Below are 63,287 nucleotides of genomic sequence, written 5' to 3' on the forward strand. Positions count from 1 at the left end.
AGCACTTGCAGGTTGCGTTCCAAGGGTCCACACACAGCTTGATGCAGCCAGACACAAATGTAGTCATCAGGATGAGGGCAATGTTGAGTGCGTCTTGTCCTTAACTTCATGAAAACTTCTCAACTCTTCTCAACCTAACACCCTATAATTTTCGCACTGCCTCTAACCACCTCACTTCCTCTAATCATCTTATCCCCTGTAACAATTTGCCTCCCTCGAAACATCTCACTCCTGAGCTGCACTGAACGACTTTGGGCATGAACCACGCAGGCAGGATAGGTCATAGGATCATAGAATTGGGCAGAATGGCCAGTTTCTGTGCCATGTTTCCGATCAACTACCAGGTGATAATATACATTAGTAGGTACGCAATAACCAGCATTCATATATTCGAGAAAAGTCACCTTTCCCAAACTTGATTGAGTTATGTGATAATGTAGCAGAGAGTGTTCATGAGGTTAGTGCGCTGGATCTTCTGATGATGTCATCAAACCTCTACAGCACTTTGAATGAATGATTCAAATTATTAGCGCTCTCACCCCCATTACAATGCAAAATTTTTCCCTGACTATTTATCCAATTCTCTCTTGAAAGTTATTATTGAATCTGCTTTTGATGTTTTGTAAATCAATCCATACGCACACTTTTAAAAGACTAATCATCAGAAGATCCAGCGCACAATCCTCATCAACACTCTCTGCTACATTATCACATAACTCTATCAAGCTTGGTAAAGGTAGTTTGATGGTAAAGATGTCTCCCCAGAGATTATAGTGTCTGAAGGTTTCCCACCACCCAAAATGCACTAACTGGCCTGTTGTTGTTGGGATTATCCCTCTTCCATTTTTGAATGGGATGTAAGTATTTGAATTCTTCTGGTCCGCTGCCATCATGTCCCTCATATGTAAGGAGGACTGGAGGAATGCGGCCAGAAGAGTTATCTCAACCCTTGGTTTCCTCAGCAATCTCAGCTGTATTCCATCCAGACCAGGTGACTTTCCTAACCTGAGTGCTGCCAATATTTTACGTACCTCCTCTTTATCTATTTTTATCCTACCCAATTTCTCTACTGGTTCCCCCTTCACTGTGACTTTTGAAGCATCTGCTTGTGAAATGAAGACAAATTCCAAAAAACTGGTTTAGGTCCTCAGCCAGTCCCTTGGTATCTCACAAGAAGACTTATTTTTTTGCTCACTAATCAGCACAAACAAATATTTATTTACATGCTTATTAAAGGTTTCTAGTTTCCCTTTTACGTGAACTGCTCATCAATTCTCATGCATTCTGTTTACTCCTCATTTCGTTTGATAACTTTTCTCCATATTGGCTGCATTCAGATTGGTTCCTCACTGTGCTAAGAGCCTAATGTTTCACATAAGGCTTCGTTTTCTGTTTTGTTTTAATCTCTACATCTTCTGGCGATGACGTCATTGACCTTTCGATGCCCTTTCTTTCTGCTTCATTGAAAAGAGTCCAGTTTGCAACCATAACATCTCCACTTATAAAGAGCCTCAATTGCTCCTTTCCTCCTGAGAAAGCACTATTTAAGAGGAGATGGTGGCTTAGTGGTAGATTCACAGGTTTAATACTTCACGGCTTAGGCTAATGTTCTGGGCACCTGAGTTCATGCCCCATCAAACAGCTGGTGGAATTTTAATTCAATCAATAAACGTGGAATATAACACTAGTCTCAGTAATACTGACCATGCAACTATCATGGATCTTTGTAAAACCCTTCTGATTCACTAATGCCTTTTAAGAAATGAAACGTGACTTCTGCACCTGGCCTGGATGACATGTCACTCTCAGCACATGGTCGAACCTTAACTGTCCTTTGCAATATTCAGTTCAAGGAACATTACGGATGGGTATCTAATGCTGGATTTGCCAGTGATGCCTTAATCCCATGAAAGAATAAAGGAAAAAAGAATCCTTGATTCCAATACACCTGGGCCAGATCCCCTTTAAACACACTAAAATTAATCCTCCCACTTTTGAACATTTTTAGCTCTATTTGTATTTTGTTCCTTAACATATTCTGTTCTAAAACTAAAGGTGAACATGCCCTCTCTAATGTCATTCTCCACATTATACACAGACACAGGACAGGATCCAGATTGTCCATCAAACCCTGCGTCACATCAGCAAGATCTACAGCATGAACCTAGGTTCAGCCACATGGGCCCGGGATCAGGTGGAAAACCTCCAACTTCTCCTGGATCGGCAGCTCGGTGAGCTGGAAGAATGTTTCAGGAAACCAGGATCAGAGAACAAGATGAGGAGAAACTCTGCCATTCACAATTACTTTAGGAAACTGGAAAAGTTTCTCAAACAGGAGGTAGGTCAATTGATAAATGACAATGTGATTGCTGGCATGTAGTTCATTTCACCACATTGAAATCTGTTCATTCTCTAATCGGTTTCCCTGAATAACTTTCTTTTTCAGAAATTCAGTGAATGTGCCTGGGAAATAGTCCGCACTCAGACCAGGGCCCGTTTACAACAGCTTCTTTTCATCATAGCACAAATCAGCAGAAGAAACTGAGAAAGACATGTTTAGCACAGACTGGGAGCAATGAATATTTATTTAAAAAACTTTTAACATAAAGATGTTCATATATATATTTGTAACAAATTTTATATTTTAATGTACTGATGACAGAACAATGAGTGACATGATGGGATTATTTATTTTATTTATTTATTTATTGATATTTATTGCTATGACAGTTTCCTCGAATTTAATTCTAACACTTCAGTGGGTGGATGTCTGCACTAGAATTTACTGTCAGACTTTCAAGATATGAGTTTGCAGACCTAGAAACCCTGGGCCGCACTGACCTTTCCATTTCTCCTCTCCCAAGTGGCCAACTTTCCAATCTATTTCAGCCATTGTAATTTATTGATCTTTATTGTTGTGATGTCTTCATGTAATGAAACCTTACGTGTTATTTAATGTGTAATGTAAATTATTGATAATTTATTTATTGATATTTATTAAGAATTGAGGAACAGATAAAAATTTTTGTACCTGGAAAATTTTATACAGAATGAGAGCCTTTGCTCCAAATAAATTGTTTTCAATATTACGCATTGATTGGAATGATGTTCATTTTTCAGTTCTGTCGGTTGGCTTTCCATACTCAGTATAAATGCTCTGGATTCTCTCGCTTGCTGCCTCTTCCTGTCAGCCCATCTCTGTTCTCCTCTCCTTTCTCCACAATCAGATTTTCCCTCACCCGTTGGAACTGTGAACCTATTGTGAACCGAACTGCCCTGATTTATCATCTTTTACCCCTCTGCTTCTCAACGTCACATTCCAGCTCCAAAGGAGAGAGAACTGAGCATGCTGTTCAGGAGACAAGTGGAAAATAGAGGCATAAATTAGAAATGGACAGATGGAGGAATGGAATGGGTGGGCATAGAAGATGACTGGAGTGTCAGCCTCTGTGAATATTTGGGGACATCAGACAGTGGGTTTGAGAGTGACATCAGGCAATGAGTAGGAAGAAGAATGAGTGAAGAGTGGGGATGAAATTCTTTTATTTCGCATGGTGGTTTACACCATCTGAAAATCTGTATAATAAATAATGTCTGAATTACATAAGTACAGAGGAAAAAAGCGAAGTAGGCCATTCAGCCACTCAAGCCGGCTCCACCATTCAATAAGATTCCGACTGATTTGATTGTGGCCTTAAATCTACTCCACTGCCTGCAACCTATAACCTTTGACTCCTTTGTTGATCAATCCCATCTAACTCAGGCTTGAATATATTCAATAACCCAACCTCCACTGTTCTCTGTGGTGGAGAATTTCAAAGATTAATGACACTCTGCAAAATAGAAATCCTCCTCATCTCCATCTCACTTGCAGTTGCCATATTTTGAAACTGTGCCCCAAAGTTACAGATTCCCCAGATTGGACACACCCCAACATCTACCCCATGAAATCTCCTCACAATCTTAAATGATTCAATGACATCGCCTCTCATTCTTCCAAACTCGAAGGAGTATAGGCTCAACCTGATTAAGATTGCTTCATAAACCAACTTCTCTTTCCAGGAATCAACCTGGTGAACACTCTCTAAAGCTCCTCCAATGCAAGTTAATCCCTGCTTAATTAAGGAGAGCAAAGCTGTACATCGTACTCCAGGCCTGCTCTCACAACTGGCCTGTAAAGTTGAAGCAAAACTTCCCTACTTGTATTCTTCATCCTCTTTGCAATAAAGGACAACATACCATTTACCTTTCCAATTACTTGCTCTACCTGTTTGCTAAATTTTCATTGCTCAGTTCCAAGGAAACCAAGATCCCTCTGGACGGCAAGATGCTGTGGTCTTTCTTCATTTAAGCAACATTCTGATTTTCTGCTGGGCACAACAAAGGCTAACTTGTGTCCTACATTACATCAGTCACAAGACATCTAAAGTACTTTATAAGCTTTTGAATGGTTTGCGACACCTGTGGTGAGGAAGGGCACAATATGAATGCAAGTCTGCTTTGATAAAAAATATCATAGAGAAAGCTGGCCCTACACACAAAACTGACCTCACTCCAGGGTGAATTTATCAGCAGTGCAGTTGTTTACAGGCCTTCCAAAGGGTCCCAAAAAATAAACTGGATGATTCGGGTTTGAGGACAGCAACAGACATGTGTTAAAGGGTTTGCAATGCAACGTTTTTAATTTACAAAGACAATAACTATTGCATTCCAATTCCAAAAAAGTGGGGATGAACCAACCCAATTTCCATCACCATTAATTTCTACAAAACAGAAAATCAACCCCAAAAGTGGTATCAAGATGTTGACGTCAGGAAGTCTTCTACGCTCCAACCAACTTCAATATTTACTACCCAGCACCAACACACACTGGGATTAGTGTGTACCATGTACATGGTGAACTGCAGGAACTCACCAAAGCCCCTTCAACACCGCTTCTCAAACTCACGACTTCTACCGCCCAGGGTAGCAGACGCAAGGGACCAAAACCAAAGTTTGCTTCTCATTCAAGCGACAAGCATACTGACTTGGAACTATTTCCCATTTCTTCACTGTTCCAGCCTAACACTCCTGGAAAACCCTTCCCAACACCTCCGTAAATTCACGTACACCACATGAACGGCAGCAGTTCAGGGGTTCAAGGAGGCGGTTCATCACCACCTTCTGTCGGGTAATTAGGGAGGAGCAACAAATTCTGGCCTTTTCAGAGACGCCCGCCTCCCATCAAGGAAAAAAATGAAGCCAAATTGTGCAAAAGTAGCTGTGAATGGGCCGCAGATTTTTGTAAGGTAAAGATGCACACGCTCCCGTAGGTCCTTCCTATTTCCAGTAATGTCACTCGCCAGTGCTTTTAATATTCTTCCTTCAGCTCTCTGATCCTCCTTCTGCCTCCGCCTTCAATAATTACAATTCCCACTGTTTTACTCGCCAATAACAGCATTGTTGTAAATTGCAGTTTCTCTCCTGTCTCCAGCTGGGGAAAGTGGGACCCGCTCCCACATCCACCCGGACAGTAAATTTGGTTAGACTTCCAGCTGAGAGGGATATTGTGACATTCCCTACGTACCCGGGCATTTACCGAATATCCCAAAGCCTTTCGCAACTGCCTCTCAGTCTGATCCACCCTCTTTACAAACTCTCCTCCCTTTCGGAAATGACAAAACACGTCACTTTCCTTCAGGCACTTTCGCTTTTGGATGAAATTCACACCAGGTTAATTTGTAGAGAGAAAGTGACACGGACACTTTCCCGGAAGAGAGACAAGAAAGAAAGGATGAAGGAAAAGAGAGCGGGATCACTTTCGGACTCAGAATCGGAGCAGATCAAATATTCTTTCAACCCTAATCCTAAAATGGCTCCAGAAAACAACCGGGAAATGAGCAACTTCTCCCAATTAAAGAGCAGATTGTGGGGCAGATCAATCGGAGCCGAGTCAGTCTCCATGAAGCGGTGTCCCTGAGCTGTGAGCCGAGCTCTCTGCAATGTCCAACCTGTGAAGTGTGAACAGGACAAGCGCCATGTGAACACACCGCGGGGACACAGTGGGTTTCAAAGGGAATCGCTCTTCATGGGGCCCAATGTCAGCACTAAAAGCCGCCGCACCGGGTTACCGCTGTCGCTCTCTCTATAATCCGGATGATAAAATCCAGCCCCGGATATATGTTCACACTCCCCCCAATTCAGAGCCTCCCTCTACACCACCTTCGTGCCCCAGGTGAGCTGAAGCCACACAACACTGAACTGGAACCGAGCGCTGTCTATGATTTACAACCGGGGATTTTCCATTCGCTGCTTCCGGAATCTCCAGCTTTTAGATTCCTGACCTCAGAAAGAAACCGGACAAACTATTGATCTCCCGCAGCTTTTCCAAAAATCCTCGAGCCCATTTTCACTTTTCGAATGTAATGCCACACATTAAAGCCGACAGCATGGCAGTGCCAGTGAGAGCACCGAGCACACTCCACACTCACACCGTTCGGCAGCACAGGCGCTCGCTCCCGGATCACAAGCGGCTCCGATTCGACTTTCCGAGTTTAAATCCGCTCACAAGAACCGTTTTCGCCGCGGAACCACGAAGCCGCCGGTTTCTCATCTTTCACATCGGTGTTTCACTCTGGGTCGCTTGATCATGGCTTTGGCGAGTATCTGGAGATTTTGGATGATGTTGCTCTTCTTGTCCGGAACCCTCAGTCTGGGATGTGAGAGGCTGCAGTTACAGCAAGTTCTCAACACAGAGACTCTCAGCAAACTGAATGCAATGGTGAGTTGAACACAAAACACCGAGTCGCTATTTACGTGGAGGGGAGAGAGGGAATCAGCATCCAGGAGAGATTAAATCTGAATTTGGGTGAAGGAACAAATGGGATCTGAGAGGAAATTAGAAAGCCGACATTGGGGATGAGGGCACTCAATGATGGAGAAGCAGAATGTGACCCTGAAAGGGGAGAGGGGGCAAATCAGAGCCAGCCCATCAGTAACAACCATTTAGATTGACAGAGTGATTTTAAGGTCTCAAGGCGCCTCACGGGAACGTTTGTTGTGGTGGGCACAGCAAGATTACCAACTTGCAGTTCATACGAAGTTGGAAATGTTGTCGACTGTGATGTGGATAGTGTTGAACATATAAAGGACATAGGCATGTTGGTGAATTGGGCAGACAAGTGGCAGATGACGTTCAATGCAGAGAAGTGTGAGGTGATACGTTTTGGGAGGCAAGATAAGGTGAGACGCTACAAAATAAAGGGATTGACTCTACAGAAGGTGCAGCAACAGATGGACCTCGGTGTATACGCGGATTGGTCAGTGAAGATGGTACGGCATATTGAGAGAGAAGTTAATAAAGCATATACAAGCTCAGGCTTTATTAATAGCGGCATTGAGTAGAACAGAAAATGGGTCATATCGACCTTGGATAAGACACCAGTTAGGCATCATCTGGAGTAATCTTCTGGGCACCATACTTGAGGAAGGATGTGAGGGTATTGGTGAGAGTACAGAGGAGATGCGCAAGAATGATTCCCAGGATAAAGAACTGTAGCCATGCGGGTGGATTGAAGAGGTTGTAACTGTTTTCCTTGGAGAAAAGAATGTGGAGATTAGGCTTAATTGAAGAACTCAAGATCCTGTGAGGTATGGACAGGGTAAATAAGGAGAAACTCGCTCCACTAAAGCGAACATCAAGAAATATAGGGCACAGGTTCAAAATAGTTGGCGAAAGGAGTAAATGTGATGTGAGGAGCAATTTTTGAACCCAGGATGTGATTGGAGCAAACTTCGCACAGTGCTTTCAATATTTGAAGAGGAGGATGAGAATTTTAAAATGAAGGTGTTTCTTATCCAGGAGACTGGCGCTGTGAATTGTTTGATCTCCCTGAGGAGCGGCATGTCGATGAGAAATAGAAAGGGAGCAAAAATAGATTCTTGGGGACACAGAGGCTAAACGTTGGGGCTGGGTGGGTGATGGAGGAGAAGAGATGCCATTCTGGGTGTTTAAAGGCTGCACTTAGACAGTGGGAGCCAGGCAGTGTATCCCCAACCAGCAGGCCCATGGTGGAGAAAGTTGAATTCTGATGTTCATGTCGACCATGTCAAAGATTGCGGACAGGGCGAGAAGGAGGAGAATAGTTTACATATGTCACGGGCATATTGAATGTAATTTATGAATTTGCCTATCACCTTAAGGAGATCTTGTGATGCAATGGGTCGGACCTGCTTTCAGGCAGATAACTCATGAAGAAGAACAGCCTTATAATCTATCAATGTAACCAAATGCCCCTTTATTGCCCCCTTAATGCGAATCCGTTCAACTTGGAGGAAACATGATAATTTTACCAAAACATTGTTAATACTGTTGATCCAAATAATTAGAACTTTGTGCTGGAACCGAGGGCGGGTTGTGATTTTCTCTCGGGTATCTTCCAGTCACTGGTTCAGGAATCTCCCTCCAGATTTCAGATTCCTTACCTCAGACAGGGAGCAGACAAACTCATCCTCTCCTGAAGTCCTTCCAAAACTCCCGCAAGCAGATTTCACTTTTCGAGTGTAATAGCAACATCGCCAGTCCCCCCTCTTCATAGCGACAGCTCCTCCCAGCACAATTCACACACACACACAACCACACACACACAGGACTGGACATTCAGGCGGTCGCTCCGGCTTCACCAGCGGCAGCATTTCCACTCCTCGTGTTTCATTCGCTTCAAAGGAACTGTCTTTCGGAGTTGATCCCGGATCCGGTCAGTGTCTGATCCTCAGCTCGGGGTGTTTCACTCTGGGTCGCTTGATCATGACTTTGGCGAGTATCTGGAGATTTTGGATGGTGTTGCTCTTCTTGTCCGGGATGTGAGAGGCTGCAGTTACAGCAAGTTCTCAACACAGAGACTCTCAGCAAACTGAATGCAATGGTGAGTTGAACCTGCAGTCAGAGCAGGAGGTGAATCACATTTTGTCCGCTTGCTGTGAAATGTCACATCAGGGGAAATGTTTTGCGATTTGTCATTTTGTGCAATGAATAGTCTGTGATTCTCCAGTATTTGAGTTTCTGGGGCTGATTGTAACAGTGATTGTTTTCCCCTCTCAGGGCGGACCCTTTCCCCGACATTGTATAAGACAGAGACTCTCACTGAAAACCAAACCCTTGAACCTGGTGAAACTCTCGAAGGAATTAGAGGTGAGTGAACACTCGGTTCATTTGATTCACACAGGGCTTTTATACAAAGTAAGATCAACAACCGGATCGGAAACTTCCACATCAGCAATTTGAACTAGAGTGATTTGTACCCATTGTGAATGTATGAGCAGTCTCACTTATTGTTTTTCACTTCCTATCTCACTCATGAAACATATCACTCTCTCTAACCACACTCACTACCCCCTAATCTCCAACTAATTCCCTCCCTGATATTATGTTCCTCCCTCTAATCCTCCGACTGGATCTCCCATCTCCTTTTCCTGCAGGGCCTCTAGACTATTCTGTGCAGACCACTGCATGATGGGCCTGTTGTCAAATATGTTTCTCTGCCTAAACATTTCTACAAGGGATAGGTGGTGAAGCAAATTCCAAAGGTTTCAAGTGTTCACGATAACAAAGAAAGTCCCATCCTTTGCAACACCTGGGACAGGTTGAAACTCAGCACTTGCAGTTTGCGTTCCAAGGGTCCACACACAGCTTGATGCAGCCAGACACAAATGTGGTCATCAAGATGAGGGCGATGTTGAGTGCGTTTTGTCCTCTGATCATTGACTTCGTGAAAACTTCTCAAGTTTTCTCAACCTAACACGCTATAATTATCTCACTGCCTCTAACCACCTCACTTCCTCTATAATCATCTTATTCCCTGTAACAATTTGCCTCCTCGAAACATCTCACACCTGAGCTGCACTGAAGGACTTTGGGCATGAACTACGCAGGCAGGATAGGTCATAGGATCATAGAATGATCCTGTGCTGAAGGAGACGGATTGGGCAGAATGGCCTGTTTCTGTGCCACGTTTCCGATCAACCAGAAGGTGGAAAAATAGGTTAGTAGGTACGCACTAACCAGCATTCATATATTCGAGAAAAGTCACCTTTCCCAAACTTGATTGAGTTATGTGATAATGTAGCAGAGGGTGTTCATGAGGTTAGTGCGCTTAATCTTCTGATAATGTCATCATACCACTGCAGCACTTTGAATGAACGATTCATCTTATTCCCGCTCTCATCCCCCATTACAGTGCAAAATTTTTCTCTGACTATTTATCCAATTCTCTCTTGAAAGTTATTATTGAATCTGCTTTTGCTGTTTTGTAAATCAGTCCATACGCACACTTTTAAAAGAATAATCATCAGAAGATCCAGCGCACAATCCTCATCTACACTCTCTGTTACATTATCACATAACTCAATCAAGCTTGGTAAAGATGATTTGATAGTAAAGATGTTTCCCCAGAGACCGTTGTGTCAAAATGGTCTAACTGGCCTGTAGTTGTTGGGTTTATTTCCCTTGCATTTTTAAATGGGATGTAAGTATTTGAAATCTTCTGGTCCGCTGCCACCATGTCCCTCATATCGAAAGAGGACGGGAGGAGTGCAGCCAGAAGTGTTATCTCAAACCTTGGTTTCCTCAGCAATCTCAGCTGTATTCCGTCCAGACTTTCCTAACCTGAGTTCTGCCAATATTTTACATACCTCCTCTTTATCTATTTTTATCCTACCCAATTTCTCTACTGGTTCCCCCTTCACTGTGACTTTTGAAGCATCTGCTTGTGAAGTGAAGACAAAATCCAACAACTAGTTTAGATCCTCAGCCAGTCCCTTGGTATCTCACAAGAAGACTTATTTTTTGCTCACTAATCATCACAAACAAATATTTATTTACATGCTTATTAAAGGTTTCTAGTTTCCCTTTTACGTGAACTGCTCATCAATTCTCATGCATTCTGTTTACTCCTCATTTCTTTTGATATCTTTTCTCCATATTGGCTGCATTCAGATTGGTTCCACACGGTGCTAAGAGCCTAATGTTTCACAGAAGGCTTCGTTTTCTGTTTTGTTTTAATCTCTACATCTTTTGGCGATGACGTCATTGACCTTTCGATGCCCTTTCTTTCTGCTTCATTGAAAAGAGTCCAGTCTGCAACCATAACATCTCCACTTATAGAGCCTCAATTGCTCCTTTCCTCCTGAGGAAGAAATATTTAAGAGGAGATGATGGCTTAGTGGTAGATTCACAGGTTTAATACTTCACGGCCTAGGCTAATGTTCTGGGCACCTGAGTTCATGCCCCATCAAACAGCTGGTGGAATTTTAATTCAATCAATAAACGTGGAATATAACAGTAGTCTCAGTAATACTGACCATGCAACTGTCATGGATCTTTGTAAAACCCTTCTGATTCACTAATGCCTTTTAAGAAATGAAACGTGACTTCTGCACCTGGCCTGGATGAAATGCCACTCTCAGCACATGGTCGAACCTTAACTGTCCTTTGCAATATTCAGTTCAAGGGACATTACGGATGGGTATCTAATGCTGGATTTGCCAGTGATGCCCACATCCCATGAAAGAATAAAGGAAAAAAGAATCCTTGATTCCAATACACCTGGGCCAGATCCCCTTTAAACACACTAAAATTAATCCTCCCCTTTTTGAACATTTTTAGCACTATTTGTATTTTGTTCTTTAACATAGTCTGTTCTAAAACTAAAGGTGAACATGTCTTCTCTAATGTCATTCTCCACATTATACACAGACACAGGACAGGATCCAGATTGTCCATCAAACCCTGCGTCACATCAGCAAGATCTACAGCATGAACCTAGGTTCAGCCACATGGGCCCGGGATCAGGTGGAAAACCTCCAACTTCTCCTGGATCGGCAGCTCGGTGAGCTGGAAGAATGTGTCAGGAAACCAGGATCAGAGCACAAGATGAGGAGAAACTCTGCCATTCACAATTACTTTAGGAAACTGGAAAAGTTTCTCAAACAGGAGGTAGGTCAATTGATAAATGACAATGTGATTGCTGGCATGTAGTTCATTTCACCACATTGAAATCTGTTCATTCTCTAATCGGTTTCCCTGAATAACTTTCTTTTTCAGAAATTCAGTGAATGTGCCTGGGAAATAGTCCGCACTCAGACCAGGGCCCGTTTACAACAGCTTCTTTTCATCATAGCACAAATCAGCAGAAGAAACTGAGAAAGACATGTTTAGCACAGACTGGGAGCAATGAATATTTATTTAAAAAACTTTTAACATAAAGATGTTCATATATATATTTGTAACAAATTTTATATTTTAATGTACTGATGACAGAACAATGAGTGACATGATGGGATTATTTATTTTATTTATTTATTTATTGATATTTATTGCTATGACAGTTTCCTCGAATTTAATTCTAACACTTCAGTGGGTGGATGTCTGCACTAGAATTTACTGTCAGACTTTCAAGATATGAATTTGCAGACCTAGAAACCCTGGGCCGCACTGACCTTTCCATTTCTCCTCTCCCAAGTGGCCAACTTTCCAATCTATTTCAGCCATTGTAATTTATTGATCTTTATTGTTGTGATGTCGTCATGTAATGAAACCTTACGTGTTATTTAATATGTAATGTAAATTATTGATAATTTATTTATTGATATTTATTAAGAGTTGAGGAACAGATAAAAATTTTTGTACCTGGAAAATTTTATACAGAATGAGAGCCTTTGCTCCAAATAAATTGTTTTCAATATTACGCATTGATTGGAATGATGTTCATTTTTCAGTTCTGTCGGTTGGCTTTCCATACTCAGTATAAATGCTCTGGATTCTCCCGCTTGCTGCCTCTTCCTGTCAGCCCATCTCTGTTCTCCTCTCCTTTCTCCACAATCAGTTTTTCCATCACCCGTTGGAACTGTGAACCTATTGTGAACCGAACTGCCCTGATTTATCATCTTTTACCCCTCTGCTTCTCAACGTCACATTCCAGCTCCAAAGGAGAGAGCACTGAGCGTGCTGTTCAGGAGACAAGTGGAAAATAGAGGCATAAATTAGAAATGGACAGATGGAGGAACGGAATGGGTGGGCATAGAAGATGACTGGAGTGTCAGCCTCTGTGAATATATGGGGACATCAGACAGTGGGTTTGAGAGTGACATCAGGCAATGAGTAGGAAGAAGAATGAGTGAAGAGTGGGGATGAAATTCTTTTATTTCGCATGGTGGTTTACAGCTTCTGAAAATCTGTATAATAAATAATGTCTGAATTACTTAAGTACAGAGGAAAAAAGCGAAGTAGGCCATTCAGCCACTCAAGCCGGCTCCACCATTCAATAAGATTCCGACTGATTTGATTGTGGCCTTAAATCTACTCCACTGCCTGCAACCTATAACCTTTGACTCCTTTGTTGATCAATCCCATCTAACTCAGGCTTGAATATATTCAATAACCCAACCTCCACTGTTCTCTGTGGTGGAGACTTTCAAAGATTAATGACACTCGGCAAAATAGAAATCCTCCTCATTTCCATCTCACTTGCAGTTGCCATATTTTGAAACTGTGCCCCAAAGTTACAGATTCCCCAGACTGGACACACCCCAACATCTACCCCATGAAATCTCCTCACAATCTTAAATGATTCAATGACATCGCCTCTCATTCTTCCAAACTCGAAGGAGTATAGGCTCAACCTGATTAAGATTGCTTCATAAACCAACTTCTCTTTCCAGGAATCAACCTGGTGAACACTCTCTAAAGTTCCTCCAATGCAAGTTAATCCCTGCTTAATTAAGGAGAGCAAAGCTGTACATCGTACTCCAGGCCTGCTCTCACAACTGGCCTGTAAAGTTGAAGCAAAACTTCCCTACTTGTATTCTTCATCCTCTTTGCAATAAAGGACAACATACCATTTACCTTTCCAATTACTTGCTCTACCTGTTTGCTAAATTTTCATTGCTCAGTTCCAAGGAAACCAAGATCCTGCTGGACGGCAAGATGCTGTGGTCTTTCTTCATTTAAGCAACATTCTGATTTTCTGCTGGGCACAACAAAGGCTAACTTGTGTCCTACATTACATCAGTCACAAGACATCTAAAGTACTTTATAAGCTTTTGAATGCTTTGAGACACCTGTGGTGAGGAAGGGCACAATATGAATGCAAGTCTGCTTTGATAAAAAATATCATAGAGAAAGCTGGCCCTACACACAAAACTGACCTCACTCCAGGGTGAATTTATCAGCAGTGCAGTTGTTTACAGGCCTTCCAAAGGGTCCCAAAAAATAAACTGGATGATTCGGGTTTGAGGACAGCAACAGACATGTGTTAAAGGGTTTGCAATGCAACGTTTTTAATTTACAAAGACAATAACTATTGCATTCCAATTCCAAAAAAGTGGGGATGAACCAACCCAATTTCCATCACCATTAATTTCTACAAAACAGAAAATCGACCCCAAAAGTGGTATCAAGATGTTGACGTCAGGAAGTCTTCTACGCTCCAACCAACTTCAATATTTACTACCCAGCACCAACACACACTGGGATTAGTGTGTACCATGTACATGGTGAACTGCAGGAACTCACCAAAGCCCCTTCAACACCGCTTCTCAAACTCACGACTTCTACCGCCCAGGGTAGCAGACGCAAGGGACCAAAACCAAAGTTTGCTTCTCATTCAAGCGACAAGCATACTGACTTGGAACTATTTCCCATTTCTTCACTGTTCCAGCCTAACACTCCTGGAAAACCCTTCCCAACACCTCCGTAAATTCACGTACACCACATGAACGGCAGCAGTTCAGGGGTTCAAGGAGGCGGTTCATCACCACCTTCTGTCGGGTAATTAGGGAGGAGCAACAAATTCTGGCCTTTTCAGAGACGCCCGCCTCCCATCAAGGAAAAAAATGAAGCCAAATTGTGCAAAAGTAGCTGTGAATGGGCCGCAGATTTTTGTAAGGTAAAGATGCACACGCTCCCGTAGGTCCTTCCTATTTCCAGTAATGTCACTCGCCAGTGCTTTTAATATTCTTCCTTCAGCTCTCTGATCCTCCTTCTGCCTCCGCCTTCAATAATTACAATTCCCACTGTTTTACTCGCCAATAACAGCATTGTTGTAAATTGCAGTTTCTCTCCTGTCTCCAGCTGGGGAAAGTGGGACCCGCTCCCACATCCACCCGGACAGTAAATTTGGTTAGACTTCCAGCTGAGAGGGATATTGTGACATTCCCTACGTACCCGGGCATTTACCGAATATCCCAAAGCCTTTCGCAACTGCCTCTCAGTCTGATCCACCCTCTTTACAAACTCTCCTCCCTTTCGGAAATGACAAAACACGTCACTTTCCTTCAGGCACTTTCGCTTTTGGATGAAATTCACACCAGGTTAATTTGTAGAGAGAAAGTGACACGGACACTTTCCCGGGAGAGAGACAAGAAAGAAAGGATGAAGGAAAAGAGAGCGGGATCACTTTCGGACTCAGAATCGGAGCAGATCAAATATTCTTTCAACCCTAATCCTAAAATAGCTCCAGAAAACAACCGGGAAATGAGAAACTTCTCCCAATTAAAGAGCAGATTGTGGGGCAGATCAATCGGAGCCGAGTCAGTCTCCATGAAGCGGTGTCCCTGGGCTGTGAGCCGAGCTCTCTGCAATGTCCAACCTGTGAAGTGTGAACAGGACAAGCGCCATGTGAACACACCGCGGGGACACAGTGGGTTTCAAAGGGAATCGCTCTTCATGCGGGCCCAATGTCAGCACTAAAAGCCGCCGCACCGGGTTACCGCTGTCGCTCTCTCTATAATCCGGATGATAAAATCCAGCCCCGGATATATGTTCACACTCCCCCCAATTCAGTGCCTCCCTCTACACCACCTTCGTGCCCCAGGTGAGCTGAAGCCACACAACACTGAGCTGGAACCGAGCGCTGTCTATGATTTACAACCGGGGATTTTCCACTCGCTGCTTCCGGAATCTCCAGCTTTTAGATTCCTGACCTCAGAAAGAAACCGGACAAACTATTGATCTCCCGCAGCTTTTCCAAAAATCCTCGAGCCCATTTTCACTTTTCGAATGTAATGCCACACATTAAAGCCGACAGTATGGCAGTGCCAGTGAGAGCACCGAGCACACTCCACACTCACACCGTTCGGCAGCACAGGCGCTCGCTCCCGGATCACAAGCGGCTCCGATTCGACTTTCCGAGTTTAAATCCGCTCACAAGAACCGTTTTCGCCGCGGAACCACGAAGCCGCCGGTTTCTCATCTTTCACATCGGTGTTTCACTCTGGGTCGCTTGATCATGGCTTTGGCGAGTATCTGGAGATTTTGGATGATGTTGCTCTTCTTGTCCGGAACCCTCAGTCTGGGATGTGAGAGGCTGCAGTTACAGCAAGTTCTCAACACAGAGACTCTCAGCAAACTGAATGCAATGGTGAGTTGAACACAAAACACCGAGTCGCTATTTACGTGGAGGGGAGAGAGGGAATCAGCATCCAGGAGAGATTAAATCTGAATTTGGGTGAAGGAACAAATGGGATCTGAGAGGAAATTAGAAAGCCGACATTGGGGATGAGGGCACTCAATGATGGAGAAGCAGAATGTGACCCTGAAAGGGGAGAGGGGGCAAATCAGAGCCAGCCCATCAGTAACAACCATTTAGATTGACAGAGTGATTTTAAGGTCTCAAGGCGCCTCACGGGAACGTTTGTTGTGGTGGGCACAGCAAGATTACCAACTTGCAGTTCATACGAAGTTGGAAATGTTGTCGACTGTGATGTGGATAGTGTTGAACATATAAAGGACATAGGCATGTTGGTGAATTGGGCAGACAAGTGGCAGATGACGTTCAATGCAGAGAAGTGTGAGGTGATACGTTTTGGGAGGCAAGATAAGGTGAGACGGTACAAAATAAAGGGAGTGACTCTACAGAAGGTGCAGCAACAGATGGACCTCGGTGTATACGCGGATTGGTCAGTGAAGATGGTACGGCATATTGAGAGAGAAGTTAATAAAGCATATACAAGCTCAGGCTTTATTAATAGCGGCATTGAGTAGAACAGAAAATGGGTCATATCGACCTTGGATAAGACACCAGTTAGGCATCATCTGGAGTAATCTTCTGGGCACCATACTTGAGGAAGGATGTGAGGGTATTGGTGAGAGTACAGAGGAGATGCGCAAGAATGATTCCCAGGATAAAGAACTGTAGCCATGCGGGTGGATTGAAGAGGTTGTAACTGTTTTCCTTGGAGAAAAGAATGTGGAGATTAGGCTTAATTGAAGAACTCAAGATCCTGTGAGGTATGGACAGGGTAAGTAAGGAGAAACTCGCTCCACTAAAGCGAACATCAAGAAATATAGGGCACAGGTTCAAAATAGTTGGCGAAAGGAGTAAATGTGATGTGAGGAGCAATTTTTGAACCCAGGATGTGATTGGAGCAAACTTCGCACAGTGCTTTCAATATTTGAAGAGGAGGATGAGAATTTTAAAATGAAGGTGTTTCTTATCCAGGAGACTGGCGCTGTGAATTGTTTGATCTCCCTGAGGAGCGGCATGTCGATGAGAAATAGAAAGGGAGCAAAAATAGATTCTTGGGGACACAGAGGCTAAACGTTGGGGCTGGGTGGGTGATGGAGGAGAAGAGATGCCATTCTGGGTGTTTAAAGGCTGCACTTAGACAGTGGGAGCCAGGCAGTGTATCCCCAACCAGCAGGCCCATGGTGGAGAAAGTTGAATTCTGATGTTCATGTCGACCATGTCAAAGATTGCGGACAGGGCGAGAAGGAGGAGAATAGTTTACATATGTCACGGGCATATTGAATGTAATTTATGAATTTGCCTATCACCTTAAGGAGATCTTGTGATGCAATGGGTCGGACCTGCTTTCAGGCAGATAACTCATGAAGAAGAACAGCCTTATAATCTATCAATGTAACCAAATGCCCCTTTATTGCCCCCTTAATGCGAATCCGTTCAACTTGGAGGAAACATGATAATTTTACCAAAACATTGTTAATACTGTTGATCCAAATAATTAGAACTTTGTGCTGGAACCGAGGGCGGGTTGTGATTTTCTCTCGGGCATCTTCCAGTCACTGGTTCAGGAATCTCCCTCCAGATTTCAGATTCCTTACCTCAGACAGGGAGCAGACAAACTCATCCTCTCCTGAAGTCCTTCCAAAACTCCCGCAAGCAGATTTCACTTTTCGAGTGTAATAGCAACATCGCCAGTCCCCCCTCTTCATAGCGACAGCTCCTCCCAGCACAATTCACACACACACACAACCACACACACACAGGACTGGACATTCAGGCGGTCGCTCCGGCTTCACCAGCGGCAGCATTTCCACTCCTCGTGTTTCATTCGCTTCAAAGGAACTGTCTTTCGGAGTTGATCCCGGATCCGGTCAGTGTCTGATCCTCAGCTCGGGGTGTTTCACTCTGGGTCGCTTGATCATGACTTTGGCGAGTATCTGGAGATTTTGGATGGTGTTGCTCTTCTTGTCCGTGATGTGAGAGGCTGCAGTTACAGCAAGTTCTCAACACAGAGACTCTCAGCAAACTGAATGCAATGGTGAGTTGAACCTGCAGTCAGAGCAGGAGGTGAATCACATTTTGTCCGCTTGCTGTGAAATGTCACATCAGGGGAAATGTTTTGCGATTTGTCATTTTGTGCAATGAATAGTCTGTGATTCTCCAGTATTTGAGTTTCTGGGGCTGATTGTAACAGTGATTGTTTTCCCCTCTCAGGGCGGACCCTTTCCCCGACATTGTATAAGACAGAGACTCTCACTGAAAACCAAACCCTTGAACCTGGTGAAACTCTCGAAGGAATTAGAGGTGAGTGAACACTCGGTTCATTTGATTCACACAGGGCTTTTATACAAAGTAAGATCAACAACCGGATCGGAAACTTCCACATCAGCAATTTGAACTAGAGTGATTTGTACCCATTGTGAATGTATGAGCAGTCTCACTTATTGTTTTTCACTTCCTATCTCACTCATGAAACATATCACTCTCTCTAACCACACTCACTACCCCCTAATCTCCAACTAATTCCCTCCCTGATATTATGTTCCTCCCTCTAATCCTCCGACTGGATCTCCCATCTCCTTTTCCTGCAGGGCCTCTAGACTATTCTGTGCAGACCACTGCATGATGGGCCTGTTGTCAAATATGTTTCTCTGCCTAAACATTTCTACAAGGGATAGGTGGTGAAGCAAATTCCAAAGGTTTCAAGTGTTCACGATAACAAAGAAAGTCCCATCCTTTGCAACACCTGGGACAGGTTGAAACTCAGCACTTGCAGTTTGCGTTCCAAGGGTCCACACACAGCTTGATGCAGCCAGACACAAATGTGGTCATCAAGATGAGGGCGATGTTGAGTGCGTTTTGTCCTCTGATCATTGACTTCGTGAAAACTTCTCAAGTTTTCTCAACCTAACACGCTATAATTATCTCACTGCCTCTAACCACCTCACTTCCTCTATAATCATCTTATTCCCTGTAACAATTTGCCTCCTCGAAACATCTCACACCTGAGCTGCACTGAAGGACTTTGGGCATGAACTACGCAGGCAGGATAGGTCATAGGATCATAGAATGATCCTGTGCTGAAGGAGACGGATTGGGCAGAATGGCCTGTTTCTGTGCCACGTTTCCGATCAACCAGAAGGTGGAAAAATAGGTTAGTAGGTACGCACTAACCAGCATTCATATATTCGAGAAAAGTCACCTTTCCCAAACTTGATTGAGTTATGTGATAATGTAGCAGAGGGTGTTCATGAGGTTAGTGCGCTTAATCTTCTGATAATGTCATCATACCACTGCAGCACTTTGAATGAACGATTCATCTTATTCCCGCTCTCATCCCCCATTACAGTGCAAAATTTTTCTCTGACTATTTATCCAATTCTCTCTTGAAAGTTATTATTGAATCTGCTTTTGCTGTTTTGTAAATCAGTCCATACGCACACTTTTAAAAGAATAATCATCAGAAGATCCAGCGCACAATCCTCATCTACACTCTCTGTTACATTATCACATAACTCAATCAAGCTTGGTAAAGATGATTTGATAGTAAAGATGTTTCCCCAGAGACCGTTGTGTCAAAATGGTCTAACTGGCCTGTAGTTGTTGGGTTTATTTCCCTTGCATTTTTAAATGGGATGTAAGTATTTGAAATCTTCTGGTCCGCTGCCACCATGTCCCTCATATCGAAAGAGGACGGGAGGAGTGCAGCCAGAAGTGTTATCTCAAACCTTGGTTTCCTCAGCAATCTCAGCTGTATTCCGTCCAGACTTTCCTAACCTGAGTTCTGCCAATATTTTACATACCTCCTCTTTATCTATTTTTATCCTACCCAATTTCTCTACTGGTTCCCCCTTCACTGTGACTTTTGAAGCATCTGCTTGTGAAGTGAAGACAAAATCCAACAACTAGTTTAGATCCTCAGCCAGTCCCTTGGTATCTCACAAGAAGACTTATTTTTTGCTCACTAATCATCACAAACAAATATTTATTTACATGCTTATTAAAGGTTTTTAGTTTCCCTTTTACGTGAACTGCTCATCAATTCTCATGCATTCTGTTTACTCCTCATTTCTTTTGATATCTTTTCTCCATATTGGCTGCATTCAGATTGGTTCCACACGGTGCTAAGAGCCTAATGTTTCACAGAAGGCTTCGTTTTCTGTTTTGTTTTAATCTCTACATCTTTTGGCGATGACGTCATTGACCTTTCGATGCCCTTTCTTTCTGCTTCATTGAAAAGAGTCCAGTCTGCAACCATAACATCTCCCCTTATAGAGCCTCAATTGCTCCTTTCCTCCTGAGGAAGAAATATTTAAGAGGAGATGATGGCTTAGTGGTAGATTCACAGGTTTAATACTTCACGGCCTAGGCTAATGTTCTGGGCACCTGAGTTCATGCCCCATCAAACAGCTGGTGGAATTTTAATTCAATCAATAAACGTGGAATATAACAGTAGTCTCAGTAATACTGACCATGCAACTGTCATGGATCTTTGTAAAACCCTTCTGATTCACTAATGCCTTTTAAGAAATGAAACGTGACTTCTGCACCTGGCCTGGATGAAATGCCACTCTCAGCACATGGTCGAACCTTAACTGTCCTTTGCAATATTCAGTTCAAGGGACATTACGGATGGGTATCTAATGCTGGATTTGCCAGTGATGCCCACATCCCATGAAAGAATAAAGGAAAAAAGAATCCTTGATTCCAATACACCTGGGCCAGATCCCCTTTAAACACACTAAAATTAATCCTCCCCTTTTTGAACATTTTTAGCACTATTTGTATTTTGTTCTTTAACATAGTCTGTTCTAAAACTAAAGGTGAACATGTCTTCTCTAATGTCATTCTCCACATTATACACAGACACAGGACAGGATCCAGATTGTCCATCAAACCCTGCGTCACATCAGCAAGATCTACAGCATGAACCTAGGTTCAGCCACATGGGCCCGGGATCAGGTGGAAAACCTCCAACTTCTCCTGGATCGGCAGCTCGGTGAGCTGGAAGAATGTGTCAGGAAACCAGGATCAGAGCACAAGATGAGGAGAAACTCTGCCATTCACAATTACTTTAGGAAACTGGAAAAGTTTCTCAAACAGGAGGTAGGTCAATTGATAAATGACAATGTGATTGCTGGCATGTAGTTCATTTCACCACATTGAAATCTGTTCATTCTCTAATCGGTTTCCCTGAATAACTTTCTTTTTCAGAAATTCAGTGAATGTGCCTGGGAAATAGTCCGCACTCAGACCAGGGCCCGTTTACAACAGCTTCTTTTCATCATAGCACAAATCAGCAGAAGAAACTGAGAAAGACATGTTTAGCACAGACTGGGAGCAATGAATATTTATTTAAAAAACTTTTAACATAAAGATGTTCATATATATATTTGTAACAAATTTTATATTTTAATGTACTGATGACAGAACAATGAGTGACATGATGGGATTATTTATTTTATTTATTTATTTATTGATATTTATTGCTATGACAGTTTCCTCGAATTTAATTCTAACACTTCAGTGGGTGGATGTCTGCACTAGAATTTACTGTCAGACTTTCAAGATATGAATTTGCAGACCTAGAAACCCTGGGCCGCACTGACCTTTCCATTTCTCCTCTCCCAAGTGGCCAACTTTCCAATCTATTTCAGCCATTGTAATTTATTAATCTTTATTGTTGTGATGTCGTCATGTAATGAAACCTTACGTGTTATTTAATATGTAATGTAAATTATTGATAATTTATTTATTGATATTTATTAAGAGTTGAGGAACAGATAAAAATTTTTGTACCTGGAAAATTTTATACAGAATGAGAGCCTTTGCTCCAAATAAATTGTTTTCAATATTACGCATTGATTGGAATGATGTTCATTTTTCAGTTCTGTCGGTTGGCTTTCCATACTCAGTATAAATGCTCTGGATTCTCCCGCTTGCTGCCTCTTCCTGTCAGCCCATCTCTGTTCTCCTCTCCTTTCTCCACAATCAGTTTTTCCATCACCCGTTGGAACTGTGAACCTATTGTGAACCGAACTGCCCTGATTTATCATCTTTTACCCCTCTGCTTCTCAACGTCACATTCCAGCTCCAAAGGAGAGAGCACTGAGCGTGCTGTTCAGGAGACAAGTGGAAAATAGAGGCATAAATTAGAAATGGACAGATGGAGGAACGGAATGGGTGGGCATAGAAGATGACTGGAGTGTCAGCCTCTGTGAATATATGGGGACATCAGACAGTGGGTTTGAGAGTGACATCAGGCAATGAGTAGGAAGAAGAATGAGTGAAGAGTGGGGATGAAATTCTTTTATTTCGCATGGTGGTTTACAGCTTCTGAAAATCTGTATAATAAATAATGTCTGAATTACTTAAGTACAGAGGAAAAAAGCGAAGTAGGCCATTCAGCCACTCAAGCCGGCTCCACCATTCAATAAGATTCCGACTGATTTGATTGTGGCCTTAAATCTACTCCACTGCCTGCAACCTATAACCTTTGACTCCTTTGTTGATCAATCCCATCTAACTCAGGCTTGAATATATTCAATAACCCAACCTCCACTGTTCTCTGTGGTGGAGACTTTCAAAGATTAATGACACTCGGCAAAATAGAAATCCTCCTCATTTCCATCTCACTTGCAGTTGCCATATTTTGAAACTGTGCCCCAAAGTTACAGATTCCCCAGACTGGACACACCCCAACATCTACCCCATGAAATCTCCTCACAATCTTAAATGATTCAATGACATCGCCTCTCATTCTTCCAAACTCGAAGGAGTATAGGCTCAACCTGATTAAGATTGCTTCATAAACCAACTTCTCTTTCCAGGAATCAACCTGGTGAACACTCTCTAAAGTTCCTCCAATGCAAGTTAATCCCTGCTTAATTAAGGAGAGCAAAGCTGTACATCGTACTCCAGGCCTGCTCTCACAACTGGCCTGTAAAGTTGAAGCAAAACTTCCCTACTTGTATTCTTCATCCTCTTTGCAATAAAGGACAACATACCATTTACCTTTCCAATTACTTGCTCTACCTGTTTGCTAAATTTTCATTGCTCAGTTCCAAGGAAACCAAGATCCTGCTGGACGGCAAGATGCTGTGGTCTTTCTTCATTTAAGCAACATTCTGATTTTCTGCTGGGCACAACAAAGGCTAACTTGTGTCCTACATTACATCAGTCACAAGACATCTAAAGTACTTTATAAGCTTTTGAATGCTTTGAGACACCTGTGGTGAGGAAGGGCACAATATGAATGCAAGTCTGCTTTGATAAAAAATATCATAGAGAAAGCTGGCCCTACACACAAAACTGACCTCACTCCAGGGTGAATTTATCAGCAGTGCAGTTGTTTACAGGCCTTCCAAAGGGTCCCAAAAAATAAACTGGATGATTCGGGTTTGAGGACAGCAACAGACATGTGTTAAAGGGTTTGCAATGCAACGTTTTTAATTTACAAAGACAATAACTATTGCATTCCAATTCCAAAAAAGTGGGGATGAACCAACCCAATTTCCATCACCATTAATTTCTACAAAACAGAAAATCGACCCCAAAAGTGGTATCAAGATGTTGACGTCAGGAAGTCTTCTACGCTCCAACCAACTTCAATATTTACTACCCAGCACCAACACACACTGGGATTAGTGTGTACCATGTACATGGTGAACTGCAGGAACTCACCAAAGCCCCTTCAACACCGCTTCTCAAACTCACGACTTCTACCGCCCAGGGTAGCAGACGCAAGGGACCAAAACCAAAGTTTGCTTCTCATTCAAGCGACAAGCATACTGACTTGGAACTATTTCCCATTTCTTCACTGTTCCAGCCTAACACTCCTGGAAAACCCTTCCCAACACCTCCGTAAATTCACGTACACCACATGAACGGCAGCAGTTCAGGGGTTCAAGGAGGCGGTTCATCACCACCTTCTGTCGGGTAATTAGGGAGGAGCAACAAATTCTGGCCTTTTCAGAGACGCCCGCCTCCCATCAAGGAAAAAAATGAAGCCAAATTGTGCAAAAGTAGCTGTGAATGGGCCGCAGATTTTTGTAAGGTAAAGATGCACACGCTCCCGTAGGTCCTTCCTATTTCCAGTAATGTCACTCGCCAGTGCTTTTAATATTCTTCCTTCAGCTCTCTGATCCTCCTTCTGCCTCCGCCTTCAATAATTACAATTCCCACTGTTTTACTCGCCAATAACAGCATTGTTGTAAATTGCAGTTTCTCTCCTGTCTCCAGCTGGGGAAAGTGGGACCCGCTCCCACATCCACCCGGACAGTAAATTTGGTTAGACTTCCAGCTGAGAGGGATATTGTGACATTCCCTACGTACCCGGGCATTTACCGAATATCCCAAAGCCTTTCGCAACTGCCTCTCAGTCTGATCCACCCTCTTTACAAACTCTCCTCCCTTTCGGAAATGACAAAACACGTCACTTTCCTTCAGGCACTTTCGCTTTTGGATGAAATTCACACCAGGTTAATTTGTAGAGAGAAAGTGACACGGACACTTTCCCGGGAGAGAGACAAGAAAGAAAGGATGAAGGAAAAGAGAGCGGGATCACTTTCGGACTCAGAATCGGAGCAGATCAAATATTCTTTCAACCCTAATCCTAAAATAGCTCCAGAAAACAACCGGGAAATGAGAAACTTCTCCCAATTAAAGAGCAGATTGTGGGGCAGATCAATCGGAGCCGAGTCAGTCTCCATGAAGCGGTGTCCCTGGGCTGTGAGCCGAGCTCTCTGCAATGTCCAACCTGTGAAGTGTGAACAGGACAAGCGCCATGTGAACACACCGCGGGGACACAGTGGGTTTCAAAGGGAATCGCTCTTCATGCGGCCCAATGTCAGCACTAAAAGCCGCCGCACCGGGTTACCGCTGTCGCTCTCTCTATAATCCGGATGATAAAATCCAGCCCCGGATATATGTTCACACTCCCCCCAATTCAGTGCCTCCCTCTACACCACCTTCGTGCCCCAGGTGAGCTGAAGCCACACAACACTGAGCTGGAACCGAGCGCTGTCTATGATTTACAACCGGGGATTTTCCACTCGCTGCTTCCGGAATCTCCAGCTTTTAGATTCCTGACCTCAGAAAGAAACCGGACAAACTATTGATCTCCCGCAGCTTTTCCAAAAATCCTCGAGCCCATTTTCACTTTTCGAATGTAATGCCACACATTAAAGCCGACAGTATGGCAGTGCCAGTGAGAGCACCGAGCACACTCCACACTCACACCGTTCGGCAGCACAGGCGCTCGCTCCCGGATCACAAGCGGCTCCGATTCGACTTTCCGAGTTTAAATCCGCTCACAAGAACCGTTTTCGCCGCGGAACCACGAAGCCGCCGGTTTCTCATCTTTCACATCGGTGTTTCACTCTGGGTCGCTTGATCATGGCTTTGGCGAGTATCTGGAGATTTTGGATGATGTTGCTCTTCTTGTCCGGAACCCTCAGTCTGGGATGTGAGAGGCTGCAGTTACAGCAAGTTCTCAACACAGAGACTCTCAGCAAACTGAATGCAATGGTGAGTTGAACACAAAACACCGAGTCGCTATTTACGTGGAGGGGAGAGAGGGAATCAGCATCCAGGAGAGATTAAATCTGAATTTGGGTGAAGGAACAAATGGGATCTGAGAGGAAATTAGAAAGCCGACATTGGGGATGAGGGCACTCAATGATGGAGAAGCAGAATGTGACCCTGAAAGGGGAGAGGGGGCAAATCAGAGCCAGCCCATCAGTAACAACCATTTAGATTGACAGAGTGATTTTAAGGTCTCAAGGCGCCTCACGGGAACGTTTGTTGTGGTGGGCACAGCAAGATTACCAACTTGCAGTTCATACGAAGTTGGAAATGTTGTCGACTGTGATGTGGATAGTGTTGAACATATAAAGGACATAGGCATGTTGGTGAATTGGGCAGACAAGTGGCAGATGACGTTCAATGCAGAGAAGTGTGAGGTGATACGTTTTGGGAGGCAAGATAAGGTGAGACGGTACAAAATAAAGGGAGTGACTCTACAGAAGGTGCAGCAACAGATGGACCTCGGTGTATACGCGGATTGGTCAGTGAAGATGGTACGGCATATTGAGAGAGAAGTTAATAAAGCATATACAAGCTCAGGCTTTATTAATAGCGGCATTGAGTAGAACAGAAAATGGGTCATATCGACCTTGGATAAGACACCAGTTAGGCATCATCTGGAGTAATCTTCTGGGCACCATACTTGAGGAAGGATGTGAGGGTATTGGTGAGAGTACAGAGGAGATGCGCAAGAATGATTCCCAGGATAAAGAACTGTAGCCATGCGGGTGGATTGAAGAGGTTGTAACTGTTTTCCTTGGAGAAAAGAATGTGGAGATTAGGCTTAATTGAAGAACTCAAGATCCTGTGAGGTATGGACAGGGTAAGTAAGGAGAAACTCGCTCCACTAAAGCGAACATCAAGAAATATAGGGCACAGGTTCAAAATAGTTGGCGAAAGGAGTAAATGTGATGTGAGGAGCAATTTTTGAACCCAGGATGTGATTGGAGCAAACTTCGCACAGTGCTTTCAATATTTGAAGAGGAGGATGAGAATTTTAAAATGAAGGTGTTTCTTATCCAGGAGACTGGCGCTGTGAATTGTTTGATCTCCCTGAGGAGCGGCATGTCGATGAGAAATAGAAAGGGAGCAAAAATAGATTCTTGGGGACACAGAGGCTAAACGTTGGGGCTGGGTGGGTGATGGAGGAGAAGAGATGCCATTCTGGGTGTTTAAAGGCTGCACTTAGACAGTGGGAGCCAGGCAGTGTATCCCCAACCAGCAGGCCCATGGTGGAGAAAGTTGAATTCTGATGTTCATGTCGACCATGTCAAAGATTGCGGACAGGGCGAGAAGGAGGAGAATAGTTTACATATGTCACGGGCATATTGAATGTAATTTATGAATTTGCCTATCACCTTAAGGAGATCTTGTGATGCAATGGGTCGGACCTGCTTTCAGGCAGATAACTCATGAAGAAGAACAGCCTTATAATCTATCAATGTAACCAAATGCCCCTTTATTGCCCCCTTAATGCGAATCCGTTCAACTTGGAGGAAACATGATAATTTTACCAAAACATTGTTAATACTGTTGATCCAAATAATTAGAACTTTGTGCTGGAACCGAGGGCGGGTTGTGATTTTCTCTCGGGCATCTTCCAGTCACTGGTTCAGGAATCTCCCTCCAGATTTCAGATTCCTTACCTCAGACAGGGAGCAGACAAACTCATCCTCTCCTGAAGTCCTTCCAAAACTCCCGCAAGCAGATTTCACTTTTCGAGTGTAATAGCAACATCGCCAGTCCCCCCTCTTCATAGCGACAGCTCCTCCCAGCACAATTCACACACACACACAACCACACACACACAGGACTGGACATTCAGGCGGTCGCTCCGGCTTCACCAGCGGCAGCATTTCCACTCCTCGTGTTTCATTCGCTTCAAAGGAACTGTCTTTCGGAGTTGATCCCGGATCCGGTCAGTGTCTGATCCTCAGCTCGGGGTGTTTCACTCTGGGTCGCTTGATCATGACTTTGGCGAGTATCTGGAGATTTTGGATGGTGTTGCTCTTCTTGTCCGTGATGTGAGAGGCTGCAGTTACAGCAAGTTCTCAACACAGAGACTCTCAGCAAACTGAATGCAATGGTGAGTTGAACCTGCAGTCAGAGCAGGAGGTGAATCACATTTTGTCCGCTTGCTGTGAAATGTCACATCAGGGGAAATGTTTTGCGATTTGTCATTTTGTGCAATGAATAGTCTGTGATTCTCCAGTATTTGAGTTTCTGGGGCTGATTGTAACAGTGATTGTTTTCCCCTCTCAGGGCGGACCCTTTCCCCGACATTGTATAAGACAGAGACTCTCACTGAAAACCAAACCCTTGAACCTGGTGAAACTCTCGAAGGAATTAGAGGTGAGTGAACACTCGGTTCATTTGATTCACACAGGGCTTTTATACAAAGTAAGATCAACAACCGGATCGGAAACTTCCACATCAGCAATTTGAACTAGAGTGATTTGTACCCATTGTGAATGTATGAGCAGTCTCACTTATTGTTTTTCACTTCCTATCTCACTCATGAAACATATCACTCTCTCTAACCACACTCACTACCCCCTAATCTCCAACTAATTCCCTCCCTGATATTATGTTCCTCCCTCTAATCCTCCGACTGGATCTCCCATCTCCTTTTCCTGCAGGGCCTCTAGACTATTCTGTGCAGACCACTGCATGATGGGCCTGTTGTCAAATATGTTTCTCTGCCTAAACATTTCTACAAGGGATAGGTGGTGAAGCAAATTCCAAAGGTTTCAAGTGTTCACGATAACAAAGAAAGTCCCATCCTTTGCAACACCTGGGACAGGTTGAAACTCAGCACTTGCAGTTTGCGTTCCAAGGGTCCACACACAGCTTGATGCAGCCAGACACAAATGTGGTCATCAAGATGAGGGCGATGTTGAGTGCGTTTTGTCCTCTGATCATTGACTCCGTGAAAACTTCTCAAGTTTTCTCAACCTAACACGCTATAATTATCTCACTGCCTCTAACCACCTCACTTCCTCTATAATCATCTTATTCCCTGTAACAATTTGCCTCCTCGAAACATCTCGCACCTGAGCTGCACTGAAGGACTTTGGGCATGAACTACGCAGGCAGGATAGGTCATAGGATCATAGAATGATCCTGTGCTGAAGGAGACGGATTGGGCAGAATGGCCTGTTTCTGTGCCACGTTTCCGATCAACCAGAAGGTGGAAAAATAGGTTAGTAGGTACGCACTAACCAGCATTCATATATTCGAGAAAAGTCACCTTTCCCAAACTTGATTGAGTTATGTGATAATGTAGCAGAGGGTGTTCATGAGGTTAGTGCGCTTAATCTTCTGATAATGTCATCATACCACTGCAGCACTTTGAATGAACGATTCATCTTATTCCCGCTCTCATCCCCCATTACAGTGCAAAATTTTTCTCTGACTATTTATCCAATTCTCTCTTGAAAGTTATTATTGAATCTGCTTTTGCTGTTTTGTAAATCAGTCCATACGCACACTTTTAAAAGAATAATCATCAGAAGATCCAGCGCACAATCCTCATCTACACTCTCTGTTACATTATCACATAACTCAATCAAGCTTGGTAAAGATGATTTGATAGTAAAGATGTTTCCCCAGAGACCGTTGTGTCAAAATGGTCTAACTGGCCTGTAGTTGTTGGGTTTATTTCCCTTGCATTTTTAAATGGGATGTAAGTATTTGAAATCTTCTGGTCCGCTGCCACCATGTCCCTCATATCGAAAGAGGACGGGAGGAGTGCAGCCAGAAGTGTTATCTCAAACCTTGGTTTCCTCAGCAATCTCAGCTGTATTCCGTCCAGACTTTCCTAACCTGAGTTCTGCCAATATTTTACATACCTCCTCTTTATCTATTTTTATCCTACCCAATTTCTCTACTGGTTCCCCCTTCACTGTGACTTTTGAAGCATCTGCTTGTGAAGTGAAGACAAAATCCAACAACTAGTTTAGATCCTCAGCCAGTCCCTTGGTATCTCACAAGAAGACTTATTTTTTGCTCACTAATCATCACAAACAAATATTTATTTACATGCTTATTAAAGGTTTTTAGTTTCCCTTTTACGTGAACTGCTCATCAATTCTCATGCATTCTGTTTACTCCTCATTTCTTTTGATATCTTTTCTCCATATTGGCTGCATTCAGATTGGTTCCACACGGTGCTAAGAGCCTAATGTTTCACAGAAGGCTTCGTTTTCTGTTTTGTTTTAATCTCTACATCTTTTGGCGATGACGTCATTGACCTTTCGATGCCCTTTCTTTCTGCTTCATTGAAAAGAGTCCAGTCTGCAACCATAACATCTCCCCTTATAGAGCCTCAATTGCTCCTTTCCTCCTGAGGAAGAAATATTTAAGAGGAGATGATGGCTTAGTGGTAGATTCACAGGTTTAATACTTCACGGCCTAGGCTAATGTTCTGGGCACCTGAGTTCATGCCCCATCAAACAGCTGGTGGAATTTTAATTCAATCAATAAACGTGGAATATAACAGTAGTCTCAGTAATACTGACCATGCAACTGTCATGGATCTTTGTAAAACCCTTCTGATTCACTAATGCCTTTTAAGAAATGAAACGTGACTTCTGCACCAGGCCTGGATGAAATGCCACTCTCAGCACATGGTCGAACCTTAACTGTCCTTTGCAATATTCAGTTCAAGGGACATTACGGATGGGTATCTAATGCTGGATTTGCCAGTGATGCCCACATCCCATGAAAGAATAAAGGAAAAAAGAATCCTTGATTCCAATACACCTGGGCCAGATCCCCTTTAAACACACTAAAATTAATCCTCCCCTTTTTGAACATTTTTAGCACTATTTGTATTTTGTTCTTTAACATAGTCTGTTCTAAAACTAAAGGTGAACATGTCTTCTCTAATGTCATTCTCCACATTATACACAGACACAGGACAGGATCCAGATTGTCCATCAAACCCTGCGTCACATCAGCAAGATCTACAGCATGAACCTAGGTTCAGCCACATGGGCCCGGGATCAGGTGGAAAACCTCCAACTTCTCCTGGATCGGCAGCTCGGTGAGCTGGAAGAATGTGTCAGGAAACCAGGATCAGAGAACAAGATGAGGAGAAACTCTGCCATTCACAATTACTTTAGGAAACTGGAAAAGTTTCTCAAACAGGAGGTAGGTCAATTGATAAATGACAATGTGATTGCTGGCATGTAGTTCATTTCACCACATTGAAATCTGTTCATTCTCTAATCGGTTTCCCTGAATAACTTTCTTTTTCAGAAATTCAGTGAATGTGCCTGGGAAATAATCCGCACTCAGACCAGGGCCCGTTTACAACAGCTTCTTTTCATCATAGCACAAATCAGCAGAAGAAACTGAGAAAGACATGTTTAGCACAGACTGGGAGCAATGAATATTTATTTAAAAAACTTTTAACATAAAGATGTTCATATATATATTTGTAACAAATTTTATATTTTAATGTACTGATGACAGAACAATGAGTGACATGATGGGATTATTTATTTTATTTATTTATTGATATTTATTGCTATGACATTTTCCTCTAACTAATCTTAACACTTCAGTGGGTGGGGTGTCTGCTTTGGAATTTACTGTCAGACTTTCAAGATATGAGTTTGCAGACCTATAAACCCTGGGCCGCACTGACCTTTCTATTTCTCCTCTCCTAAGTGGCCAACTTTCCAATCTATTTCAGCCACTGTAATTTATTGATCTTTATTGTTGTCATGTCTTCGTGTAATGAAACCTAACATGTTATTTAATGTGTAATGTGAATTTTTAATGATAATTTATTTATTGATATTTATTAAGAGTTGGGGAACAGATAAAAATTTTTGTACCTGGAAAATTTTCTACAGAATGAGAGCCTTTGCTCCAAATAAATTGTTTTCAATATCACGCATTGATTGGAATGATGTTCATTTTTCAGTTCTGTCGATTGGCTTTCCATACTCAGTATAAATGCTCTGGATTCTCCCACCTGCTGCCTCTTCCTGTCAGCCCATCTCTGTTCTCCTCTCCTTTCTCCACAATCAGATTTTCCCTCACCCATTGGAACTGTGAACCTATTGTGAACCACACTGCCCTGATTTATCATCTTTTACCCCTCTGCTTCTCAACGTCACATTCCAGCTCCAAAGGAGAGAGCACTGAGCGTGATGTTCAGGAGACAAGTGGAAAATAGAGGCATAAATTAGAAATGGACAGATGGAGAAATTGAATGGGTGGGCATAGAAGATGACTGGAGTGTCAGCCTCTGTGAATATATGGGGACATCAGACAATGGAGTTGAGAGTGACATCAGGCAATGAGTAGGAAGGAAAATGAGTGAAGAGTGGGGATGAAATTCTTTTATTTCGTATGGTGGTTTACACCTTCTGAAAATCTGTATAATAAAAAATGTCTCCATTACATAAGAACAGAAGAAAAAAGAGAAGTAGGCCATTCAGCCACTCAAGCCTGCTTCACCATTCAATAAATTCCGACTGATTTGATTGTGGCCTTAAATCTACTCCCCTGCCTGCAACCTATAACCTTTGACTCCTTTGTTGATCAATCCCATCTAACTCAGGCTTGAATATATTCAATAACCCGACCTCCACTTTTCTCTGTGGTGGAGACTTTCAAAGATTAATGACACTCTGCAAAATAGAAATCCTCCTCATCTCCGTCTCACATGCAGTTGCCATATTTTGAAACTGTGCCCCCCAGTTACAGATTCCCCCAGAGTGGAAACACTTCAACATCTACCCCATGAAATCTCCTCACAATCTTAAATGATTCAATCACATCACCTCTCATTCTTTTAAACTCGAAGGAGTATAGGCTCAACCTGATTAAGATTGCTTCATAAACCAACTTCCCTTGCCAGGAATCAACCTGGTGAACACTCTCTGAAGTGCCTCCAATGCAGGTTAATGCCTGTTTAAATAAGGAGACCAAAGCTGTACATAGTACTCCATGCCTGCTCTCATAACTGGCCTCTAAAGTTGAAGCAAAACTTCCCTACTTGTATTCTTCATCCTCTTTGCAATAAAGGACAACATACCATTTACCTTTCCAATTACTTGCTCTACCTGTTTGCTAAATTTTCATTGCTCAGTTCCAAGGAAACCAAGATCCCTCTGGACGGCCAGATGCTGTGGTCTTTCTTCATTTAAGCAATATTCTGATTTTCTGCTGAGCACAACAAAGGTTAACTTGTGTCTGACATTACATCAGTCACGATACATCGAAAGTAATTTATAAGCTGTTGAGTGCTTTGAGACACCTGTGGTCAGGAAGGGCACAATGTGAATGCAAGCCTGTTTTGATAAAAAATATCAGAGAGAAAGCTGGCCCTACCCAAAAACACTGACCTCACTCCAGGGTGAATTTATCAGCAGTGCAGTTTTTACAGGCCTTCCAAAGGGTCCCAAAAATTAAACTGGATGATTCGGGTTTGAGGACAGCAACAGACATGTGTTAAAGGGTTTGCAATGCAACTTTTTTAATTTACAAAGACAATAACTATTGCTTACCAATTCCAAAAAAGTGGGGATGAACCGACCCAATTTCCATCACCATTAATTTCTACAAAACAGAAAAAGTGGTATCAAGATGTGAACGTCAGGAAGTCTACAACGCTCCAACCAACTTCAATATTTACTGCCCACCACCGACACACACTGGGATCAGTGTGTACCTTGTACATGGTGAACTGTAGGAACTCACCAAAGCCCCTTCAACACCAATTCCCAAACTCACGACTTCTACCGCCCAGAAGAACAAGGGTAGCAGGCGCAAGGGACCAGCACCAAAGTTTGCTTCTCATTGAAGCGACAAGCATACTGACTTGGAACCATATCACAATTTCTTCACTGTTACTGACTAACACTGCTGGAAAACCCTTGCCAAAACCTATGTAAATTCACGTACACCACATGAACAGCAGCAGTTCAGGCGTTCAAGGGCGCGGTTAATCGCCACTTTCTGTCCGGTAATTAGGGAAGAGCAACAAATTCTGGTCTTTCCAGAGACGCCCACGTCCCATCAAGGAAAAATTGAAGCCAAACTATGCAAAGATAGCTGTGAATGGGCCGCAGATTTTTGTACGGTAAAGATTCACACGCTCCCGTAGGTCCTTCCTATTTCCAATAATGTCACTCGCCAGTGCTTTCAATATTCTTCCTTCAGTTCTCTGAACCTCCTTCCGCCTCCGCCTCCAATAATTACAGTTCCCACTGTTTTAATCGCCAATAACAGCATTGTTGTAAATTGCAGTTTCTCTCCTGTCTCCAGTTTGGGAATGTGGGACCCGCTCCCACATCCACCCGGACGGTAGATTTTGGTGACGCTTCCAGCTGAGAGGGGTTTGGTGACATTCCCTATGTACCTGGGCATTTACCGAATACCCCAAAGCCTTTCCCAACTGCCCCTCACAACTCCCAGTCTGACCCACCCTCTTTACAAACTCTCCTCCCTTTCGGAAATGACAAAACACGCCACTTTACTTCAGGCACTTTCGCTTTTGGCTGAAATTGACTCTAGGTTAATTTGCAGAGAGAAAGTGACACGGACACTTTCCCGGGAGAGAGACAAGAAAGAAAGGATGAAAGAAAAGAGAGCGGGATCACTTTCGGACTCAGAATCGGAGCAGATCAAATATTCTTTCAACCCTAATCCTAAAATGGCTCCAGAAAGCAAACGAGAAATGAGAAACTTCTCCCAGTTAAAGAGCAGATTGTGGGACAGGCCAATCGGAGCGGAGTCAGTCTCCATGAAGCGGTGTCCCTGGGCTGTGAGGCGAGCTCTCTGCAATATCCAACCTGTGAAGTGTGAACAGGACAAGCGCCAAGTGAGCACACCGCGGGGACACAGTGGATTTCAAAGGGAATCGCTCTACATGAGGCCCAATGTCAGCACTAAAAGCCGCCGCACCGGATTACCGCTGTCGCTCTCTCTATAATCCGGATGATAAAATCCAGCCCCCGATACATGTTCACACTCCCCCTAATTCAGAGCCTCCCTCTACACCTTCGTGCCCCAGGTGAGCTGAAGACTCACAACACTGAGCTGGAACCGAGCGCTGCCTCTGATTTTCACCCGGGATTTTCCACTCGCTGCTTCCGGAATCTCCAGCTTTTAGATTCCTGACCTCAGAAAGGAAACCGGACCAGCTATTTATCTCCCGCAGCTTTTCCAAAAATCCTCGAGCCCATTTTCACTTTTCGAATGTAATGCCACACATTAAAGCCGACAGCATGGCAGTGCCAGTGAGAGCACCGAGCACACTCCACACTCACACCGTTCGGCAGCACAGGCGCTCGCTCCCGGATCACAAGCGGCTCCGATTCGACTTTCCGAGTTTAAATCCACTCGCAAGAACCGTTTTCGCCGCGGAACCACGAAGCCGCCGGTTTCTCATCTTTCACATCGGTGTTTCACTCTGGGTCGCTTGATCATGGCTTTGGCGAGTATCTGGAGATTTTGGATGGTGTTGCTCTTCTTGTCCGGAACCCTCAGTCTTGGATGTGAGAGGCTGCAGTTACAGCAAGTTCTCAACACAGAGACTCTCAGCAAACTGAATGCAATGGTGAGTTGAACACAAAACACAGAGTCGGTAATTATGTTGAGGGGAGAGAAGGAATCAGCATCCAGGAGAGATTAAATTTGAATCTTGGTGAAGGAACAAATGGGATCTGAGAGGAAATTGGAAAGCAGACATTGAGGAGGAGGGCACTCAATGATGGAAGAAGCGGAATGTGACCCTGAAAGGGGAGAGGGGGCAAATCAGAGCCAGCCCATCAGTAACAACCATTCAGAATGATAGAGCGACTTTAAGGTCTCGAGGTGCCTCGAAAATGTTTTCCAGCTACATTTGTTGTGGTGGGCACAGAAAGATTTCCAACTTTGCAGATGATACGAAGTTGGAAATGTTGTCAACTGTCATCTGGATAGTGTTGAACATAAAAGGAATTAGACATGTTGGTAGATTAGACAAATAACTGGCAGGTGAAGTTCAATGCAGAGAAGTGTGAGGTGATACGTTTTGGGAGTTAAGATAAGGTGAGAAAATATAAAATAAAGTGAGTGACTCTACAGGAGGTGCAGGAACAGACTGACCTCGGTGTATATACGGATTGATCATTGAAGATGGCAGGGTATATTGAGAGTGCAGTTAATAAAGCATATACTAGCTTAGGTTTTATTATTAGGGGCATTGAGTAGAATAGAAAAGAGGCCATGTCAAACTTGTATAAAACACTAGTTAGGCATCATCTGGAGTAATGTGTCCAGTTTTGGGCACCATTCTTGAGGAACGATGTGAGGGCATTGGTGAGAGTGCAGAAGAGATTCACAGGAATGATTCCCAGGATAAAGAACTGTAGCTTTGAGGGTGGATTGGAGAGTTTGTCAGTATTTTCCTTGGAGACAGGAATCTGGAGATTACACTTAATAGAGGAACTCAAGATCCTGTGGGGTGTGGATAGGGTAAGTAATGAGAAACTGTCTCCACTAACGCGAACATCAAGAAATATAGGGCACAGGTTCAAAATAGTGGGCAAAATGAGTAAATGTGATGTGAGGAGCAATTTTTGAACCCAGGAATTGGTTGAAGTCTGGAGCAAACTTCACACAGGGCTTTCAATATTTGAAACCGAGGATGAGAACTTTAAAATGAAGGTATTTCTTATCCAGGAGACTGACGCTGTGTTTTGTTTGATCTCCCCGAGGGGCGGCATGTTGATGAGAAATAGAAAGGGACCAAATGTAGATTTTTGGGGACACAGAGGCTAAAAGTTGGGGCCGGGTGGTTGATGGAGAAGAGATGCCATTCTGGGGGTTTAAAGGCTGCATTTAGGCAGTGGGAGCCAGGCAGTGTATCGCCAACCAGCAGGCCCATGGTTGAGAAAGTAGAATTCTGATGGTCTTGTCGCCCATGTCAAAGGTTGCGAGAAGGAGGAGAATAGTTTACATATGTCACGGGCATATTGAATGTAATTTATGAATTTGCCTATCACCTTATGGAGATCTTGCGGTGCAATGGGTCGGAACTGCTTTCAGGCAGAGAACTCAAGAACAAGAACAGCCTTATAATCTAACAATCTAACCAGATGCCCCTTTATTGCCCCCTTAATGCGAATCCGTTCAAATTGGAGGAAACATTATAATTTTCCCAAAACATTTTTAGTCCATAATGTTGGCACTTAGAGCTGGAACCGACCGCATGTTGTGATTTTCTCTCGGGCATCTTCCAGTCACTGGTGCAGGAATCTCCAGATTTCAGATTCCTTACCTCAGACAGGGAGCAGACAAACTCATCCTCTCCTGAAGTCCTTCCAAAACTCCCGCAACCAGATTTCAATTTTCGAGTGTAATAGCAACATCGCCAGTCCCCGCTCTTAACTGCTACAGCACCTCCCAGCACAATTCACACACACACACACAGGACTGGACATTCAGGCGCTCACACCGGCTTCACAAGCGGCAGCACTTCCGCTCCTCGTGTTTCATTCGCTTCAAAGGAACTGTCTTTCGGAGTTGAACCCGAATCCGATAAATGTCTGATCCTCAGCTCGGGGTGTTTCACTCTGGGTCGCTTGATCATGGCTTTGGCGAGTGTCTGGAGATTTTGGATGGTGTTGCTCTTCTTGTCCGGGACCCTCAGTCTGGGATGTGAGAGGCTGCAGTTACAGCAAGTTCTCAACACTGAGACTCTCAGCAAACTGAATGCAATGGTGAGTTGAACCTGCAGTCGCAGCAGGAGGTGAATCACTTCGTGTCCACTTGCTGTGATATTTCACATCAGGGGAAATATTTTGCGATTTGTCATTTTGTGCAATGGATAGTCAGTGATTCTCCAGTATTTGAGTTTTTAGGGTGATTGTAACAGTGATTGTTTTCCCCTCTCAGGGCGGACCCTTTCCTCGACATTGTATAAGACAGAGACTCTCACTGAAAACCAAACCCTTGAACCTAGTGAAACTCTCGAAGGAATTAGAGGTGAGTGAATACTCGGTTCATTTGATTTACAGAGGGCTTTTATACAAAGTAAGATCAACAACCGGATCGGACACTTCCACATCAGGAATTTGAAATAGAATGATTTGTACCCATTGTGAATGTGGCTGTAGTCTCACTTATTATACTTCACTCCCGATCTCACTCATGAACTATACCACTCTCTCTAACCGCACTCACTACCCCCTTATCTCCAACTATCTCCCTTCCTGAAATTATGTCCTTTCCTCTAACCACCTGCTCTGGGAACCATCCGACTGGATCTCCCATCTCCTTTTCCTGCAGGGTCTCTAGATGATTCTGTGCAGACTACTGCCTGATGGAACTGTTGTCAAAGATGTTTCTCTGCCTAAACTTTTCTACAAGGGATAGGTGGTGAGGCAAGTTCCAAAGGCTTCGAGTGTTCCCATAACAAGGCCAGTCTCATCCTTTGCAACACCTGGGACAGGTTGAAACTCAGCACTTGCAGTTTGCGTTCCAAGGGTCCACACACAGCTTGATGCAGCCAGACACAAATGTAGTCATCAGGATGAGGGCGATGTTGAGTGCGTTTTGTCCTCTGATCATTGACTTCGTGAAAACTTCTCAACTTTTCTCAACCTAACATGCTGTAATTATCTCACTGCCTCTAACCACCTCGCTTCCTCTAATCATCTTGTTCCCTGTAAAAATTTACCTCCTCCAAACATTTCACTCCTGGGCTGCACTGATTGATTTTGGGGCATGAACCACGCAGGCAGGATAGGTCATAGGATCATCGAATGTTCCTGTGTTGAAGGAGACCGATTGGGCAGAATGGTCTGTTTCTGTGCCAATTTCTTGTTAACTGCTCTTGGAAAAAAAATAGGTTAGTAGGTACGCAATAACCAGCATTCATATATTCAAGAAAAATCAGCTTTCCCAAACTTGACTGATTTACGTCATAATGTAGCAGTGTTCATGAGGTTAGTGCGCTGGATCTTCTGATGATGTCATCATACCTCTGCAGCTCTATGAAAGAATCATTCAAATTAATCCCACAATCCTCCCTCGTAACAAAGCAAATTTTTCCTCTTCCTCTGTTTATGCAATTCTCTCTTGAATGTTATGATAGAATCTGCTTTTGCTATTTTGACAATAAATCCACTTTTAAAACACTAATCGTCACAAGATCCAGCACACAAACCTCATCAACACTCTCTGCTATGTTATCGCATAACTCAATCAAGATTATTAAAGATGATTTGATGGTAAAGAAGTCTCCCCAGAGATCATTGTGTCTGAAAGTTTCCCACCACCCAAAATGGACTAACTAGCCTGTAGTTTTTGGGTTTACCCCTCTTCAATTTTTGAATGGGATGTAATTATTTGAAATCTTCTGGTCCCCTGCCATCATGTCCTTCATATCAAAACAGGACAGGAGGAATGCGGCTAGAAGGGTTATCTCAACCCATGCTTTCCTCAGCAATCTTAGATGTATTCCATCCAGACTAGGGGACTCTCCTAACCTGAATGCTGCCAATATTTTACGTACCTCCTCTTTATCTATTTTTATCCTACCCAATTTCTCTACTCGCTCCCCCTTCACTGTGACTTTTGAAGCATCTGCTTGTGAAGTGAAGACAAATTCCAAGAATTAGTTTAGATCCTCATCCATGTCCATTGTATCCCACAAGAAGATTTCTTGTTTGCTCACTAATCATTACAACCAAACATTTATTTACATGCTTATTAAAGATTTTTAGCTTCCCTCTTATATGACCTGTTCATCAATTCTCATGCATTCTGTTTACTCCTCATTTCTTTTGATAATTTTTCTCCACATTGGCTGCATTCAGCTTGGTTCCTCACTGTACTAAGAACCTAATATTTCACATAAGGCTTCGTTTTCTGTTTTGTTTTAATCTCTACATTTTTTGGTGATGACTTCATTGATCTTTCGATGTCCTTCCTTTCTACTTCATTCAAAGGAGTCCAGTCTGTAAGCGTAACATCTCCACCTATAAAGAGCCTCAATTGCTCCTTTCCTCCTGAGGAAGCACTATTTAAGAGGAGATGGTGGCTTAGTCGTAGATTCACAGGTTTAATAATTCATGGCCTAGGCTAATGCTCTAGGTGCATGAGTTCATGCCCCACCACGCAGCGGTTCAAGCAATAAACGTGGAATATAACATTAGTCTCAGTAATCCTGACCATGCAAATATCAAGGATCTTTGTAATACCCTTCTGATTCACTAATGCCTTTTAAGAAAGGAAACCTGCCATCTATACCTGGACTGGATGACATGTCACTCTCAGCACATGATCAACTCTTCAGTGTCCTTTGAAATATTCAGTCCAAAGGACATTAGTGATGGGCATCAAACGCTGGCTTTGCCAGTCTTGCCCACATCCCATGAAAGAATAAAGGAAAAAGAGTCCTTGATTCTAATGCACCTGTCCCAGATCCCCTTTAAATGCACTAATATTAATCCTCCCCTTTTGAACATTTTTAACTCTATTTGTGTTTTGCCCTTTAACATAATGTATTCTAAATCTAAAGGAGAACATATCCTCTCTAATGTCATTCTCTACACTTTACACGGACACAGGACAGGATCCAGATTGTCCACCAAACGCTTTGTCACATCAGCAAGATCTACAGCATGAATCTGGGTTCAGTCACATGGGCCCGGGACAAGGTGGAAAAATTCCGGCTTCTCCTGGATCGGCAGCTCGGTGAGCTAGAAGAATGTATCAGGAAAACAGGATCAGAGCACAAGTTGAGGAGAAACTCTGCCATTCACAATTACTTTAGGAAACTGGAAAAGTTTCTCAAACAGGAGGTAGGTCAATTGATAAATGACAATGTTGTTGCTGGCATGTAATTCATTTCACCACATTGAAATCTGCTCATTCTCTAATCAATTTCCCTGAATATATTTTCTTTTTCAGAAATTCAGTGACTGTGCCTGGGAAATAATCCGCACTGAGACCAGGGCCCGTTTACAACAACTCCTTTTCGTCATAGCACAAATCAGCAGAAGAAACTGAGAAACACATGTTTACGACAGACTGGGAACAAAGATTATTTATTTTTAAAACTTTTAATTTAAAAATATTTATATATATATATATATATGTAACAAGTTTTATATTTATTGTACTGATGACAGAACAATGAGTGACATTTTATTTATTTATTTATTGATATTTATTGCTTTGACATTTTCCTCTGATATAATCCCAATACTTCAGTGGGTGGGGTGTCTGCTCCAGAATTTACTGTCAGGCTTTCAAGATGTGGGTTTTCAGACCTATAAACCCAAGGCGGCACTGACCTTTCCATTTCTCCCCTCCTGAGTGGCCAACTTTTCAATCTATTTCGGTCACTGTCATTTATTGATATTTATTGCTGTGATGCCTTCATGTAATGAAATGTTACATGTTATTTAATGTATAATGTGAATTTTAATGATAATTTATTTATTAATATTTATTAAGAGTTGGGGAACAGACAACATTTTTTGCAACAAGAAATTTTTATACAGAATGAGAGCTACAAATAAATTATTTTCAATATTCTGCATTGACTGGAATGATGTTCCTTTTACAGTTCTGTCGGTTTGCTTTCCATACTCAGCATAAATGCTCTGGATTTTACTACCTGTTGCCTTTCATGTCAGTCCTTCTCTGTTCTCCTCCCCTTTCTCCACAATCGGATTTTCCCTCACCCATTAGAACTGTGAACCCATTGCGAACAGAACTGCCTTGATTTATCATCTTTTACCCCTCTGGTTCTCAACGTCACATTCCAGCTCCAAAGGAGAGAGGACTGAACGTGATGTTCAGGACAGACAAGTGGAAAATAGAGGCATAAATTAGAAATGGACATATGGAGGAATGGAATGGATGGATGTGGAAGATGGCTGGAGTGCCAGCTACAGGTAATATATGGGGACATCAGACAATGGGATTGTGAGTGACATCAGGCAATGAGTAGGAAGGAGAGTAGGGATGAAAATCTTTTATTTCGCATGGTGGTTTACACCTTCTGAAAATGTGAATGTCAAATACTGTCTGCATTACATAAGAACAGAAGAAAAAAGAGAAGTAGGCCATTTGGCCACTCAGGCCTGCTCCACCATTCAATAAGATTCTGACTAATTTAATTGTGGCCTTAAATCTACTCCCCTGCCTGCCACCTATAACCTTTGACTCCTTTGTTGATCAATCCCATCTAACTCAGACTTGAATATATTTAATAACCCGACCTTCACTGATCTCTGAGGTGGAGCCTTTCAAAGGTTAATGACACTCGGTGCAAAAGAAATCCTCCTCATCTCTGTCTCACCTGCAGTTTCTGTACTTGGAAACTGTGCTTCCCAGTTCTAGATTCCTCCAGAGAGGAAACACCTCAACATCTACCCCGTCAAATCTCCTCACAATCTTAAATGATTCAATGACATCACGTCTTGTTCTTCCAAACTCTAAGGAGTATAGGCTCAACCTGGTCAAGATTGCTTCAAAAACCAACTTCTCTTTCCAGGAACCGACCTGGTGAAGCCTCTCTGAATTGCCTCCATTGCAAGTTAATCCCTGCTTAAATAATGAGACCAAAGCTGTACATAGTACTCCAGGCCTGGTCTCACAACTGGCCTGTAGAGTTGAAGCAAAGTATCCCTAGTTGTATTCTTCATCCTCTTTCCAATAAAGGACAACATACCAATTCCCTTCTCAATTACTTGCTGCCCCTGTTTGCTAAATTTTCATTGCTCAGTTCCAAGGACACCCAGATCCCTCTGTACTGCAAGATTCTGTGGTCTTTCTCCATTTAAACAACATTCTGATTTTCTGCTGGGCACAACAAAGGCTAACTTGTGTCTGACATTACATCAGTCGCGATACATCTAAAGTACTTTATAAGCTGTTGAGTGCTTTGAGACACCTGTGGTGAGGAAGGGCACAATGTGAACGCAAGCCTATTTTGATAAAAAATATCATGGAGAAAGCTGGCCGTACACACAAAACTGACCTCACTCCAGGGTGAATTTATCAGCAGTACAGTTGTTTACAGGTCTAGCAAAGGGCGCCCAAAAATAAACTGGATGATTTGGGTCTGAGGACAGCAACAGACATGGGTCAAAGGGTTTGCAGTGCAACTTTTTTTTAATTTACAAAGACAATAACTATTGCATTCCAATATAACCATGAAATGTACCTAACTCCTTTTCAAGTAAGTTTCAGTGTTTGAAATGAATGTTACGGACAGCAGGTGGGTTGGTCCTGTCGTTAAAATCCATAAGTTTAGGAATGAACATATTTTATGTGTAATAATAAAACTGCATCGATCAACGCGCTTCAATATGTAAATGGTTATTCCAAGACAGCTTTTCAAAATCGATTTTAAAATCCTGACCAAATGTGCTGGTTCATGGTAGATATCGGATTTGGTGATTGGCAAATGCGTTTGAGTGGAAAGTCCAGGAAAAGAATCCCAGTTTTGCTGGGGGAGGGGGGTGGGGGGCGGATGGGGGGTGGGTGGGATGTGTGGGTAGAGGTCAGACAGGGTGAAAAGTGGGGATGAATCAACCCAATTTCCATCACCATTAATTTCTACAAAACAGAAAATCGACCCCAAAAGTGCTATCAAGATGTTGACGTCAGGAAGTCTACAACGCTCCAAACAACTTCAATATTTACTGCCCACCACCGACACACACTGGGATCCGTGTGTGCCATGTACATGATGAACTGCAGGAACTCACCAAAGCCCCTTCAACACCAATTCCCAAACTCAGGACTTCTACCACCCAGAAGAACAAGGGTAGCACACGCAAGGGACCAGCACCAAAGATTGCTTCTGATTCAAGCGACAAGCATACTGACTTGGAACCATATCACAATTTCTTCACTGTTACTGACTAACACGGCTGGAAAACCCTTGCCAACACCTCTGTAAATTCACGTACACCACCTGAACGGCAGCAGTTCAGGAGATCAAGGGGGCGGTTCATCATCACCTTCTGTCGGGTAATTAGGGAGGAGCAACATATTCTGGCTTTGCCAGAGACGCCCACGTCCCATCAAGGAAAAAATGAAGCCACATTATGCAAAAGTAGCTGTGAATGGGCCGCAGATTTTTGTACGGTAAAGATTCACACGCTGCCGTAGGTCCTTCCTATTTCCATTAATGTCACTCGCCAGTGCTTTTAAATTCTTCCTTCAGTTCTCTGACCCTCCTTCCGCCTCCGCCTCCAATAATTACAATTCCCACTGTTTTATTCGCCAATAACAGCTTTGCTGTAAATTGCAGATTCTCTCCTGTCTCCAGCTGGGGAATGTGGGATCCGGTCCCACATCCACCCGGACTGTAGATTTTGGTGACACTTCCAGCTGAGAGGGATTTGGTGACATTCCCTATGTACCCGGGCATTTACCGAATACCCCAAAGACTTTCCCAACTGCCCCTCACCCCTCTCAGTCTGATCCACCCTCTTTACAAACTCTCCTCCCTTTCGGAAATGACAAAACACGTCACTTTCCTTCAGGCACTTTCGCTTTGGAATGAAATTGACTCCATGTTAACTTGCAGAGAGAAAGTGACACGGACACTTTCCTGGGAGAGAGACAAGAAAGAAAGGATGAAAGAAAAGAGAGCGGGATCACTTTCGGACTCAGAATCGGAGCAGATCAAATATTCTTTCAATCCTAATCCTAAAATGGCTCCAGAAAACAACCGAGAAATGAGAAACTTATCCCAGTTAAAGAGCAGATTGTGGGACAGACCAATCGGAGCGGAGTCAGTCTCCATGAAGCGGTGTCCCTGGGCTGTGAGCCGAGATCTCTGCAATGTCCAACCTGTGAAGTGTGAACAGGACAAGCGCCATGTGAACACACCGCGGGGACACAGTGGATTTCAAAGGGAATCGCTCTTCATGGGGCCCAATGTCAGCACGAAAAGCCGCCGCACCGGATTACCGCTGTCACTCTCTCTATAACCCGGATGATAAAATCCAGCCCCCGATGCATGTTCACACTCCCCTCAATTCAGAGCCTCCCTCTACACCACCTTCGTGCCCCAGGTGAGCTGAAGACACACAACACTGAGCTGGAACCGAGCGCTGCCTGTGATTTTCAACCGGGGATTTTCCACTCGCTGCTTCCGGAATCTCCAGCTTTTAGATTCCTGACCTCAGAAAGAAACCGGACAAACTATTGATCTCCCGCAGCTTTTCCAAAAATCCTCGAGCCCATTTTCACTTTTCGAATGTAATGCCACACATTAAAGCCGACAGCATGGCAGTGCCAGTGAGAGCACCGAGCACACTCCACACTCACACCGTTCGGCAGCACAGGCGCTCGCTCCCGGATCACAAGCGGCTCCGATTCGACTTTCCGTGTTTAAATCCGCTCACAAGAACCGTTTTCGCCGCGGAACCACGAAGCCGCCGGTTTCTCATCTTTCACATTGGTGAATCACTCTGGGTCGCTTGATCATGGCTTTGGCGAGTATCTGGAGATTTTGGATGATGTTGCTCTTCTTGTCCGGCACCCTCAGTCTGGGATGTGAGAGGCTGCAATTACAGCAAGTTCTCAACACAGAGACTCTCAGCAAACTGAATGCAATGGTGAGTTGAACCTGCAGTCAGAGCAGGAGGTGAATCACATTTTGTCCGCTTGCTGTGAAATGTCACATCAGGGGAAATGTTTTGCGATTTGTCATTTTGTGCAATGAATAGTCTGTGATTCTCCAGTATTTGAGTTTTTGGGGCTGATTGTAACAGTGATTGTTTTCCCCTCTCAGGGCGGACCCTTTCCCCGCCACTGTATAAGACAGAGACTCTCACTGAAAGCCAAACCTTTGAACCTGGTGAAACTCTCGAAGGAATTAGAGGTGAGTGAATACTCGATTCATTTGATTCACACAGGGCTTTTATACAAAGTAATATCAACAACCGGATCGGAATCCTCCACATCAGAAATTTGAAATAGAATGATTTGTTCCCATTGTGAATGTGGCGGCAGTCTCACTTATTGTATTTCACTCGCTATCTCACTCATGAAACATATCACTGTCTCTAACCGCACTCACTACCCCCTTAACTCCAACGATCTCCCTCCCTGATATTATGTCCCTCCCTCTAACCACCTGCTCTGGGAACCATCCGACTGGAGCTCCCATCTCCTTTTCCTGCAGGGTCTCTAGATTATTCTGTGCAGACCACTGCAAAATGGGCCTGTTGTCAAAGGTGTTTCTCTGCCTAAACATTTCTATACGGTATAGGTGGTGAGGCAAGTTCCAAAGGCTTCGAGTGTTCCCGACAACAAGGCCAGTCCCATCCATTGCAACACCTGGGACAGGTTGGAGCTCAGCACTTATACTTTGCGTTCCAAATGTCCACACACAGCTTGATGCAGCCAGACACAAATGTAGTCATCAGGATGAGGGCGATGTTGAGTGCGTTTTGTCCTCTGATCATTGACTTCGTGAAAACTTCTCAACTTTTCTCAACCTAACACGCTATAATTATCTCACTGCCTCTAACCACCTCACTTCCTCTAATCATCTTATTCCCATTAACAATTTGCCTCCTCGAAACATCTCCCTCCTGGGCTGCACTGATTGAATTTGGGGCATGAACCATGCAGGCAGGGTGATTCATGGACTCATAGAATGATCTTGTCCTGAAGGAGACCGATTGGGCCGAATGGCCTGTTTCTGTGCCACATTTCCGATCAACTACCTGGTGGAAAATATATGTTAATAGGTACGCACTAACCAGAATTCATATATTCAAGAAAAATCATCTTTCCCAAACTTGATTGAGTTATGTGATAATGTAGCAGATAGTGTTCATGAGATTAGTACGCTGGATCTTCTGATGATGTCATCATACTTCTGCAGCTCTATGAAAGATGATTCAAATTAATCCCACGTTCATCCGTCATAACAATGCAAAATTTTCCTCTTCCTCTATTTATCCAATTCTCTGTTGAAAGTTATTATTGAATCTGCTTTTGCTGTTTTGTAAATCAATCCATACGCACACTTTTAAAAGACGAATCATTACAAGATCCAGCGCACAAACCTCATCAACACTTTCTGCTACATTATCACATAACTCAATCAAGTTTGGCAAAGATGATTTGATGGTAAAGATGTCTCCCCAGAGATTATAGTGTCTGAAAGTTTCCTACCACCCAAAATGCACTAACTGGCCTGTAGTTGTTGGGTTTATCCCTCTTCCATTTTTAAATGGGATTTAAGTATTTGAAATCTTCTGGTCCGCTGCCATCATGTCCCTCATACGTAAAGAGGACTGGAGGAATGCGGCCAGAAGTGTTATCTCAACCCTTGCTTTCCTCAGCCATCTTAGCCAGGCGATTTTCCTAACCTGAGTGCTGCCAATATATTAAATACCTCCTCTTTATCTATTTTTATCCTACCCAATTTCTCTACTCGCTCCCCCTTCACTGTGACTTTTGAAGCATCTGCTTGTGAAGTGAAGACAAATTCCAAGAATTAGTTTAGATCCTCAGCCATGTCCTTTGTTTCCCACTAGAACATTTATTTTTTTGCTCACTAATCATCACAACCATTTACTTACATGCTTATTAAAGGTTTTAGCTTCCCTCTTACGTGACCTGCTCATCAATTCTCATGCATTCTGTTTACTCCTCATTTCTTTTGATAACATTTCTCAATATTGGCTCCATTAAGCTTGGTTCCACACTGTGCTAAGAGCCTAATGTTTCACATAAGACTTCGTTTTCTGTTCTGATTTAATCTCTACATTTTTTGGTGATGACGTAATTTACCTTTGGATGTCATTCATTTCTATTTCATCCAAAGGAGTCCAGTCTGCAACCATAACAACTCCACTTAAAAAGAGCCTCAAATGCTCCTTTTCTCCTGAGGAAGCACTATTTAAAAGGAGATGGTGGCTTAGTGGTAGAATCACAGGTTTAATAATTCGTGGGCTAGGCTAATGCTCTGGATACCTGAGTTCATGCCTCATCACACAGCTGGTGGAATTTTAATTCAATCAAAAAATGTGGAATCATAACATTAGTCTCAGTAATACTGACCATGCAACTGTCATGGATCTTTGTAAAACACTTCTGATTCACTAATGCTTTTTAAGAAAGGAAACGTGACTTTTGCACCTGGCCTGGATGACATGTCACTCTCAGCACATGGTCGAATCTTCACTGTCCTTTGAAATATTCAGTTCAAGGGACATTATTGATGGGCATCTAATGCTGGCTTTGAAAGTGATGCCCACATCCCATGAAAGAATAAACGAAAAAAGAATCCTTGATTCAAATACACCTGGGCCAGATCCCCTTTAAACACACTAAAATTAATCGTCCCCCTTTTGAACATTTTTAGCTCTATTTGTATTTTGTTCTTTAACATAGTCTGTTCTAAAACTACAGGTGAACATGTCTTCCCTAATGTCATTCTCCACATTATACACAGACTCAAGACAGGATCCAGATTGTCCATCAAACCCTGCGTCACATCAGCAAGATCTACAGCATGAACCTGGGTTCAGTCACATGGGCCCGGGACAAGGTTGAAAATCTCCGGCTTCTCCTGGATCGGCAGCTCGGTGAGTTGGAAGAATGTATCAGGAAACCAGGATCAGAGCACAAGATGAGGAGAAACTCTGCCATTCACAATTACTTTAGGAAACTGGAAAAGTTTCTCAAACAGGAGGTAGGTCAATTGATAAATGACAATGTGATTGCTGGCATGTAGTTCATTTCACCACATTGAAATCTGCTCATTCTCTAATCGGTTTCCCTGAATAACTTTCTTTTTCAGAAATTCAGTGACTGTGCCTGGGAAATAATCCACACTGAGACCAGGGCCCGCTTACAACAGCTCCTTTTCATCATAGCACAAATCAGCAGAAGAAACTGAGAAAGACATGTTTAGCACAGACTGGGAACAATGAATATTTATTTTGAAAAAATTTTAACATAAAGCTATTTATATATATATTTGTATCAAATTTTATATTTTATTGTACTGATGACAGAACAATGAGTGACATGATGGGATTATTTATTTTATTTATTTATTTAATGATATTTATTGCTATGACATTTTCCTCTGATATATTCCTAACACTTCAGTGGGTGGAGTGTCTGCTCTGGAATTTACTGTCAGACTTTCAAGATATGGGTTTGCAAACCTAGAAACCCAGGGCCGCACTGTCCTTTCCATTTCTCCTCTCCTAAGTGGCCAACTTTTCATTCTGTTTCAGCGAATGTAATTTATTGATCTTTATTGTTGTGATGTCTTCATGTAATGAAATGTTACATGTTATTTAAAGTGTAATGTGAATTTTAATGATAATTTATTTATTGATATTTATTAAGAGTTGGGGAACACATAAAGTTTTTTGTAACTGGAAGGTTTTATATAGAATGAGAGCCTTTGCTGCAAATAAATTGTTTTCAATATTACGCATTGACTGGAATGATGTTTTATTTTTTGGTTTTATCTGTTGGCTTTCCATACTCAGTATAAATGCTATGGATTCTCCCACCTGCTGCCTCTTCCTGTCAGTCCTTCTCTGTTCTCCTCTCCTTTCTCCACAATCAGATTTTCCCTCACCCATTGAAACTGTGAATGTATTGTGAACCTAACTGCGCTGATATATCATCTTTTACCCCCCTGCTTCTCAATGTCACATTCTGGCTCCAAAGGAGAGAGGACTGAGCGTGATGTTCAGGAGACAAGTGGAAAATAGAGGCATAAATTAGAAATGGACAGATGGAGAAATTGAATGGGTGGGCATAGAAGATGACTGGAGTGTCAGCCTCTGTGAATATATGGGGACATCAGACAATGGGGTTGAGAGTGACATCAGGCAATGAGTAGGAAGGAGAATGAGTGAAGAGTGGGGATGAAAATCATTTATTTCGCAAGGTGGTTTACACCTTCCGAACATCTATATGATAAATACTGTCTGCATTACATAAGAACAGAAAAAAAAGAGAAGTAGTCCTCTTGGCCAGTCAAGCCTGCTCCACCATTGAATGAGATTCCGACTGATCTGATTGTGGCCTTAAATCTACTCCCCTGCCTGCCACCTATAACCTTTGACTCCTTTGTTGATCAATCCCATCTAACTCAGGCTTCAATATATTCAATAACCCGACCTCCACTGTTCTCTGAGGTGGAGACTTTCAAAGATTAATGACACTTGGCGCAAAAGAAATCCTCCTCAACTCTGTCTCACATTCAGTTGCTGTATTTTGAAACTGTGCTCCCCAGTTACAGATTCCCCCAGAGTGGAAACACCTCAACATCTACCCTGTCAAATATCCACACAATCTTAAATAATTCAATGACATCACCTCTTGTTCTTCAAAACTCGAAGGAGTATAGGCTCCACCTGGTCAAAACTGCTTCATAAACCAACTTCTCTTTTCAGGAATGAACCTGCTGAACCCTCTCTGAAGTGTCTCCAATGCAATTAATCCCTGAATAAATAAGGAGACCAAAGCTGTACATAGTACTACAGGTCTGGTCTCACAAATGGCCTGTAGAGTTGAAGCAAAACTTCCCTATTTGTATTCTTCATCCTCTTGCAATAAAGGACAACATACCATTTACCTTTCCAATTACTTGCTCTACCTGTTTGCTAAATTTTCATTGCTCAGTTCCAAGGACACCCAGATCCCTCTGCACTAAAAGATTCGGTGTTCTTTCTCCATTGAAACAACGTTCTGATTTTCTGCTGGGCACAGCAAAGTCTAACTTGTGTCCTACATTACATCAGTCACATCGAAAGTACTTTATAAACTGTTGAGTGCTTTGAGACACCTGTGATCAGGAAGGGCACAATGTTAATGCAAGCCTGCTTTGAAAAAATATATCGTAGAGAAAGCTGGCACTACACACAAAACTGACCTCACCCCAGGGTGAATTTATCAGCAGTGCAGTTGTTTACAGGCCTCTCAAAGGGCCCCAAAAATAAACTGGATGATTCGGGTTTGAGGACAGCAACAGACATGTGTTAAAGTGTTTGCAATGCAACTTTTTTTAATTTACAAAGACAATAACTATTGCATTCCAATATAACCATGAAATGTACCTATCTTCTTTTCAAGTAAATTTCAGTATTTGAAATGAATGTTACGCACAGCAGGTGGGTTGGTCCTGTGATTAAAATTCATAAGTATTGGAATTAACATATTTCCTGTGTATTATTAAAACTGCACCGATTAACACGCTTCAATATGTAAATAGATATTTCAAGACAGCTTTACAAAATCCATTTTTGATATCCTGCCTAATTGTGCTGGTTCATGGTTTGTGGGTTACCAAATGCATTTGACTGGAAAGTCTAGGAAAAGAATCCCACTTTTGCTGGGGGTGGGGGTGGGGGGGGGGGGGGGTGGTGGGGTGGTGGCTAGGGGTCAGTCAGAGTTAAAAGTGGGGATGAACCAACCCCAAAAGTGGTATCAAGATGTGGACTTCAGGAAGTCTACAACGCTCCAACCAACTTCAATATTTACTGCCCACCACCGACACACACTGGGATCAGTGTGTACCATGTACATGGTGAACTGCAGGAACTCACCGAAGCCCCTTCAACACCAATTCCCAAAATCACGAATTCTACCACCAAGAAGAACAAGGGTAGGAGACGCAAGGGACCAGCACCAAAGTTTGCTTCCTATTCAAGCGACAAGCATACTGACTTGCGACCACATCACCATTTCTTCACTGTTACAGTCTAACACTCCTGGAAAACCCTTCCCAACACCTCTGTAAATTCACGTACTCCACATGAACGGCAGCAGTTCAGGGGTTCAATGGTACGGTTCATCACCACCTTCTGTCGGGTAATTAGGGAGAAGCAACAAATTCTGGCCTTTCCAGAGACGCCCGCGTCCCATCAAGGAAAAAAATGAAGCCAAATTGTGCAAAAGTAGCTGTGAATGGGCCGCAGATTTTTGTAAGGTAAAGATGCACACGCTCCCCTACGGATGTGGGAGCGGGATCCTTTCTATTTCCATTAATGTCACTCGTCAGTGCTTTCAATATTCTTCCTTCAGTTCCCTGACCCTCCTTCCGCCTCCGCCTCCAATAATTACAATTCCCACTGCTTTATTCGCCAATAACAGCATTGTTGTAAATTGCAGTTTCTCTCCTGTCTCCAGCTGGGAATGTGGGATCCCGCTCCCACATCCACCCGGACGGTAGATTTTGGTGACACTTCCAGTTGAGAGGGATTTGGTGACATTCCCTATGTACCCGGGCATTTACCGAATACCCCAATGCTTTTTCCAACTGCTCCTCACCCCTCTCAGTCTGATCCACCCTCTTTACAAACTCTCCTCCCTTTCGGAAATGACAAAACACGTCACTTTCCTTCAGGCACTTTCGCTTTTGGATGAAATTCACACCAGGTTAATTTGCAGAGAGAAAGTGACACGGACACTTTCCCGGGAGAGAGACAAGAAAGAAAGGATGAAGGAAAAGAGAGCGGGATCAATTTCGGACTCAGAATCGGAGCAGATCAAATATTCTTTCAACCCTAATCCTAAAATGGCTCCAGAAAACAACCGAGAAATGAGAACCTTCTCCCAGTTAAAGAGTAGATTGTGGGGCAGGCCAATCGGAGCGGAGTCAGTCTCCATGAAGCGGTGTCCCTGGGCTGTGAGCCGAGCTCTCTGCAATGTCCAACCTGTGAAGTGTGAACAGGACAAGCGCCATGTGAACACACCGCGGGGACACTAGATTTCAAAGGGAATCGCTCTTCATGGGGCCCAATGTCAGCACTAAAAACCGCCGCACCGGATTACCGCTGTCACTCTCTCTATAATCCGGATGATAAAACCCGGATGATACATGTTCACACTCCCCCCAATTCAGTGCCTCCCTCTACACCACCTTTGTGTCCCAGGTGAGCTGAAGACACACAACACTGAGCTGGAACCGAGCGCTGCCTGCGATTTTCAACAGGGGATTTTCCACTCGCTGCTTCCGGAATCTCCAGCTTTTAGATTCCTGACCTCAGAAAGACACCGGACAAACTATTGATTTCCCGCAGCTTTTCCAAAAATCTTTGAGCCTATTTTCACTTTTCGAATGTAATGCCACACATTAAAGCCGACAGCATGGCAGTGCCAGTGAGAGCACCGAGCACACTCCACACTCACACCGTTCGGCAGCACAGGCGCTCGCTCCCGGATCACAAGCGGCTCCGATTCGACTTTCCGAGTTTAATTCCGCTCAGAAGAACCGTTTTCGCCGCGGAACCACGACGCCGTCGGTTTCTCACCTTTCACATCGGTGTTTCACTCTGGGTCGCTTGATCATGGCTTTGGCGAGTATCTGGAGATTTTGGATGGTGTTGCTCTTCTTGTCCGGGACCCTCAGTCTGGGATGTGAGAAGCTGCAGTTACAGCAAGTTCTCAACACAGAGACTCTCAGCAAACTGAATGCAATGGTGAGTTGAACACAAAACACAGAGTCGGTAATTATGTTGAGGGGAGAGAGGGAATCAGCATCCAGGAGAGAATAATTCTGAATCTTGGTGAAGGAACAAATGGGATCTGAGAGGAAATTGGAAAGCAGACATTGAGGATGAGGGCACTCAGTGACGGAAGAAGCGGAATGTGACCCTGACAGGGGAAAGGGGGCAAATCAGAGACAGCCCATCAGTAACAACCATTCAGAATGACAGAGCGACTTTAAGGTCTCGAGGTGCCTCACGGGAATGTTATACAGCAACATTTGTCGTGGAGGGCACAGCAAGATTTCAAACTTTGCCGATGATACGAAGTTGAAAATGTTGTCGACTGTGATGCGGATAGTGTTGAACTTCAAAAGGACATAGACATGTTGGTGGATTGGGCAGACAAGTGGCAGATGAAGTTCAATGCAGAGAACTGTGTGGTGATACGTTTTGGCAGGAAAGGTAAGGAGAGACGGTATACATTGAAGGGAGTGACTGTACAGGAGGTGTTGGAACAGAGGAACCTCGGTGTATATGCGGATTGGTCAATAAAAATGGCAGTGCATATTGAGAGAGCAGTTAAAAAGCATATAGTAGCTTAGGCTTCATTAATAGGGACATTGAGTGCAAGAGAAAAGAGGTCATGTCGAACTTGTATAACACTCCATTTAGGCGTCATCTCGAGTACTGTGTCCAGTTCTTCGCACCATACTTGAGGAAGGATGTGAGGCATTGGTGAGAGCACAGAGGAGATTCACAAAATGATTCCCGGGATAAAGAACTGTAGGTATGTAGATGGATTGGAGAGGGTGTCACTGCTTTCCTTGCAGAAAAGATGGTGGAGAAGACACTTGATTGAGGGACTCAAGTCCCTGGGGGGTATGGACAGGGTAAATAATGAGAAACCGTTTCCACTAAAGTGAACATCAATAGCTAGAGGGCACTGGTTCAAAATAGTTGGCAAAAGGGGTAAATGTGATGTGAGGAAAAGTATTTGAACCTAGAAGGTGGTTGGAGTCTGGGACAAACTTCCTGAAAGTGTGTTGGGGGCAGGTTCGATCGAGGCATTGAACAGGGAATTGGATTTCTACCTGAATAGGGAGAGAATGTGCAAGGTTACAGGGATAAGGCAGAGGAGTGCAACTATGTTGAATGCTCTTTCAGAGAACCAATGTAGACTCGATGGGCCAAATGGCCTTTTTCTGCAGTGTGAAGACATTGTGATACTGTAGACAACTGATGCCAAGTCACAGGAGAAGATATTAAAGCAGGTGACTAAAAGCTTGGTCAAAGAAGTTGATTTTAAGGAGTGTTTTAATGGCAAAATAAGGGGAAAGAGTCAGAGAGGTTTCGGTCAAAAATTAACGAGATTGAGAGTTCGGCAGGTGAAGGGATAGCCCCCAATGGTGGAACAGTTGAAGTGGGGATTGCGGAGACGGTAGAATTAGAGGAGAGCTGGTATCTCGGAAGGTTGAACGGCTGAATGTGATTACGGAGATAGGGAGTGTTTAGGGCCTGGAGTGATTAGAAAATGACGATGAGGGCTGTAAAGTCAAGCATTTCTTACCCAGGAGACTGACGCTGTGTTTTGTTTGATCTCCCCGAGGGGCGGCATGTTGATGAGAAATAGCAAGGGACCAAAGATAGGTCCTTGGGGGCACAGAGGCTAAAGGTTGGGGCTGGGTGGGTGATGGTGGAGAAGAGATGCCATTCTGGGGTTTTAAAGACTGTATTTGAACAGTGGGAGCCAGGCAGTGTATCCCCAACCAGCAGGTCCATGGTGGAGAAAGTTGAATTCTGATGTTCATGTCGACCATGTCAAAGGTTGCGGACAGGGCGAGAAGGAGGAGAATAGTTTACATATGTCACGGGCATCTTGAATGTAATTTATTAATTTGACTATCACCTTATGGAGATCTTGCAGTGCAATGGGTCGAATCTGCCTACAGGCAGAGAACGCAAGAACACGAACAGCTTTATAATCGAACAATCTAACCAAATGCTCCTTTAATGCCCCCTTAATGCAAATCCGTTCAATTTGGAGGAAACATTACAATTCTCCCAAAGCCTTATGAATAATATTGATCCAAATTGTTGGAAGGTTGACCTGGAACCGAGTGCGGTTTGTGATTTTCTCCCGGGCATCTTCCAGTCACTGTTTCAGGAATCTCCAGCTTTCAGATTCCTTACCTCAAACAGGGAGCAGACAAATTCATCCTCTCCTGAAGTCCTTCCAAAACTCCCGCAACCAGATTTCGCTTTTCGAAGGTAATAGCAACATCGCCAGTCCCCCCTCTTCACAGCCACGGCTCCTCCCAGCACAATTCACACACACACACAGGACTGGACATTCAGGCGCTTGCTCCGGCTTCACAAGCGGCAGCTTTCCCACTCCCGGTGTTTCATTCACTTCAGAAGAACCGTTGTTCGAAGTTGAACCCAGATCCGGTCAGTGTCTGATCCTCAGCTCGGGGTGTTTCAATCTGGGTCGCTTGATCATGGCTTTGGCGAATATTTGGCGATTTTGGATGGTGTTGCTCTCCTTGTCCGGGACTCTCAGTCTTGGATGTGAGAGGCTGCAGTTACAGCAAGTTCTCAACACAGAGACTCTCAGCAAACTGAATGCAATGGTGAGTTGAACCTGTAGTCAGAGCGGGAGGTGAATCACATTGTGTCCGCTTGCTGTGAAATGTCACATCAGGGGAAAGGTTTTGCGATTTGTCATTTTGTGGAATGAATAGTCTGTGATTCTCCAGTATTTGAGTTTTTGGGGCTGATTGTAACAGCGATTGTTTTCCCCTCTCAGGGCGGACCCTTTCCCCGACACTGTATAAGACAGAGACTCTCACTGAAAACCAAACCCTTGAACCTGGTGAAACTCTCGAAGGAATTAGAGGTGAGGAACACTCGGTTCATTTGATTCACACAGGGCTTTTATGCAAAGTAAGATCAACAACCGGATCGGAAACTTCCACATCAGGAATTTGAACTAGAGTGATTTGTACCCATTGTGGAAGTGGCAGCGGTCTCACTTATTGTATTTCACTCGCTATCTCACTCATGAACTATATCACTCTCTCTAACCGCACTCACTACCCCCTTAACTCCAACTATCTCCCTCCCTGATATTAAGTCCATTCCTCTAACCCTCCGACTGAATCTCCCATCTCCTTTTCCTGGACGGCCTCTGAATTATTCTGTGCAGACCACTGCCTGATGGGCCTGTTGTCAAAGGTGTTTCTCTGCCTAAACATTTCTACACGGGATAGGTGGTGAGGCAAGTTCCAAATGCTTCCAGTGTTCAGGATAACAAGGCCAGTCCCATCCTTTGCGACACCGGGGACAGGTTGGAGCTCAGCATTTGCTGTTTGCGTTCCAAGGGTCCACGCACAGCTTGATGCAGCCAGACACAAATGTGGTCATCAGGATGAGGGCGATGTTGAATCCGTTTTGTCCTCGGATCATTGATTTCGTGAAAACTTCTCAACTTTTCTTAATCTAACTCCCTATACTTATCTCACTGCCTCAACCACCTAATTTCCTCTAATCTTCTTATTGCCCTTAACAATTTGCCTTCCTCGAAATATCTCACTCCTGAGCTGCACTGATTGACTTTGGGGCATGAAGCACGCAGGCTGGATAGGTCACAGAATTATAAAATGATCCTGCGCTTGAAGGAGACCGATTGGGCCGAATGGCCTGTTTCTGTGCCACATTTCCTATCAACTGCCTTTTAGAAAAAAATAGGTTAGTAGGTACGAACTAACCAGCATTCGTATATTCAAGAAAAAACATCTTTCCCAAACTTGATTGAGTTATGTGATAATGTAGCCGAGAGTGTTGATGCGAATAGCGCGCTGAATCTTCTAATGATGTCATCACACCTCTGCGGCTCTTTGAATGAATTATTCAAATTAATCCCATTCTCATCTCCCATTACAATGCGAAGTTTTCCTCCGACTATTTATCCAATTTTCTCTTGAAAGTTATTAATGAATCTGCTTTTGCTATTTTGTTAATAAATCCATACGCACACTTTTAAAAGACTAATCATCACAAGATCCAGCGCACAATCCTCATCAACACTCTCTGCTACATTATCACATAACTCAATCAAGCTTGGTAAAGATGATTTTTCTTGAATATATGAATGCTGGTTAGTTGGTTCCTGCTAACCTATTTTTTCCTAAGAGGCAGTTGATCGGAAATGTGGAACAGAAACAGTCCATTCGGCCCAATCGGTCCATGCCAGTGACTATGCTCCACTCGAGTCTCCTCACATTTACTCATCTAAATCTAGCATTGTAACCATTTATTTCCAGCACAGGAGGTTGAGGACACATTTGATAAATGTACACAAGGTTATGACAGGTTTGGATAAACAAGACAGGAAAAAAATCTTCCTGTTACCTAGTGGTGCAGGGTCTAGGAGACCCAGTTAATATCTCGCCCCTTTGCCACTTGTATTCAACTAGCAGCAGGCAGAGGAGTCACCAAGTGGGAATTCCGAAGAGCAATCCCTGTCAGATTTGCTTCTTTGTTGCCAGAAGGGGTTGAGGGCATGGTGCCCTTCGTTCAACAGTAGTCAGTACCTGGTCAAGTAACCCAGCATCAGGAAGATGTCAGGCTGTGGTGAAAGCCACAGGGATTTCCACCTACACCACTACAGCCCTCACCATCACCCTCCTCCCCCGTCACCCCCACCCCCATCCCACCCACCCCCTGGTATCTTGATCCTGGTAACCACTTAAGTGCCTAACTGGCACTGAATACGGCTGGCCTACCTTAAAGAAGGTGAAGCAAGGCTCTCCCTGCCCCTCCAGAGATTACTGTGTCTGAAAGTTTCCCACATCCCAAAATGGATTATCTGGCCTGTAGTTACTGGGTTTATCCCTCATCCATTTTTGAATGGAATGTAATTACTAGAAATCTTCTGCTCCCCTGCCATCATCTCCCTCATGTCTAAAGAGGACTGGAAGAATAAGGCCAGAAGCTCTGCTACCTGAACCCTTATTTCGCTCAGCAAACTCAGCTGTATTCCACCCAGACCAGGTGACTTTCCTACCCGGAGTGCTGTCAATAATTTACGTACCTCCTCTTTATCTATTTTTGTCCTACCCAATTTCTCTACTCACTCCCCCTTCACAGTGACTTTTGAAGCATCTGCTTGTGAAGTGAAGACAAATTCCAAGAACTGGTTTAGTTCCTCCCCTGTATCTCGGAAGAATACTTGTATTTGGCTCACTAAACATCCCAACCAAACATTTACTTACATGCATATTAAAGATTTTTTAGCTTCCCTCTTACGTGACCTGCTCATCAATTCTCATGCATTCTGTTTACTCCTCATTTCTTTTAGTAACTTTTCTCCATATTGTCTGTAGTCAGCTTGGTTTCTCACTGTACTAAGAGCCTATTATTTAACATAAGGCTTCTTTTTCTGTTTTGTTTTAATCTCTACATCTTTTGGCTATTGGGTCATTGACCTTTGGATGTCCTTCCTTTCTGCTGCATTGAAAGGTGTCCAGCCTGCAACCATAAGATCCCCACTTATAAAGAACCTCAACTGTTCTTTATCTCTTGACTTAGTAGCCCTTTGGAGGAGATGGTGGCTTAGTGGTAGTTCGAATTGGTTTAATAAATCATAGCTCAGCCTAATGCTCTGGGGACATGAGTTCAAACCCCACCATACAGCTAGTGGGATTTTAATTCAATCAATAAATGTGGAATACAACACGAGCCTCAGTAATGTTGACCATGCAACGATCATTGATCATTGTAAAGGCCCCTCTGATTCACTGATTCCTTTAAGAAAGGAAGCCTGCTATCTATTCCTGGCCTGACTGACATGACACTCTTGGCACAAGTTCGACTTTCCACTGTCCTTTGAAATATTCAGTTCAAGGGAAATTAGGGATGGGCATCAAATGCTGGCTTTGCCAATGATGCCCACATCCCATGAAAGAATAAAGGAAAAAATAATCTTTGATTCAAAAACACCTGGGCCAGATCCCCCTTAAACTCACTAAAATTAATCTTTTCCCTTTTGAACATTTTTAGTTTGATTTGTCTTTTGTTCTTTAACATAACCTGTTCTAAAACTAAAGCAGAACATGTCTTCTCTAATGTCATTCTCTACATTTTACACAGGCACAGGACAGGATCCAGATTGTTCATCAAACCCTGCATCACATCAGCAAGATCTACAGCATGAACCTGGGTTCAGCCACATGGGCCCAGGACAAGGTGGAGAATTTTCGGCTTCTCCTGGATCAGCAGCTCAGCGAGCTGGAAGAATGTGTCAGGAAACCAGAATCAGAGCACAAGATGAGGAGAAACTCCGCCATTCACAATTACTTTAGGAAACTGGAAAAGTTTCTCAGACAGGAGGTAGGTCAATTGATAATTGACAGTGTGATTGCTGGCATGTAGTTCATTTCACCATTTTGAAATCTGTTCATTCTCTAATCAGTTTCCCTGAATGATTTTCTTTTACAGAAATTCAGTGACTGTGCCTGGGAAATAATCCGCACTGAGACCAGGGCCCGTTTACAACAGCTCCTTTTCATCATAGCACAAATCAGCAGAAGAAACTGAAAAAGACACATATACTACAAACTGGGAGCAATGAATATTTATGTTAAAGACGTTCAATTTAAAGATATTTCCATATATATTTGTAACAAATTTTATATTTTATTGTACTGATCACAAAACAATGAGTGACATAATTGTATTATTTATTTATTTATTGATATTTATTGCTGTGACATTTTCCCCTGATGTAATCCTAATGCTTCAGTGGGTGGCTCTGTAATTTACTGTCAGGCTTTCAAAATATGGGTTTGCAGAATGATAAACCCTGAGCCACACTGACCTTTCCATTTCTCCTCTCCTGAGTGGCCAACTTTTCAATCTATTTCAGCCACTGTAATTTATTGATCTTTATTGTTGTGATGTCTTCATGCAATGAAATATTACAGTGTTATACAATGTATGATGTGAGTTTTTCACGATAACTTATTTAATGATATTTATTAAGATTTTGGGGAACAGGCAATTTTTTTTGTAACTGGAAAATTTTATACAGAATGAGAGCCTTTACTGCAAATAAATTATTTTCAATATTACGCATTAATTGAAATGATGTTCATTTTTCAGTTGTGCTGATTGGTTTTCAATACGCAGCTCTGGGTTGTCCTAACTGCTGCCTCTTCCAGTCAGTCCTTTTCTGTTCTCTCCTTTCTCCACAATCGGATTTTCCCTCACCCATTGGAACTGTGAACACAATGTGAATCAAACTGGCCTGATTTATCATCTTTTACCCCTCTGCTGCTCAAGGCCATATTCAAGCTCCAAAGGAGAGAGCACTGAGCGTGATGTTCAGGACAGACAAGTGGAAAATGGAGGCATTAATTGGAAATGGACAGATGGAGAAATGGAATGGGTGGGTTTAGAAGATGACTGGAGTGTCAGCATCTGTGAATATATGGGGACATCAGACAATGGGGTTGAGAGTGACATCAGGCTTTGAGTGGAAGGAGAATGAGTGGAGAATGGGGATGAAAATCTCTTATTTCACTTGGTGGTTTACATCTTCTGAAAACCTGCATGTTAAACACTGTCAGCATTACATGAGAACAGAAAAAAAGGAGCAGGAGTTGGCCATTTGGCCCCTCAAGCCTGCTCCACCATTCAATATGATTCTGACTGATTTGATTGTGGCCTAAAATCCACTTCGCTGCCAGCCACCTATAACCTTTGACTCCTTTGTTGATCAAATTCTATCTAACTCAAACTTGAATATATTCAATAACCCAACCTCTACTGTTCTCTGGGGTGAAGAAATTCAAAGATTAATGACACTCATTGCAAAAGAAATCCTCCTCATCTCCATCTCACATGCAGTTACCGTCCTTTGAACCCAACCCCCGTTCCTGATTCCTCCAGAGAGGCAACACCTCAACATCTACCCAGTCAAATCTCCTCACAATCTTAAATGATTCAATGACATCACCTCTAATTCCTCTAAATTCGAATGAGTATTGGCCCAACCTGGTCAAGATTGCTTCATTAATCAACTGCTCATTCCAGGAATCAACCTGGTGAACCCTCTCTGAATTGCCCCCAATGCAAATTAATCTCTGTTTATTTAAGGAGTCCAAAGATGTGCATAGTACTCCAGGTCTGGTCTCACAAATGGCCTGTAGAGTTGAAGAAAAACTTCACTACTTGTCTTCTTCATCCTCTTTGCAATAAAGGACAACATACCATTTACCTTTCGAATTGCTTGCTTTACCAGCTAGCTAAATTTTCATTGCTCATTTACATTGATACCCATATCCCTCTGCACTGCAAGGTTCTGCAGTGTTTCTCCACTTAAACAACATTCTGATTTCCTGTTCTGTGTTATACAATTTATAAAGTGAGTATTTAATGAATACTTATCTAATTATATTTAAACAAAGGCTAACATGACAGCAGTCACTATACATCTAAAGTACTTTATAGGCTGCGGAGTGCTTTGACACGCCTGTAGACAGGTGGGGCACTATGTGAATGCAAGTCTGTTTTGAAAAGAAATCATAGAGAAAGCTGGTTCCACACACAAAACTGACCTCATCCCAGGGTGAATTAACAAGTAGTGCAATTGTTTCCAGGCCTTCCAAAGGGCCCCAAAGATAAACTTGGCCATTTGGTATTGAGGACTGTAACAGACATGTGTTAAAGGGTTTGCAATGCAGATTTTTTAATTTACAAAGACAATAACTATTGCATTCCAATATAACCAGAAAAAGGGCCTGTCTTCTTTTCAAGTAAGTTTCAGCATTTGAAAAATATGTTACACACAGCGGATGGATTGATATTGTTGTTAAAATCCTTAAGTTTTGGAATGAACACATTTTCTGTGTATTAATAGAATTGCACCCTTTAACATGCTTAAATATGTGAGTGGATATTTCAAGACAGTTTTATAAATTCCATTTTAAAATCTTGCCCAATTGGGCTGGTTCATGGTAGACATCGGGTTTGGTGATTGGCGCATGCGTTTGAGTGGAAAGTCTAGGAAAAGAATCCTAGTTTTGCTGGGGGGATGGTGTGGGTGGGGGATCAGACAGGGTGAAAAGTGCCGATGAACCAACCCAATTTCCATCATCATTAGTTTCTACAAAGCAGAAAACATACCCCAAAAGTGGTGTCAAGATGTGGATGTCAGGAAGTCTCCAACCTTCCCACCAACTTCAATATTCAGTGCCCAACACGGACACCCAATGGGATCAGTGTGTACCATGTACATGGTGAACTGCAGGAACTCACCAAAGCCCCTTCAACACCATTTCCCAAACTCATGATTTCTACCACACAGAACAAGCGTAGCAGATGCAAGGGAGAAGAACCAACCTTTGGTTCCCATTCAAGATACACAGCATCCTGAGTTAAGAACATAAGAACTAGAAGCAGGAGTAGGCAATTCAGCCCCTCGAGCCTTCCCCGCCATTCAATACAGTTATGGATGATCGCATTTCGGCCTCAATTCCAATTTCCTGCCCTCTCCCCAAAACCTTTCAACCAGGAACTAATTAAAGATCTGTCTATCTCCTCCTTAAATTTATTCAGCGTCCCAGCATCCACTGCATTCTGAGGTAATTAATTCCACAGATTCACGACCCTTTAAGAAAAGTAATTCTTCCTTATCTCTGATTTAAAACTATACCCCTTAGCCTAAAGCTATGGCCCCTTGTTC

At 43.2% G+C, this 63,287-nt stretch overlaps 6 protein-coding genes across 8 annotated transcripts; all 6 read left to right on the forward strand.

Annotated features, from left to right (window-relative positions):
* The first annotated feature begins 6,305 nt into the window (after positions 1 to 6,305).
* Positions 6,306 to 12,565, forward strand: LOC121269185 (interferon alpha-1-like). 2 transcript variants are annotated; one of them, XM_041173712.1, is made up of 4 exons: positions 6,306 to 6,760; positions 9,080 to 9,169; positions 11,732 to 11,971; positions 12,080 to 12,565. In XM_041173712.1, exons 1-4 carry the CDS (start codon positions 6,629 to 6,631, stop codon positions 12,176 to 12,178), a joined length of 561 nt encoding a protein of 186 aa, XP_041029646.1. In that variant the 5' UTR covers positions 6,306 to 6,628; the 3' UTR covers positions 12,179 to 12,565. The 2 variants fall into 2 exon arrangements, with proteins under 2 accessions (XP_041029646.1, XP_041029647.1); XM_041173713.1 differs by lacking the exon at positions 6,306 to 6,760 and adding an exon at positions 7,319 to 7,640.
* Positions 12,566 to 15,763: 3,198 nt separating this feature from the next.
* LOC121269177 (interferon alpha-1-like) lies at positions 15,764 to 22,146 on the forward strand. 2 transcript variants are annotated; one of them, XM_041173701.1, is made up of 4 exons: positions 15,764 to 16,394; positions 18,714 to 18,803; positions 21,366 to 21,605; positions 21,714 to 22,146. In XM_041173701.1, the coding sequence occupies exons 1-4, from the start codon at positions 16,263 to 16,265 to the stop codon at positions 21,810 to 21,812; spliced, it is 561 nt and encodes a 186-aa protein (XP_041029635.1). In that variant the 5' UTR covers positions 15,764 to 16,262; the 3' UTR covers positions 21,813 to 22,146. The 2 variants fall into 2 exon arrangements, with proteins under 2 accessions (XP_041029635.1, XP_041029636.1); XM_041173702.1 differs by lacking the exon at positions 15,764 to 16,394 and adding an exon at positions 16,863 to 17,274.
* A 3,748-nt stretch (positions 22,147 to 25,894) lies between these two features.
* LOC121294053 (interferon alpha-F-like) lies at positions 25,895 to 31,886 on the forward strand. The gene is made up of 4 exons (XM_041217592.1): positions 25,895 to 26,027; positions 28,347 to 28,436; positions 30,999 to 31,238; positions 31,347 to 31,886. The coding sequence occupies exons 1-4, from the start codon at positions 25,896 to 25,898 to the stop codon at positions 31,443 to 31,445; spliced, it is 561 nt and encodes a 186-aa protein (XP_041073526.1). The 5' UTR covers position 25,895; the 3' UTR covers positions 31,446 to 31,886.
* Positions 31,887 to 35,130: 3,244 nt separating this feature from the next.
* LOC121268968 (interferon alpha-F-like) lies at positions 35,131 to 41,105 on the forward strand. Its single transcript, XM_041173271.1, has 4 exons — positions 35,131 to 35,664; positions 37,986 to 38,075; positions 40,664 to 40,897; positions 41,007 to 41,105. Exons 1-4 carry the CDS (start codon positions 35,533 to 35,535, stop codon positions 41,103 to 41,105), a joined length of 555 nt encoding a protein of 184 aa, XP_041029205.1. The 5' UTR covers positions 35,131 to 35,532.
* Positions 41,106 to 44,611: 3,506 nt separating this feature from the next.
* Positions 44,612 to 49,529, forward strand: LOC121269115 (interferon alpha-F-like). Its single transcript, XM_041173586.1, has 4 exons — positions 44,612 to 45,682; positions 45,859 to 45,948; positions 48,538 to 48,777; positions 48,886 to 49,529. Exons 1-4 carry the CDS (start codon positions 45,551 to 45,553, stop codon positions 48,982 to 48,984), a joined length of 561 nt encoding a protein of 186 aa, XP_041029520.1. The 5' UTR covers positions 44,612 to 45,550; the 3' UTR covers positions 48,985 to 49,529.
* Positions 49,530 to 52,496: 2,967 nt separating this feature from the next.
* Positions 52,497 to 60,426, forward strand: LOC121269172 (interferon alpha-F-like). The gene is made up of 4 exons (XM_041173694.1): positions 52,497 to 53,533; positions 56,349 to 56,438; positions 59,693 to 59,932; positions 60,041 to 60,426. Exons 1-4 carry the CDS (start codon positions 53,402 to 53,404, stop codon positions 60,137 to 60,139), a joined length of 561 nt encoding a protein of 186 aa, XP_041029628.1. The 5' UTR covers positions 52,497 to 53,401; the 3' UTR covers positions 60,140 to 60,426.
* The last annotated feature ends 2,861 nt before the right edge of the window (positions 60,427 to 63,287 follow it).

Source organism: Carcharodon carcharias, chromosome 23, assembly GCF_017639515.1.
Source record: "Carcharodon carcharias isolate sCarCar2 chromosome 23, sCarCar2.pri, whole genome shotgun sequence".
NCBI classification, from domain to species: Eukaryota; Metazoa; Chordata; class Chondrichthyes; order Lamniformes; family Lamnidae; genus Carcharodon; species Carcharodon carcharias.

Excerpts from the sequence above, each read along its gene's own strand:
- LOC121294053 (XM_041217592.1), top strand. The coding sequence starts at position 25,896 with ATGGCTTTGGCGAGTATCTGGAGATTTTGGATGATGTTGCTCTTCTTG. Across the intron at positions 26,028-28,346 it reads TCAGCAAACTGAATGCAATG|GGCGGACCCTTTCCCCGACA; the intron begins GTGAGTTGAACA and ends TTCCCCTCTCAG. Across the intron at positions 28,437-30,998 it reads AACTCTCGAAGGAATTAGAG|ACACAGGACAGGATCCAGAT; the intron begins GTGAGTGAACAC and ends CATTATACACAG.
- LOC121268968 (XM_041173271.1), top strand. The coding sequence starts at position 35,533 with ATGGCTTTGGCGAGTATCTGGAGATTTTGGATGGTGTTGCTCTTCTTG. Across the intron at positions 38,076-40,663 it reads AACTCTCGAAGGAATTAGAG|GACAGGATCCAGATTGTCCA; the intron begins GTGAGTGAATAC and ends ACACGGACACAG. Across the intron at positions 40,898-41,006 it reads AAAAGTTTCTCAAACAGGAG|AAATTCAGTGACTGTGCCTG; the intron begins GTAGGTCAATTG and ends TTTCTTTTTCAG.
- LOC121269185 (XM_041173712.1), top strand. The coding sequence starts at position 6,629 with ATGGCTTTGGCGAGTATCTGGAGATTTTGGATGATGTTGCTCTTCTTG. Across the intron at positions 9,170-11,731 it reads AACTCTCGAAGGAATTAGAG|ACACAGGACAGGATCCAGAT; the intron begins GTGAGTGAACAC and ends CATTATACACAG. Across the intron at positions 11,972-12,079 it reads AAAAGTTTCTCAAACAGGAG|AAATTCAGTGAATGTGCCTG; the intron begins GTAGGTCAATTG and ends TTTCTTTTTCAG.
- LOC121269177 (XM_041173701.1), top strand. The coding sequence starts at position 16,263 with ATGGCTTTGGCGAGTATCTGGAGATTTTGGATGATGTTGCTCTTCTTG. Across the intron at positions 16,395-18,713 it reads TCAGCAAACTGAATGCAATG|GGCGGACCCTTTCCCCGACA; the intron begins GTGAGTTGAACA and ends TTCCCCTCTCAG. Across the intron at positions 21,606-21,713 it reads AAAAGTTTCTCAAACAGGAG|AAATTCAGTGAATGTGCCTG; the intron begins GTAGGTCAATTG and ends TTTCTTTTTCAG.
- LOC121269172 (XM_041173694.1), top strand. The coding sequence starts at position 53,402 with ATGGCTTTGGCGAGTATCTGGAGATTTTGGATGGTGTTGCTCTTCTTG. Across the intron at positions 53,534-56,348 it reads TCAGCAAACTGAATGCAATG|GGCGGACCCTTTCCCCGACA; the intron begins GTGAGTTGAACA and ends TTCCCCTCTCAG. Across the intron at positions 59,933-60,040 it reads AAAAGTTTCTCAGACAGGAG|AAATTCAGTGACTGTGCCTG; the intron begins GTAGGTCAATTG and ends TTTCTTTTACAG.
- LOC121269115 (XM_041173586.1), top strand. The coding sequence starts at position 45,551 with ATGGCTTTGGCGAGTATCTGGAGATTTTGGATGATGTTGCTCTTCTTG. Across the intron at positions 45,683-45,858 it reads TCAGCAAACTGAATGCAATG|GGCGGACCCTTTCCCCGCCA; the intron begins GTGAGTTGAACC and ends TTCCCCTCTCAG. Across the intron at positions 48,778-48,885 it reads AAAAGTTTCTCAAACAGGAG|AAATTCAGTGACTGTGCCTG; the intron begins GTAGGTCAATTG and ends TTTCTTTTTCAG.